At 33.8% G+C, this 53,631-nt stretch overlaps 3 protein-coding genes, 1 long non-coding RNA gene and 2 pseudogenes across 7 annotated transcripts; 1 reads left to right on the top strand and 5 right to left on the bottom strand.

Annotated features, from left to right (window-relative positions):
• Positions 1-207: 207 nt before the first annotated feature.
• Positions 208-1,231, bottom strand: LOC147395356 (uncharacterized). Its single transcript, XM_086452187.1, has one exon. It carries the CDS (start codon positions 927-929, stop codon positions 432-434), a length of 498 nt encoding a protein of 165 aa, XP_086308313.1. The 5' UTR covers positions 930-1,231; the 3' UTR covers positions 208-431.
• A 5,823-nt stretch (positions 1,232-7,054) lies between these two features.
• Positions 7,055-8,276, bottom strand: LOC147395355 (caffeoylshikimate esterase-like). The gene has a single exon (XM_086451778.1). It carries the CDS (start codon positions 8,166-8,168, stop codon positions 7,182-7,184), a length of 987 nt encoding a protein of 328 aa, XP_086307904.1. The 5' UTR covers positions 8,169-8,276; the 3' UTR covers positions 7,055-7,181.
• A 9,070-nt stretch (positions 8,277-17,346) lies between these two features.
• On the bottom strand, positions 17,347-18,511 carry LOC147395354 (caffeoylshikimate esterase-like; annotated as a pseudogene).
• A 1,747-nt stretch (positions 18,512-20,258) lies between these two features.
• LOC147395353 (putative aquaporin PIP2-5) lies at positions 20,259-25,446 on the bottom strand. The gene is made up of 4 exons (XM_086450346.1): positions 25,023-25,446; positions 23,432-23,727; positions 21,574-21,714; positions 20,259-20,599 (listed from the first exon to the last, which is right to left on the bottom strand). Exons 1-4 carry the CDS (start codon positions 25,327-25,329, stop codon positions 20,480-20,482), a joined length of 864 nt encoding a protein of 287 aa, XP_086306472.1. The 5' UTR covers positions 25,330-25,446; the 3' UTR covers positions 20,259-20,479.
• An 11,606-nt stretch (positions 25,447-37,052) lies between these two features.
• Positions 37,053-47,385, bottom strand: LOC147395351 (large ribosomal subunit protein uL11 pseudogene; annotated as a pseudogene). Of its 3 annotated transcripts, none has more exons than XR_015180450.1 (2): positions 46,792-47,385; positions 37,053-39,205 (listed from the first exon to the last, which is right to left on the bottom strand). The product of XR_015180450.1 is annotated as a large ribosomal subunit protein uL11 pseudogene, transcript variant X1 (transcript). The 3 variants fall into 3 exon arrangements; XR_015180451.1 differs by having other exon boundaries at positions 37,053-37,420; positions 46,792-47,384; XR_015180452.1 differs by having other exon boundaries at positions 39,126-41,630.
• On the top strand, positions 38,981-41,865 carry LOC147395352 (uncharacterized). Its single transcript, XR_015180453.1, has 3 exons — positions 38,981-39,092; positions 39,720-39,904; positions 41,704-41,865. It is a non-coding gene; the product is annotated as an uncharacterized LOC147395352 (long non-coding RNA).
• Positions 47,386-53,631: the final 6,246 nt, after the last annotated feature.

Genomic DNA, 53,631 nt, shown 5'->3' with positions numbered 1-53,631 from the left:
AATAAAAAAATAAAAATTTGAAAGGAGGAGATTTGAGGAAGATTTGATGATTGAAAGGATGGTTCATGGGTCCTACCATAGAAATTATGGCCCTCAATCAGAACTGCAACCTCCCGAATCAATCCCCTTATATGTGTGTGGGTGTGAGAGAGAGAGAGAGAGAGAGACAAAAAAAAATTATTGTAGCAGAAGTGCATAACGCCAAGATTACGAAAACTACTACGAAATACAAATTAAACTAAAAAGAAATAATCGCTAATCTCTCATTCTAACTAAAGAAGAAGAAATTAAATATATTGGAGAGATCGAATCCTAATTTCAATAACAAATCATTGATGAATGCCTGCGAAATTTTCCAAAGGAATATAACAAATAATTGTCCCCAAGTTCAAATCCCTAAAAATATTTATAAAATATACCTAAATGTAACCTCATAGAAACGATCTCCTTGCAGCGTATCCGTACTCCGATTTTCTCATATTCTCTTGTCGTTTCTTGTAAACAAGAACTCCCAATCCAACAAGACCAGCAGCGACGATGGTTCCAATCACGATTCCTGCCTTTTTTCCACCACTCAATCCGCTTGAAGATCCTTTCGTTTCTTCATCACCAGTATTGTTGTCTTCGTGATTAATATCGCTAGGATCAAACGGTGATGGACTAGGCGATGATGAGGGAGATGAACCAGGAGCAGTTTGATCCGACGGTGGAGGCGCAGGCGGAGAGATCGAATCTGGTGAAGGTGGTTGAATCGACGGAGCAGATGCAGGAGCGTTGAAATCGTGAGATGGAGATGGTGAAATTGGCGAATCGGATCCGCTTTGTGGAGAAGGACCTGGTGACAATAAAGGCGGATCTGACGAAACAGCGAGATCTACAAGAAGAAGCACTAGAATCAAAGAGAAACACAGTCTAACGACTCTCGCCATTGCTACGATCTTCAAACGACCAGCAAATAATCAAAGATCAAATTGAATGGAAATCGTTCGAATTTCGAACTTGATTGAAGCAGATCTGGAGATTAAAATTATAAAACCCCAATAAACTTCGAACTTGTTTTGAAATAGTAGATCTGGAGATTTAAACCTTAATAAAGTTCGAAATTAGTGTAAGTTTGAGTTTGAAATTGAACTAAACTAAAAGTCCATCACGTAAATACGTGGAATCGAAATAAAAAAGGGGTTAAAAAGTAGCTTCGAATGAATCGAAAACAACGTGGTTCCGAAACCCTAGACGAACAAAACTATAATGCGAAATACAATTAGATCTTTACACGTGGTAGTACGGACAAGGAAAAGGAATTGACACCGTTGATGAAAGAGAATATAGTGGTAGAGAGAGAAGCGGAGAGAGAGAGAGAGATTGGATTGGAAAAAACTTCTAGAAATTTCAAACGAAGTGCAATCGTGGAGTGCGTTACACACTGCGTTCAACACTGTGCTGACGTAGTAGTGCACAATAACCATAGATTTCATTCCTCCAGATACCATTTTAGAAATCAACAGTTTGACACCTACGATGTAGGCAGTGCATCATTTTCCAATCCAAAAACGGTAAAAACACGATTCACTGTATTAAATGATAAATATGGGGTCACGATTCCTTTACTCCTAACACTATCAATTACTTGAGATTATTATCAAGATGAGTATCGCTGAAATTTGTGTAATCAAGATATTCTTAAATCTTAATCGTTGAATTTTGTGTTTAAAGAGTTGGGATTATGTATTTTTTTCATAAGTTATTGAAGAGATGATTGTTCATTGATATGAAAAATGGATGTATTACCAAAATAGTGATAAGATCATATATATATAGGGAAATGTTCAGCAACAAACATTTTGGCAAAACATTTTGAAAATATGGGTTATAGGTTTTGGAATGGGCTGATTTTTGGTGAGGATGATCTCTACAGGGAATAGATCATCATCACCAAAAATCAGCCCATTCCAAAACTTCTAACCTATCAAAAATGGTTTACAAAAAATGGACGGTCCACGATTTTTCAACCTGTTAACATGGGGCTAGAAGTTTTGGAATGGGCTGATTTTTGATGAGGATGATCTCCTCACCGTAGAGATCATCCTCACCAAAAATCAGCCCATTCCAAAACCTCTAACCCATGTTTTGAAAAATGTTTTGCCAAAATGTTTGTCAAAATGTTTGTTGCTGAAAGGGACCCATATAGGGAAATGTTCAGCAACAAACATTTTGACAAACATTTTGGCAAACATTTTTCAAAACATGGGTTATAGGTTTTGGAATGGGCTGATTTTTGGTGAGGATGATCTCTACAGGGAATAGATCATCATCACCAAAAATCAGCCCATTCCAAAACTTCTAACCTATCAAAAATGGTTTACAAAAAATGGACGGTCCACGATTTTTCAACCTGTTAACATGGGGCTAGAAGTTTTGGAATGGGCTGATTTTTGATGAGGATGATCTCCTCACCGTAGAGATCATCCTCACCAAAAATCAGCCCATTCCAAAACCTCTAACCCATGTTTTGAAAAATGTTTTGCCAAAATGTTTGTCAAAATGTTTGTTGCTGAAAGGGACCCCATATAGGGAAATGTTCAGCAACAAACATTTTGACAAACATTTTGGCAAAACATTTTTCAAAACATGGGTTATAGGTTTTGGAATGGGCTGATTTTTGGTGAGGATGATCTCTACAGGGAATAGATCATCATCACCAAAAATCAGCCCATTCCAAAACTTCTAACCTATCAAAAATGGTTTACAAAAAATGGACGGTCCACGATTTTTCAACCTGTTAACATGGGGCTAGAAGTTTTGTAGACTAAAGAAAATTACTTCATAGTTTTAGAACTTGAATCAATTTGACTATCCATGAGTCAGTTAAGTTGACAACTCCGGAATTGATTTATATATGTAAAATAAAAATATATTAAATTTTTTCAAATAGTATAATAAATAAAAGTTATTTTTCGTTGTCCATAAAAGTGTCATATATAGTTGAATGACTCGATCAAATTTTTATCCTGACTCAATACATTTTCATTCTAACTTGGCCAAGTGATGAGTTGATTCGATGATTTATCAAGTTGCTTGAAGATACTGCAATTAATGGTTGTAGTATGGGGCAGATGAAATCGATAAATATATTGATTGACAAGGGTTGTATAGTAATTGGTGCCATAACCTAAGAGCAAGGGTAGTGCTAGAATTTTATAGATAATAAAATAAAAAAATGTGGGGGCGATTAAGAGTTAACCTTTTTTTTTTTTTGGGCAATAGTGGCTGATTTTTTTTTATATGCCGCTGTTATCTTTTGAAATAGCTGATGAATCCATAGATTTCAAAAATTCTTGTGGGAGCAAGTGCCCCTACTGCTCCCATTGTAAATCCATCCTTACCTACAAGTTTAAATGCTAGTCTTTGTGTTGGTTCAACATGGCCCATCATTGACTTGGTGAAAAAAAAATGGGGGGGAAAAAATGAAGAAGGGTCCACCCATTGAATGGCATAAATAGATAGATTATTTCACAAGTACAAGTGAAGTGTTTGAAATTAAAGAATAATGGAAGGATAAAAAAATGGAAGAAGATTGTAACACCTAAAGTAGGTCCATCTATATTATAAAACACAATTCTAGACTAAGGTCCACTTTGCTCCAATTTTATTAGGATTAACATCCATTCAACTACAGTTTTGTGGGGATTAATTTTTTTTTATTTCTTTATTTTTTTTTTTCATCTCTTAAATTTTACATTCTTTCCTCTTCTCCTATTTTATTATTTTATCACTTTAACTTTTAATATTGTAAAGGATGCCCATGCCTAACTCTAGTTAATCTATAAAATAAAATAGACTAATATCAAAGACAATGGTATGGAATCTTTCCAAATTCCTTCAAAAGCTATGTTAAAGCATTGACTGACTAAATCCTCGAAATAAAATCATGAATTTTCAATCGATAATTGATTTTGTTGCTTAACACCAATAATTTCAAACTGGATCGAGTGGAAAAGTGTACCCACAGATAATAGGGTGATCGATGGATGGGGATTGGATTAGATTGATATGGATCAAATCCAATAAGAATTTAGAGATCAAGACCAGATCATGTCATTTGAACCTTCAAACCCAATATGATATAATATGTGTTTTTAGAATCTGTGGAGGATATTTCTTACTAGGAATTGAGGGATGATACATGGCATCAAGGGATTCGAGTTTGGTATGGATATACAAAGGTAAGCTTAGCGGAGAGTATGTAATATTTACGATATACGTCCCAATATCTCATTCTAAAGTTGGAGAACGGTAAAATCGATAAGGCAATCTAAAGGGATCCTAAGGTCTCATCTCTATATATAAATGGACAAATGAACTAAAAAGTATGAGTTTTCCCCCCTTCAAACTTTACTTTTTTTATTTTGGTACTAAATCGTTGACTTGGGCGTCAAAGTAGTGCGTTGCAAGCACACCTAGGAGAACGAGGAGAAGGGGTCGCAAGGTTGCATCACAGATCTCAAGGTAGGGCAAGTTTTTTGCATCTACAGAATCCAATCTACAAAAAAAAATTGGATTCAATATGATAATATTTGCAGACACCCCATTTTGGCACATGTCTCACTTGTCTAGTAATTAATTAATATTCTCTAAACTAATCTCATGCTTCTAAGACCTACCTTCAAGTAGAAAGATCCATCTATTATAAACATCAATTTACTCTTTTTTATTTATTTATTTTATAAAATCTCCATTCTTAGTAGAAATAACCAAAATACTTTTTGACAAGACTTACCCAACTCTCTAGCTGAATAATTTTTCAACCTAGAGAAAATCCATCCTTGGAAAACTTTCAGACATTTCTGAAACTCTTGAAACACCAATCAAATGCCTATATTAGGTTCCTTCCAAGTTAAAACCTACATTAAGGCATGGATCATATCCAGACCTAAGAAATACGCAACTAAATTCAATCAGGGGGCTCAAATCTCAATCCCAAAATTGCTAATCGATGCAAAAAAATATACCCTAAAGCCCAACAAAAACTTGGGAATAATCCAATCTAAGAAGAAAGTGAGGATGGAGACATGGTTCATCCAAAATCAATCTCGTAAATCTAAGAACTTCGCTGACCAAATGCTTCTCAAAGAAATCAAAACCATTCATCACAAGGTCTTCACAGTGAACCTTTAACTTTAGATTTGATAATACCCTAAGTCGGGTCTTAAGAGTATAAAATGTCGATGCGCACACCTTCCAATTAGCACCGAATGTAACAAATAGTTCGAACACAATGTCACACTGACACATGGTAGAAAAAAGTTTATACTTCTTAGGGTTTTATTTTTTAATATGATTTAGATTGGATGGCATGGAATACAACCAAGGTTTTATATAAACTATATATCAATTACTCGAGCAATGCAAAGAAAGGAAAAACCTTGTGAGTCTGCAAAGATTTCTATTGACTTGATATTCAAAGTGTAACTGAAAAGCTAGAGCAAAAATCAAAGAATTAGAAGACTGGATGATTGAAGATTGTGAAATAGTATTGAGTTGTTGGAGAGGTAATTCAGATCTTTCCTTCAACAACTCGTTTTTCAACTTTGATGGTGTCTCTTCACTCCTCCAACCGTCTGGTAGCACTGGTGTGGTACCAGACAAGAATCCTCCGATGCCCAAATAAAATCATAATCAATATAAACCAATAAATAAGCTCTCAATTGGCACCTCTGAAAAAAAGATTCCTTCAATGATCTCTCCCTCTTATATATGGTTTCCCTGTGATCCCTAGATTTTGGGGACCCTCTCCTTGATCTCCCAAATCTTCTGATCATCTGATTGAAAATTCTCTTTAAGAAGGAATTCAAACCGATTTAGAAAGAACGTAATTGATTTTACCAAAATATTCTTAGATTCTCGGGATCTTTCTCTTATCTTTGCAGGATGAGAGATAGACTCAGATCTGCACGCACTCAGCCTTGGCCTGCCTACCATTCAGACCAGGTAGGAGTAGATATTAACTCTGACATGCATTTGGACAAAGCTAATTTATGGACTTACTCGGTTGTTGTTGAGTTGTAGATCCTGTTAGTAGGGGCACAACTCGGGTCAATTTCGTTCGATTTTAGGTCAAATTGGAACTGAACCAACATAGGGGTTCGATTCTATACAAGTTGATCCAAGAACCAAACCAAATTGATCGACTCTCCATTTTTGTAATCGGCTTCGAACTGCAACTTATTCCAAACAAGAACCAAACCACCCCAAAAGCTATCGATTTGGTTCGATTCTCGGTTTGAAGCCGACCAAGTTGCACCCCTACCTATTATGCACCACTTGCTTTAACCAGACTCTCCTATAATATGTCGTGACTCATGTTCAGATCAGGACACGTGTAGGGTTCATATAGCTTACAATTTTTACCCTCTATAGTTGTCAATGGGCGAATTTTGATTCAGGCTTGGTTGAGCCCTAACCCTGTTCAAAAGATATGGGTTGGACCTTAAGTTGGCTAAGCCTGAACCTGATCCTAATAGGCCTAGGCCAGGTTTGATTGATTTTCAGATTTTATACAAAAAATTTAAATATATATATGAGTCGTGATATGAGAGTAATTTCAAATATATTGCCATGCCAACTTTTACTAATGCCAAGCCAATTCCTATGTAAATCACCAACAATTGCAGACGGTTGGTGTGGCAATAGCAGCTCTTTTTATCATTATTCTTAAAATATATGTAATTTCAAAATCATTTGGAGCCATCTTATTTTATTTTTTAACAAAATAGGGAGTCCAATCTCCATCCTAATTGAAAATATGTTTAGATATTAGAGTAAACTGGTTATTTAATAAATTTTTTTAGCTATTTTTTCTATAAGAAAATAGCTCATAATATTGTGGCCCGGCCAATGACTACTTGTCCTAACTCAACACATATTTACCGAGATGGAAAACATTGAACCCAACCTTAGCTTTTTCCAAGTGGGCTTAGTGAGCCGGCTTGACACCCCCAATTAACATTAAGACAACCTACATTTCCCAATTATGGCTTTTTTTTCTATCTTCTAATTCATAATATTTCATTAATTTATATAATATAATAATGTTTTAAACAGCTTAAGTTAAATCGACACCTTACGTGTCACTTCGATGCAACCGAAGCACAAACAACAGCACCTCCTCCTCCACCAACGGATCAAGCATCAACAGAGATGGCGGCTCGCTCGGCTCGTTCTCGAAGCCACTCCACAACCTCTCCAAAAACCAACTCCACGTTCTCCTCAGGTTCACCAACCAACTGATGCCACATACCAGGAAACACACGAATCGTTTTATCCTTACTAGCCGCGCGCCGATACAGCTCCTCCGCAAGAGCCGGATCACACACCACGTCATCACCACCATGAACTATCAGAAACGGCACTGTAACTTCTTCGAATCTCCCTTGCACTTCCCTACACACCCTCATCAGCTCCAGCGCAGTCGCGGCGCGAGGTCGAGCTGCCCTGCGCCTTGGGCTAGCCGTAGCTAGCCGTCTCTTCCAATCCACTTTAAACGAAACCTGTGGTATTGATCCACGAGTGGGGACCATTTCCCACGTGGGAGCTAACCAAGCGACGATGGACAAGAAATGCTCCAACGGCCATGGAGGTTTGAATTTGGGGCTTATTCCACACATGGCGCCGTTTAGCACTAATCCGTCCCAGGGTTTGCTGGGCCCACCACGGAGATGGATCAGAAGCGCAATCGCTCCACCGAGTGACTCAGCGTAGAGAAACGATGGGAGTAGAGGGTATTTGGATCGGAACGATTCGAAGAACGAGATACAGTCGTCTACAACAGGGTTCATGTCAGGGATGTGAGTCATCAAGCCATCTAAGCCTTCGGAGAATCCATGGCCCTGGTGATCAATCGCACACGTGGCGAAACCAGATTTGGAGAGATGGATCGCGGTGAGTTGGACGAACCAGCTTGACTCGCCCGTGAAGCCATGGATTAGGGCAACGATGCCGATAATTTTGGTTGGGGGGAGTGGAGTCCAAGATTGGGTGAAGAGCTTTAGGCCTCTTGAATTGGTGATGACCTCGGTGGAGTGAGTGACTGAGTGGCGAGTGTAGAACTCGGAAGGCGAGAGCGAGCCGAACGGGCTCTGATCGTTTGCTTCTGCTATGGGATGCACCATTTTTCTCCTATAATGCGGTGTGAGCGATAAACGCCGCACCGGTTACAGAGGAAGATAATCTTTGGAGGGGTAGTTGAAACTGAAAACACACACACACACACACACACACACACACACACAAAAAGGTAGGTTTTGTGATTGGAGAAATATATGTTAATGAACATTTGAGTACCCTAATCTTCTCAAATTAGTTACACACCCCTTGACCTTGTTTTAGTTTGTAAACTAACCTTAAATAACCTAAATACCCCTATCTTCACCTCTAATTAAAAAAGACTCTTGATAATCTAACGTTCTTTTTAGACACCCCATGTACGTCCTCCTCACAAAATCATAGATCCTTTGCTTCGAGATACACAAGAAAACAATTTATGGTATTGTAACTGCTAGTTCAGGGAGCCAATGGGGGCATCTAAAAAAAGAACATCAAATTATCATTAATCTTTAAAAAAAAATTTATTTATTTAAGATTTAGAATGGTGTCACATTTGGCTAAGGGTTTAAAGGACATCGGGCCCAAAAACAAGCAATGAAAGCAGCCCTATGTATTTTAAATCCAAATAATATGTGTCATGTAGACATTGTTGGTTGTTATAGGAAGCGAAACTGATCTTAACGCTTATTTTTATCCCAAAATCAATCATTATCAATCTCTAGGTTCTTTTTTTTTTTCTTTTCTTCTTCTACCCTAAGATTTTATCTCTTTCAATGTTCAAACCTGGATTTTTATTTTATTTTATTGGGTAGAATATAAGACATTTGGAAAAAATGAGGATTTTTTTTACTCATTAAAACGAAGGGGTATTTAGGTCATCATCATGTTAGTCTTCTAAGTAGTCTTAGGACAAGGGTACATGTTAACAATTTGAAAATATAAGGGTTCGTCGATTATGATTCTAGTCCGTTCGATCATAGCGGCTAACGGTTCTTGAATCAATCTCTATGATAGTTTGACAAATGCCAACCATCACGGTCTAACCGTACATGTAATATCTTAACCACGTGTACGGCATATTGTGATTTTTCACCAACAGATACCAACCGTTATTAATGCGTGTCACTCACATACACCCGGTCATGGAAATTCAAGCATCAAACAAGTAACTCATTGATGGGAAAAAAAATTAGAAATTGAACATCAACAACCTCTTCACTTTTATGTTTTGAAACTCATGACATGCATCCCTTGACCTCAGTCTTCTGAATAGACTAAAGGGCAAAACCTCAGTTTTTTCTCCTCCAAAACTAATCATCTTCACGCCCTCAACCTTTAAGATAATTTTAATCTGTTCAATATTATTTTCATCAGTCATTTTCTATCTGGTCCTTTTATAAAATATCTTAAATTTTTCTATCCAAAATTTCATCATTTTATATTTTCTCTAAAATTATATCTTTACTTTAAGATTTGAATGTTAAAGACATGAAGTGGATACAATCTTAAGATAAATGATGAAGATTAAAGTTTTTATTCAATGAAGTTGAAAATGATTGATTTTTTAAGAAAAAAAATCTAGATTTTTAGCTGGAGATTAAAAATGGAGGTATTAAAATTTTTTTCCCTTAATCTATTTAAAAGAATGAGGTCAATGGATGCCATCAATGAAAAAACAAAGGGAGTAGAATCTCTAATATTCAGCAAAATTTAGAGGTATGTCTAAATCACCTTAAATTAAATTGGGATTGTGTTAACGTGTGCCTTTGGGATACAAGGTAAAGAACAATAAATCCACTTCAGAAATTGGAATATGAGGGTATTTTGATAAAACAAAAAAAAAAATTCAAGGTCATTTTCAAATCAAAATCCAATCTCCAAAAGTGCAAAAAATCCACTTCAGAAATTGGAATATGAGGGTATTTTGATAATAATAAAAAATTTCAAGGTTATTTCAAATCAAAATCCAATTTCCAAAGTGTATTATTGCACTTTAACCAATGTCCCTGCATGTGTTAACAAGTCTCATAAAATTGTTTAGTCGAGTCAACCTTTTCTAGTATCCATCATTATCAACCTTAAAATAATCTTTGTGAAAAATCATATTTATTTATATAAAAAAGTCTATTATCTTTTTATTTTTCACAAAATCCTATTTCGTTATTTTATTTTTTTTCCTTTCGAAAACCAATCATCTTTCAATCTTAATGTCTTAATTCATTGAATCTTATCTTTTATCAATTGTTTTAGTTTTAACAAGAATCCTTTGTGAAAGAAATCCTAAATTTTTTACCCAAAATTCTATGATAATCTACTTTCTCAAAAATCCTATCATACATTGAGGATTGAAGTTTGAAGGAAATGAAGTTTTAAGATTGAAGGATAAATGAGGATTGAAAACGATTTGTTTGGTGAAAGGGAAAAAATAAATAAATTTTATCTATATTTCAAAGAAGAGGGAATTCCGTACATTTTCTGCTAAGATTATTATCTTAAATAATCCTGAAAAGGTGAGGAGATAAGAGTCACAATCCAGTACGGTGTCTGATTCCTATAAAATAAGACCTTTTTTTTCTTTTCAAAACGAGACACTTGCAACTTTAGTTCATTTCTTTGTCTTGTCCTTGTTTTACCTTTTCAAAACCAGTCATTTGTAAGTTTATTTTTCTTCTAAAAAACGGCAATCTTCAAAGTCTTCTATGTATCTAGTTTTTTAATCTATTAAAAAATCTTATTTGATTTTCTTCCAAAAATCAGTCATCTTTGCCTATATTTTATTTTCTTTCTCAAAATTAATCCTCTTTAATCCTTGATTTTTTTTAATAAACAAGATCATTCATCTTCAACAACAATATTTGGTAGGAAAATTTAGATATGTATACAAAGGATTACTACTAAGTTGAAAGCAACGGACTCAAAATAGTGTTAAATAATTTTTTCGATATACTTGAAAGATCCGAACCCACTAAATTTGGATTCAGATCACTCAGATTTTAGATAAAATCCGTCCCATTTTAAGTCCTATATACTTTTGTAACTCTTTCGGGTTTTATGTTTGTTTTACCTTGGTGGTATAAGATAGAGGAGTCAACCAAAGAAGTCGAATCACCTTGAGAAAAAAAAAAAGTCGAAGGGTTGGCCAAGTAGGTTGAATGCATCTTGAAGAAAAACATAGATGGGTCAGCCTTAGTGGCATAACCACCTTGAAGAAGACATAGAGAGGCCGGCCTTGGGAGCCGATCTACCTATGTTTTCGAATCAAGTTTAATTTATTTGGGTTGAATTAGGTCAAAACAGATCTGATTGTCTCGATTACTAACTTTACTTATCCCTAGTAAGGGAATATTTTCTGTTCCTACTTGGTAGGAATGGTTTCAATTGGTAGAACATCTACATTTTATTGAAATTTTTTTCTGAAAAACCAAGTAAATTGAAAAAAATGAAAATGAGAGAGAATAGACATCATATTAGCGAATTTGTTCAAACTAAAAAATTATTACTTCAAAATAATATACTTTGAAAATATTTTTAATTAAAATATAATAATATTATGGATTGGTAAAGAGAATACTTATTATGATCACGACATATAGCTAGCATTGGCGACCTACCACTCCTTGCTTTTATTGTGAGTTTTAAGTTTCGATTGGTAGACAGATGGGAAGTTTGTTGGGAACTTTAAGACCTCATTGATTTCATGCATTCCATATTTGCCAATTAAAATATAAAAATTATTGGATGGTTATTATATATTCTATTTAAATTATATTATAAATATTTTATTTAAAGATATATGTTATATATTTATATTATGTATATATCATTTATCGAAAAACTTAAAGATTGCAGATGAACATATTGAATGCATGATACTGTATTACTGTGTATTGAAATAAAAGAATCTTGATAATCTGACTACCCCACGTGACACACTCAATCGACTCTCCTGACGTGATAAGTTCAGAGTCACAAATCTATACTTAAAAATGTGTAGTAAGATATGTGGCTCCAGAACTTGTCATGTGAGGAGAATTGATTGAGTGTGCCACGTGGGGTAGTAAGATTATCATGACTCGAAATAAAATCGTTCCATTAGTTACATGGAGAGAAAAACTGTCGGAAAAGATGGTTAAGCCATTGAGTTTTGGATTTACTTTGTTTACGCTGCATATGGCATTATGTAGGGGTGCAATTTTTTTTGGTTTAGAGCTAAATCGATTCGACCTAGGCCGGTTCCACTAAACAAGAACCAAAATTGAACCGAATAGACCGTAAAATCCAATCAAACCAAACTGAAATCATGTTGGTTGATTCTATGGGTTTTCAATATCCTATAAACCTTTTTTTTGTTTTTTGGAAGGCCTTTAAACTTGCTTTAACCAAGATATATTTTAGAGATATTTACAAAAATGTGACCAACTTTGATGAATTTAAGATTCTGGCTCATTGTTCATTTTAATTACTAAAATGTGAACAGTTACAATATCGAATGTTTTAAAGTGACAATCTTGCAGGTTTCAAGTGATTATCTCATAGGTTTCACTACTTTTAACAAGATTGTCACTTTGGAGGAAAAAATCAGCGAATTTATCACTTTAAATCTGCGATTTTGCACATGTTCACATTTTGAAAATTAAAATGAACAGTCAGCCGAAATAGTAAATTCAGCTCACGAAATGGTAATTTACCCTATATTTTAATGAAAGAAAAAAAAAGTGAAATAAATAATAAGCATGAAATATTTCTTCTAATAAGTAATTAAAATATATTCTAGCCCCTAAGTCCTAAGTAGTAATCACAATGAAAAAAAAAAATTGATCATCCTCCACCTTGCTTCTTGCTCCCATCCGTAATAAATTAATATATCTATTTATTTATTTTATACAGGTTTGATTCGTTTTTATAATGAAGCGTAGAACCGAATTGATCTGTTATACATTTTTTTACACCCATAATCCAACTGCAACTTATTCTAAATGGAATCAAACTAACCCAAAACTATTGGTTTGCTCAATTCTTGGTTTGAACCAAATTAAGTTGCACCTCTTGCACCAAGTCATTGGTGCAAGTACTCATTTGCAAGTCATAATATTAATGAGTATGTTATGTGCTAAGAGGATCTGAAATCTCCAAAGAAATATTAACATGCCATGTTAAGTGAGGATAGATTTATGAATTAAAGAAAGAGATTTGAATTCAGTCCAAGTTTGATGAGAGGTCCTCCCACAAAAAACAGTTCTTGTGTTCCTCACAATAGGAATTTTCAGATTGATACACAACAACAAATTTGATCATAAAATTGGAGTGATATCATTGGAAAGTAGAGAGAAGAGAAAATATAATATAGAATGCTATAGTAGTATTCATTGGAAAAAGAAAAAAAAAAAAGGATGAAGAGGAAAGAAAAGAAGAGTATTATTTCATTAAATGGAGAAGATAATAGGTAATTAAGAAAAAATATTCTCAAAATGCAGAATAAGATTAAATCACAATCACTATTTATTAGTATATAAAGATTGAGAGAAAATGGGATAACTTCATATTTTTTAATAATATTTAATATCTAATTATGTTGAAATTTGTTTTGAAACATTAAAAGATAAGTGTTGACTTTAGTCCCACATCGGACAAAAATTGCCTTGTCTCTCTTCTTATAAGCTTTTAGCCTCTCCATTCATTGTCAATCGGTTTTGAGTGGGATCCCCAAATTTATCATGGTATCAGAGTAAGGCTTTCTTTCCTCCATGTTATCCAGTTCATATCTCCACACGCTTTGACCCAGCCTTGCCCACATGTGCGGGAGCTTGTTAAATTGTTTTGTCTTTCTCCTTATAAGCTCTTAGGACTTTCTACTCATTACCAATTGATTTTTAGTTGGACCTCCAAATTTATCAATGATATAATAAATTTCATTATCTTTTATAAATCTTTGTAGAGGGTGGATAATTTTATAGTAGGTTTTTTACTCTAATTGATCTACACCCTTCAATATGTAATCCATTTACTTCAATGGTTCTCTCTGTAAACACCTTCGATGGTTAAGTTAGCACATTTAATGTAAATTTTCAAGGAGTAAACTTGGAAGAAGTTGCATACATTCATTAGACACATTAGAGTTTATTTAAAATTTAATGAAATGGAATTTTTTTGATCCCCACCCTTGTCATTTAAAAGAAACATTTTTGTGAAAAGAGAATTTATAATAAAATTGAAAAAATAAGTTTTTGGGGGAATTGTTTCAACTTTTGGATAGTGTTGTATATAGTACATAGATTTGAGGTCCGCCCCAAGAAAGGTCTCTTAAATGTTGAGAGCTGCAATTTTCACCCCAAGTTTTATTTATTATATCCTAATTTAAAAAATAAGTGAATAGTTGAGAATAAGTAAAAGGGTTTTTTATTTTATTTTTTCATATTTGACTTACATTTTTAAAATTAGGATTTTATATGTGCCTAATCCTAGTTGCCAACTACTACTGGAATTGTTTAAATGAGTTTAGAATATCTTGTAAGGTTGATTAATAACTTTAGTCAAATCTTTGTAATGTTTTAATAATATGTTTTAACCTTTAAGATTAGGGGTTAAGAGTTGAGGTTTCTTGCAAACTTTGTGGCAAACATGAAGAAGACATGAACCATTTATTCAATGGCTGCTCTTATTCTAGGCAACTATGGACTGAAATCCTTAAGAGATATATGCACAATCCTACCTTGGGCAATTGGGAAGAAGAGGTGATGTGGGCTGCATCTAACTTCAAGGGCAACTCAACCATTCAAGATATCAAAAAAGTTATTTTCTGTGCTTTCATCTATCACTTGTGGAGAGAGAGGAGCAACAGGATATTTCATAATAAATTTAACAACCACAACACTATTGTCTCTATGGTTCAAGAAGAAATTCGGTTAATGTTGGAAGATTCTTTGAAAGAGATCGAGGAACTAACTACAATTACCACTTCCTTCAAGCTTGGGAATTTAATGCGACCTTCTCTCTACCTAGGAGAGTTTATTACTCTTAGACCAAAGCCAGACATCGGCACGTGGACACTCAACACTGATGGCTCATTCTCAAACACTCGAGGTGGTCTTGGAGCTATCATTCGAGACCATAAAGGAATGGTAATTGCTGCTATTGCACGCCAGGTGAACCCAATCTTAATCATTTATCACAAAATAAAAGCTATCCCTGAAGGGCTTAAGTTATGTATCGCAAAAGATTGCCTCAACATTCGGATCAAGCAAACTCATTAATGGCTATCAATATTATTAACGACCGATGGGGTACTCCATGGAGTGTTATACACGTAGTTCTTTCTATTAGAAGGTTTCTTCCTAGTTTCCACAGGTACGTACACCTTCAACCATGTTTTCAGGGAAGCTAATCAAGCAGCAAATTATCTTGCATCCTCCCAAGACTCTATGGAATGTTCTGAAATAGATAGTGGAGTTCTCCCTTGTAACCTCAATTCTATCATTGATAAGGATCATAGGGGTTTTCCTTTCTTAAGGTTGTAGCTGGTCTAGGTCTGCCTTTACCATGTTGACCTTTCATTAAAAAAATAAATAAATAATTGGAGAAATTGAGGTGTAACAAGTAACAGTTAGGGTGCCAAGCATTTCTCTAAATGTTTAATCCTATATTTCAAGGCAATAAATACACCTTGGAAATTTCCTACTTAAAAATGACCTCAAAAGATTTTATTTTATTTTACCATAAATACCTCCAAATACTTATAATCCATCTATGTTTTTTTTTTTTTTCAAAATACTTATAAATACCTTTGGGGCAAATGTTAACAAAACCCTTTTCTGGATTGGATGCATCACCCAAGGTGGAGGATTAAAACCCTCCTCCCACACCCAAATACACATCACATAAGCCATAATATAAAGAATTAGCATCTGGGGTTAGATAAGACGGTAAGGGCGATTAGATTTGCTCCCGAACTCACATTCCTTCGAATCTCTATATGCACATCCACATAAAATTATCATATTTAATTGTTATACACTTGCATCCTGTCAAAAAAAAAAGGACTTAACACCTAAAATATCACCTTTTTGAATTTGTTTGGATTACTTGGCATGTATTTGGGTGTAGGAAGAGGATTTTAATCCTCAAGGCAGGATCCTATGCACCCATGGTGGAGGATTGAAACCCTCCACATGTCACGTTAGTCACATTTCAAGGGATTGATCCCTAAAATATCTCCTTTTTAAAATTTGTTGGATTATGGCTTACGTGGCATGTGTTGAGGTGGGAGGAGGGTTTCTGGGTGTATACAATGTCAACTCTTTAATCCTCCTCATATGATCAAACTCTTTGAGAAAGTATTTTCTACTAATGTGATCTATTTTTATTTTTTACTTTTTTAACTTAAAAACAAAAAAATTTGAAACACATAATTTCCTAAAATTCACATCCAATTATCTACATGCAAATTATCCATTTACGGGATTAATATCTTCAAATTTATTTAAGATTTATAATTTATAGAATAATATTTTAAATTAATACATACTCCTTACCCCAAAACAATGTGGGAATGAGGGATACCCTACATTATTAAAATATATTTTAAAGGGACAATTATCAAAAAAATACAAAAAAAAAAGTATTTATCAAAACAAATTCAATTTTTAAAATATTTCAAAAAAGATACAAAACCGGTCTTTCAAAGACCGATTTTTCTCTCTCCTCATTTTTCTCAACACATTCTCTCTCCTCTAATATTTAAAAAAATGAAATTTTTTTTAAAACCGATCTTTTAAAGATCGATTTTTTTCTCTCTCTCTCTTCATTCATTTCTTTCACCATTTCTCTCTCCTCTATTATTTTAAAAAATTCGTTTTTTTTTAATAATAGGAAAGAGAAAGGGGTGAGAGAAATGAATGAAGAGAGAAAAAAAAAAATTCGTTTTTTTAGGAGAGAGAAAAGGAGTGAGAGAAATGAATGAAGAGAGAGAAAACTTAAAAAAAAAAAAAAATCGTTTTTTTTTTTTTTGTAAAAATAGAAAAGAGAGAAATGGTGAGAGAAATGAATGAAGAGAGAGAAAAACCGGTCTTTGAAAGATCGGTTTTTAAAAAAAAATTTCATTTTTTTTTAAATTTAGAGGAGAAAGAATGTGTTGAGAAAAATTGAGAGAGAGAAAAATCGTCTTTAAAAGACCGGTTTTGTATCTTTTTTAAATATTTTGTTTTGATAAATACTTTTTTTTTTTTTTTTTTTTTTTTAATTGTCCCTATTTTTAAAATATTAAGTTAAATCCACCCATTATGCGTCATCCGACGCATGAGGGAGAGCACCTCCACCTAGTGATCCAGCATCATCAGACGTGGCGGCTCGCTCAGCTCGTTCTCGAAGCCACTTCACCACATCTCCAAAGACCAACTCCACACTGTCCTCAGGTTCACCAATCAGTTGATGCCACATACCCGGATACACCCGAATCGTTTTATCCTTACTAGCGGCGCGTTGATAAAGCTCCTCCACTAGAGCCGGATCGCACACTTTGTCTTCACCACCATGTACGATCAGAAACGGAATCGTCACCTCTTCGAATCTCCCCTTCACCTCCTTACACACCCTCATAAGCTCCAATGCAGTAGCCGCGCGTGGTCGAGCCTTGTGGCGTCTCGGGCTCAATACAGCTAATCGTCCTTTCCATTCCTCCTTGAATGACACGCGTGGTATCGATCCACGAGTTGGAACCATTTCCCACGTGGGAGCTATGCAAGCTACGATGGACAAAAAATGCTCCAGCGGCCATGGAGGTTTGAATTTGGGGTTTATTCCTCACATGGCCCCATATAACACGATTCCGTCCTACAGCGTAGATGGATAAGAAGCGCGATCGCTCCACCGAGTGCCTCAGCGAAGATGAAGGAGGGAAACGATTGACGGTATTTGGACCGGAACGAGTCAAAGAAGTTGACACAGTCGTCTATAACAGGGTTCATGTCAGGGATGTGAGTCATCAGGCCATGAAGACCTTCGGAGAATCCATGACCCTGGTGATCGATTGCACACGTGGCGAAACCTGATTTGGCGAGATGGACCGCGGTGAGTTGGAGGAGCCAGCTTGACTCGCCCGTGTAGCCATGGATTGGGGCAGCAATGCCGATTGTTTTGGTTGGAAGGAGTGGAGTCCAAGATTGTGTGAAGAGCTTAAGGCCTCTTGGATTGGTGATGAACTCGGAGGAGTGAGTGACTGAATGGCGTGTGTAGAACTCGGAGGGTGTGAGTGAGCCGAATGGACTCTTTTCGTTGGCTTCTGCTATGGGATGGACCATGTTTGGCCACACCCCCTGAAGGAAGATGAGTCTTGAAACTTGAAAGTGACTGTGATTTAAACGACTCCTCTCTCTCTCCCTCGTTAATTGGTTTAGGTGTACAGTTGATCGCTTAATGAGTTTTTCTGACACACCCACGTGGTATACTCAATCAAATCCCTTGACGTGAGTGTGCCAGAACTATAAATTTATTTTCTTCGGTATACCCAAGTACACAGATTCATGGAGAACTAAAGACTATGGTTCTGACACACCCCACTCCAAAGGGGAGTCGATTGAGTATGCCACGTGGGTAGTCATGTTATCACTACTCAGAGAAAAAAATAAAAAAAATCATTTTGATCAAGATCAACTGTTTAACTAGATTACTTTCCTCAAGTGACAAGGAAAAAAATCTATAGTCCTCTCCATTCTGCCACGTCAGCACAGTGTCGAATGGACTGTCAAAGGAAGTCTGTTTCAACATTCGCTTGAGTTAAACAACAACAGTACCGTAGGTCTCACCTTTGCTGTACTTGTTAGGGGAAGTGGCCTATCCAATGGACACCTCTTTCTTACCCGCACTTCCTTGCCCACAAATTTTAATTTTAAGATTTAAAATCTTAATGATGAAAAATAATTTTTTTTGTTCATAGAATTTTATCCTCTACCATCCCATGGCATTGGATCATGTTTTTGAATGTCACATGGTGATCCGTTCAGAAAATTTATTACCAATGATATTGTAGTAGAAATAGTAAGATAATTATAATAAACAAGACTATTCTAACTGAAACCAATTTTGATAAGCCCCTCAGGAAAAGTAGGTCAAATGTTCGAAACCTCACAATGTTAGGGATCTGTGTAGATTTTCAAGAGATTCAACACATTAGGAATCTATCAAGATTTTTCCATTTCGTCTATTTGATGGAGAGATGGCTTGAATTTGCCTTCAACGAAAAGAAATGGAAAAAAAAATATTAATTACTTCATAAAGTAACATGAATAGGTATGTAAATGGATCCCCATGTGATAATTTCAAATTTGAATTGTAGATTAGATTCAATTAAGGATCAAATTTTATTACATCTAGAATTGATTATGACCAGATTAATCTTATCTCGATTAGATACTCCATTGTCAACTAAATTGTGGGAAATTTGCCTACAAGATTGTATTAAAAGGTGGCGTGTACACAACACATAAATCAAAAGGGTTTATCTATAACTTAAAACATTGATTAAAGACTTTTTGATTATTTTTTATTAATTTTGAAAACTAACTAATGTGATTTTAGGGTAGTAAGATGCAATATTTTTATTTTTTATTTTTTTATAACCGGACATCTCTATAGACAGTGGATCGGGCCTGAATCTTGATTTTGCCCAGTTCATAGACCATGATCATGTCAAATGACCAGTCCCGAGTCATGTGCAATTCCCATACATCACACACACCAAGTGTGGGTGCGTCTTTGTGGGTTGCCCCTGAGGAATTAATGCTCATATTTGGTATCGAATTCACAACCTAAGAGCATTAATCGCTTATATGTTTGAAATTGTCATTGAACCAATCCCCCTGGGTTTAGATGTAATTTTCATATTTTTTTAACCAAAATGACCCTAATTATATTAAGTTTAAATGTAAAGATGGAGACATTTGTGAGATCCAAAATTAGTCTCGAGTCAATTCTACTCGATCTTCTCTCATCATAATGCTAAAGATATATATCAAATTTTTTTAAATATATAAAATTTATTTATATTTTGTATATCAAAAATAGGTATAAATATATATAGAGAGAGAGAGAGAGAGAGTAAACTAGGCAGAATGATGAGCTAAGGAAGGAAAACTAAAAATAAAGAAAAAAAAAATGCCAACAGATTCTTAAAAAAGAGTAGATTCATTCAAATCAAGTGCTAAGAACACAAGGGGTCATGCAAATAACTCCCTCCCTAAAAGAGATAATTTACAATTCAACAGCCCTCAAACTAGTTAAAGAGATAGACAAGGCTAAGAGGTAATCCTTCTTATAAATTATTCTGTGGAAAAATTATCTCATCCTCTTAATCATTTCCTCGATATAGACCCAAATTACTCAAAATTTAGACGTGGGGGTTACTCCTGAAAGATCCAAGAGCCTTAATCGCCGAGGCTCTCAAGATGAACTCGTGGTAGAAAGCAGCAATAGCAGCACCGATGAAAGGTCCAACCCAGAAGATCCACTGTGATAGAGAATACACAACTATTAAGAAGTGATATTACTACTGGAGATATCAGATAAATGAATGTACTATATAATATCAAATAACATTAATCATATAGATTATGTTGGATTGAGTTGATTGTCTTTCCATATTTGTACACCCGATTATATATTAAGGGTAACAATGGCTACCCAATTGACCAATAATGTGACATATCGGAGCAAATTTTGGGTCGATCATCATGAACCCAAATATTTTTCAGTTCGAATCTTGATAGCCATCTTAGAGTTCAGAATCAGGTCTTCATCAGGTTCCCGATAGTGGATTTGTTTTACTTGTAATTTATATAGGACATTTTGCATAGTCTAATAAAATATTGATAAATTAGATAATTATAAGTAAATTTACTTAATTTAGTTAAAATTAGAATCTAAAGAGAATGTGATTGTTTATATTTCACTTTTTCCTTGTTTATATTTCACTTTTTCCTTGTCAATCTTAACAACAAAGAAAAAGACTCCATATCCTAATTTCCCAAGGTTTTCTTTGTTGTGTTTGAAATGTCTTTTACTCTATTGCACTACTTAGAGTTGTGGGGATGCAACTCGCAGCTTTATAAGTAGAGATTTGTAGGACTGAGAAATTTAAGAGAAAATAGTGATTGTTCTTGTTTTGATCCATGGATGTAGGCATACTACCAAATCATGTAAATTCTTGTGTTCTGTGTGATTTTCACTGTCTCTGATATTTCGTTTTTTTCACATTCTTTTCAAAAGTTTAATTCGTTTGAATAATTCATTTTGTTGGTATAAAGAATCAAGCGAGGAATTACATGTTAATTAGTTTTTTTATTCAAAAATATTTGTCTATCTTATAGAATCGGAACCAATTTCGGTATATGTGGAATATTGTTAACACCCTCATCTATATAAACCTATGAGGACTAATATAATCACACCAAGAATTTCAATAAAGTTTCAAACTTGAATTACCTGATCATCCCATGCTTTCTCTTTGTTATAGATCACAGCAGCTCCAAGACTCCTAGCTGGGTTGATACCAGTACCAGTTATCGGGATCGTGGCAAGGTGAACCATGAAAACAGCGAATCCAATTGGAAGTGGTGCCAAGACCTAAGAGATGCAAAACAGTCAATCAATTATGATCAAATTGTGAATTATAACTCGAGCAAGTCGAATAAATATTAGTGTCGTATGAATCAATCCAACACTATTAAATTTTTTTAAGGGGTAATTCTACCATCGATTCAACTCAACATTCAATTAAATCTAATAGAATTAGTTGAGTTTTGAGTGGAAATTGGTATAATCGAACATGTTGTGTACCAGACCAAGCTATAATTCATCATTTTAATTCAACAGTGTGGAAAATGTTCCCAATTTAGTGAAAAACTTGCGGAGGTAAATCAATACCAAATCATTTCCAGATTAAGTTGAACAAAAAAAAAATAAACAAGAAAAAATACATAATCCCAATCATGTAAATGCGAAATCAAATGGACGGGACCCATTTTTCTTGAGTCAAGACTGATAAATAAAAATCATTTGCCAGTAGAGCACAATATCATCAAACCACTTTACCATTTAAGCCATAGTTTTACTACTCAATATTGACTCAAAATTTGGCCACTAGACTAAGATTGGGTTTTAATGGAACCAAATCCATTAATTTCAAAAGAGAGCTTCTATTGCCAAAGAACTTGGGGTGGCGGATCTGATTTTTGTATCGAAACTGCGCTCAATTTTTTCTTTTACCAAAAATACCCAAATGTGCTTGTTCGGTATATTTAATGCATTTTAATGTGTCCTAAGGGCATACATTAACACAACCCAAAATTAATATGAGTTGTGATGAACATAGGCAGTCTTGGTACACGGCTGACAAGGCAAGGGCACAGAACCATAGATCGTTTTCATTACGATACATAAGAAAAAGATGTGCGGTTTTGTGCCCTCGTGTATCCAACCGCATACTAAGACCGCATGCATTCATCATTATTCTTAGAGTCCTGATGAATGCACGCAGTCTTGGTACACGTTTGAATACACTGATGATGTGGCAAGAGCACAGAATCATAAATCTTTTTCATTGGGATGCGTGCTAAGATCACATGCATTCATCATTATTCTTAGAGTCGTGATGAATGCACGCTGTTGGGTACCACAGATTTTTTCATCAGGATGCACGGGAAAAAGATGTATGATTCTGTGCCTTTGCCATGTCGGCCACGTACCCAATCCCATATCAAGACCCAGTGCATTCATGGTTATTCTTATTTTTAATATATATGTATTTGAGTTTGACTGATTCAAGTCGACACGACACAAGCAAAGTTATGGACTTGACTTGGTTACGTGGATATCTGAGTCAGTCAAGTTTTTGACTAATAACTACATGTAGGGTCCGCTCTTTTATTGTTCCACATGGTCTCATGTTAGACTGTCCACATAAAGGTTGAAGGAAGTCTATGAAGTTACTTCAACACGTTATACCCAATAACACTGATGCTTGCTAACATGCGCTAAATCGGTCACCAACACTAACCATAACCTATCTCTAATAACTGTCACACTCAACAACAGTGGTTCTCATTTTGGATTTTTCTCTTTGGACCGAGGAAGATTGACCCCCACGGCTCACGTTAGACACAACCCAACACATCAATGAGAAAACAAACAAACAAAAAAAAGTCACCCTTGTGGGCCAAGGACTACAAAGTTAAACAACCACCACACAAGTAGCCAAGGATTTGAAGAGGCGATCACTATCATGCACTGGTGCGCATGTTAGTAACTAAAATTGGAGGTAGGGAAGTGATCCAGTACTTACAGGGATATGGGAGTCTCTGGCGCTCCTCTTGGGATCAGTAGCAGAGAAGACAGTGTAGACAAGGACGAAAGTACCGATGATCTCAGCCGCTAATCCTGTGCCCTTGCTATATCCAACAGAAAGCTGGTTGGCCCCACCACCGTAGCGGACATAGTAAGGCTTCTGGAAGGCCTTAACCAAGGCAACGCCACAGATGGCTCCAACGCACTGAGCCACTATGTACAACACGGCTCGGACTAGAGAAACCTTGCGAGCTAGGAACAACCCAAACGTAACTGCTGGGTTAATATGTCCTCCTGTGCGCATAGTAGAAAAATAATCTTGTCAATATACTAACGTGCGCTATATATATATAAATGTTCACATAACTATAGATGTGTTTCCTCGTGATACGATTAAACACCACCTCCTACGATTATATATCCATGTCCACGTCAGAATTGTGAGGTGCAATAAATACACTTTAGGATTTGGAATCTGAGGGCATTTTGGTCAAAAAAGAAAAATCAAAGTGTATTTAATATTTATTGCATTTAACTAACAAAATCCTTTTAACGTAGCCCTCTAAATTTTAGAGAATATTTGAGACAGAAAGGTTTTCAAACTAGTTGCATACCCACGACCATCTGCTTAATGTAAAATGTCTGAAATACCCTTATCTTCAACCTCTTGAATAAGAAAATCTTGATTTTTTTTTTTTTTTTTGCAAATATTCATGCTTTATCATCTACTAAACCTTATTGTTGAAAACTTTAATTTTTTTGGCAAACATTGATTCTTTACCCTTATCTTCAACCTCTTAAAAGAAAAAGTTGTTGATTTTTTTTTCATAACTTCGATCATACCTTCAATCGTGATTTCTTTTACACTCTGTTTGGATGGAGAGAAATGGAGAGAAGAGAAGAGAAAGTAACTTTCTTTCCGATTTGGGAGAAAACAAAAATTGACAGTTTTCTCTAATACTTCTCTCCATCTCTTTCCATCAATTTTCTCTTCTCGATCTCTCACTTAACTTCCCAAACAACAGAAATGGAGAGAAAACTGATTCCTTTATCTTCTCTTCTCTCCCTTTCTCTCTCAATCCAAACCGAGTGTTTGTTGAAAGTGCACCATTTTTTTTCTTGAAAATCACGGCAAAGTCATCTTTAACGAAATAGTAGAGAAAATTAAGTAATTCATCAAATTAAGCAAGGAAGAAACGATGATCATTTTGACAAAATCCATTTTTAAAAAATGATCAACTTTCAACTTGAAACGCAATATACATACAAATGGAAATATGAAATACAGAAAACAAATTTTTTGGTCAAGAGATTTATGACAAGGGTAGTACAGTCATTTTCTATAGATCTAGCGTAGAAGACCACAGTAGAGTAGTCTATCATCAGTTCGAAAACACAAGGGTATCTAAAACATTACCCAAAACTTGCACTCATAATCTAAAATAAAATATATAAAATAAAAAAGAAATGTTTTGAAGGTTAAAAAAAAAAAAGAAAAATAATAAGAAAAATATGTTTATTTGAATCAAACAAATCTATAAAAAAAAAAAATTAAAAATTAAAAAAATTAGAGAGAAAGAGAGACATACCAGAGATACCAGCAGTGCAGTAAACAAGAACAAAGATCATACCACCAAAAGCCCAAGCAATCCCAAGTATACCAACCCCACCACACTCATCACCATTCATGGTTAGATCAGTCTGTCTCTTGTACCCAATCACCGTTAACACCGTTATATAAAGGAACAAAAGAGTTGCAATAAACTCGGCGATTAGAGCCCTGTAAAAAGACCAACTCGCCAATTCCTCTTTATCAATCAATCGTGCTGGAGGTGGGTCGTGGTAATCCTTTCCCGCAAGCCCAGTTTGCTCGGTAACTTCAGTGTCCTTCACCATATTCTCCTCGTCTTAAAAATTAAACCTAAAAACAGAACAGAACTTCAAGAGAAGTCTCAAACTCTAAAGATTGAAATTTGAAACAAAGAGAGACGGAGAGGAGAGAGAGTTATGAGGAGGAGAGAGTGAGGGGGGTATTTATGGGGAGATTTAAACAGTGGAGGTTAGATTAATTAGCACAACTTTGCCCATGGACCCCACTAATTTAATATTATTTGTTTTCGTGGGTCCTACCACATTCTTCCCACTCTCCTCTTCACCGCCCATTTCTGTAGATCGGTCATACCGCTAGAAATTTTTCCTTTTTAAAAGACATTCATATTTTCAAACATGTCTCTTTCATTTTAGGATTTTTGTAGGTGTTTTTGACACAGCTCCTTTATCAATTAGATATATTCTACGTTCATCCTTCGATGTCACTAACTGGAGATTGACTATCATTAGGCTGGACTTTGCCATGATTCTTAAAATATTGATCATAAGATGACTAACATGAAATATCATTACACCTTGGGAGCTTGGATGATTGGTTTAGATGGCATGTAGAGCCCATTTATGTCACACCCCAAGATAAGGACATGTTTAATTCGTAATTCAGTCTACATATCAGACATCAACTAACAAGATCCAAAAACAGTCCTAACTTGGGTGGTATAGCATCGATTTAGCAAACTATTGAATTCAAAAAATAAAATAGCTAGCCTAGAAAACAATCATCTAAGCCGGAGCAAAAAATAGATATTGGAGGTCAGAAAGTTAGATCAACTAAAATAGCATTTCATAGTGAAATTTCGTTAATTTGAATAGGGATACCTTGTGTATAATAAGATAAATAATTTATGACGAAAAAAATTCAATAATGCCTTATATCTTTGCATTAAATACGATATTCTCTTCCTCCTCAAACAGTTAAATCAAATCATCTCAACAATTAATGCATTGAAACACTTAAAATCTAACTCAAATATTAGTATTAATGAAGTATGTGTGTGAAATTCGAAGATAGAATCAACAATTCATAACCAGCTCATATCATATTTGGCAATACACCTGGACCAACCACGTGGTGACATATGTTCTAGACTCGGGATTATAAAACCCCTCTTAAAGATTAAGAGAGGGTATAGAAAAAACATCATTTCTCACACACACAAAATAAAGAATCTCCCTGCAACACACTATTCATCTTTTTCCCCCACCCAAAGATTTATTTGTTTACTCTACTTTTTACATTCTTTACTAACTTAATCTTTGGAGGACCTTTGATAAGCATCACATTGGGGCCTCATTCTTATTCCTTCAACCTTCAAGAAATTATAAACTTATCTTGTCAACGACATCCCAGGGAGAATGGTCGTGAGATCAAGGGTCCAGAGAGCAATGTCGTAGGATCATAAATTAATTGATTTGTTCAAGGATCTCACACATCTCAAGGAGTAAAAATCCTAAAAAGAATCCACATGGCCCAAGAAATGGACGAACTATTGTAAGACAATTTTTAGGTGAGAGTTGTAATTTTGCTAAATTTTAAAGTTAAGGGGAGTTTAGTAAGAAAAATGTTGAAATGACTAAAAAAAGACACTCATCTGACAAGGTAATGTCCATAGAACTATTGGGTTTTTTTCCTTATATCTTGAGGTAAAAAATCTATGATTTTACACGCACTACCACGTGAGATGAATGTCTTTTTAGTCAATATAGAATAATTATGTAAGAAAAATTTCAACTTCTAATTTCTAGTGAATCTTTCTAACTTGACTTCCTTCAACAATGTGCTCAATACTTTGATGATGTGGGAATGTATGAAAAACCATAGATTTTCTTTTTCCTCTGGATGTGAGGGGAAAAAAATGTTGAACTAACTTCATTTGACACTGCACTAACATGGCAATGTGCAGACAATCATAGATTTTTTTCCTTGTATCTCAAAGAAAAAAATCTATGGTTATTTCTGCACTACCAAGTCAAATCTATTTCTATATCGAAATACTATACATATCATAATAATCAAACAAGTAGTAATTACTAAGAGTATCAACCCATACCCATGTCCATACTCATACCCATACCCTTTCAATCCATTCAACTTTTTTCTTAATGGAACACTTCATTGTCAATGTACCCTAAAGCAAGTTCAACATATGTGGCCCTTCATCTTATAAATCACAATCTTTACTTGAACGGGATATTCAAGCCATGTGATTTTCTTGGCAAGTTTCACTAAAATGGCCAATGAAAAGGATTGCCAACCGTTTCACACATTCGTGTGCTCAGAACCACATATGCTTTCCATTCATATCTCGATGAAAATCATTTATGATTTTATATATACTTACATATCAACAATGTGTGAAACGATGTCAATTTGAATGTCACTTTAGCATTTTCCTTATTATATTCATTGGACCAATGATAATTTTGACCCATATAATAAAGATTAACAATGAATACACAGAGTAAATCATACCAGTTGATATAGCAAGGGCATAGAATCACATATCTTTTTTCTTGTGTATCCCAAAAAAGAAAAAGATTTGTGATGCTATGCTCTTGCTGGGTGTACCTGCCGCACATGATTTATCATATGCATTCGTCACGACTCTATAATAAACTGACCAAAATACCCTAGTTGAGAGAGATGGCTTTCATCATGCAATCATCTTATGCTGTGGTGGTCGACAAATTTGGTCGACTTTCCTAAATGATTTATCTATCGAAAGTAATACATATTACTTGATGTAGAATAAGTGAGGCAACGGCTAGTAAAGGAGAACATGACGCGTGTATTAATAGACAGTATCGCCTTACTAGCCGAGTTATGTTGCGGCGATGTGGAGAGTGTGTGATGGTGAGAGTTGACACCACCACGAGGAGTTAGTACTCCATCGCATTCAGTGAAAACTATGAACAGCTATTAGATAGACCCTATAAGTGCCATTGTCCTTATCCTTATTTGGAATTAGGAAGGAAGGAAGTCTTGGCTATGACTTTACTCAATTACTTTCATAAAATAAAATAAAAAAACTAACATAATTGTATGTTTTATATTATAATAAATAAAATATTTTCAAGGCATTAATGAATTTAAAAATATATTTATAATTGTAAAATATTAATTATTATGAATTTTCATTTGCCCGTTTGTTATTAAGTATTTGAGTACATTTCAAGTCCTGAAAAACTCGGGCGAAGCTAGGATTTTATATATATGACAGCAATTAAGACCCTTATAAATTTTAAAAATTCTTACCATGGAAATGATAACGACAGATTTTCTTACTCTTCATTATTATTAGTCATCATCACACATAAATCCTCATAGTTTAAAAAAAATTTGTGGGGGTAAGAGCATCGATTGCCCTCACTATGAATCCGCCCTTGAATAAAATTATAAACATACAGTTGAGACGAGAGGAAAGACACAAATTTCTTCGAAATAATCATTTACATGTTACGAAAAAATATAGATTTTTTACAAATTTGTTTTTCTCGAGAATCCTTAACCTAAAATCTCATGTTATATGCCATTGCATGGGTCAATTAAAAGTGTTAGTTATGCCATAAATTAGTTATTTTTGTAAATAGACATTAATGTCAATAAATTTGGAAATCATGTTTCATTATTGAATGTTACAAATTCTTGATGGTCTTAATTTCTACATAATATTGGACTATAAGGGTGTAACGGGTCTTTTAAGAACTTGTAACTAAAAAAATGAAGCATATTTATTGTGAAAGAGAACCTTATCTCGAAACAACTAATTAAGGAAGGCGTTGTACACGAAGACTAAAACATATATATGGGTCCCGACTAGAAGATCTATGTAAGAATAAAAAAGTATGGAAATATCCGAGTTGGTTTCATATTCAAGTTAGACGGATAATCAAGAAGGAAATTAGTACATAAATACCTAGGATTTCGAGGTGGTGGTAGATGAGATAATATCCATCATCTAGGTGAGATTTTGTCACCTTTCAAAAACAAAATTATCATTTGATACTTCAAACCATTCGAAGGTTATAATTAGATCATCTAATAACATCTAATCAAATGTTTGTCATAGTTTCGTGGGGTTTCGAACACTTGACCTACCCTTCCTGGGGAGCTTATCAAGGCTCGGCTTGCCACTAGGCCAACCCCTTGGGATTACGGATTTGACCTTATTAAGCACAAGAGCTTTTTGACAAGTACCAAATCGGTGCCAAATATAGAATAAGAATACCAAAGTTTAGCTACTCATGGCATGGATCTAGAGGTATATGGATTTATGGTAAAAATCCCCATAACTCACTCAACAATCTCATGTATGGATCATCCTATAAGATGGGTTTTTTTTTTTTTTCACTAAAGACTACTTTTTGTTGGACCAATCATAACATGTGGCATACTCCCAAATTAATGAGTTGTGATAATATGACTCGTCAAGTGGCATACTCAATCGACTTCCTAACGAGACAACTTCAAGAACTATAGATATATACGCCTTAGGATAAACGATTGCACTTCCCCATAAAAAAATTGTATCCCAAGGGAGTCGTGTATCCCAAGACGTATAGATCTATGGTTTCCAAACTTGTCCACGTCAAGGAGTCGATTAATATGCCACCAGGCGAGTCATACTATCAAGATGCAAAATTAATATATGGCTGTCCAAAATAAATGCCCTGTGCGAAATGAAGGGGTTTTATTTCATGTAGAAATAAGGGTATAAAGGTAAATTAAGCTAAATATAACCTTTTTACAAAATTAAATTTGGTTTAATGTCCACACATTTTGGGCACCCATTTTGTAAAAATAATTTAATGTTATGGAATCCTTTCGATCAATATTATACACCTATTAATTTTAGGTGATAAAATACTCACAACATGAGTATGGAAGGACAGTTGGATCATATATATGTCATTGCATTTATTTTTAAGCCTTGTAAACAGCACACATTTGGTGTTAGATACTTAATAATATCCTAAAAGGATATATTTATCAAATAAATGAGACTACATTTTAAAGTATTAAACAACATGATAATGCAAATAGAAGTGGAAGTGGATTACGACCTCGTTCTATATTATATACGTTATCTTCTTGTTAGAAAGATTAACAAACGTGATAATTTAAAATAAGATTTAATATACTTTATACAAAGATACTTACAAGTTCATTGAATGCGAGAAAAATTATAAATATTTAAAATTGAATGTTAACGTCTAAGACCTTATGAACACATTAACATTTTCCAATACTTTTTTTTTTTTTTCAATAATATCCCTATTCATTATGTCATTTAGTAAAAAAGATTATTAAAAGACAAAATGAATAAGGATATAATTGAAAAAATAAAATGTTGGAGAACGCTAACGTCCCCATAAAATCTTCGATGTTATCATTCCTCATACTTAAATACCTAAACTACTTGAATAATCTTTTTACGAAGGTGGTATATTCTTTGTAAAATTTACATTCGATATAAGAAATAATTACAAAAATAGATATGTTTCCCCTAATATTTATATAACCACACCAAGTTTATACAACCCGAAGTCCTAATCATCAATTAAAGTCTTTTAGGGGCCAATAGGCCAAAATCAAATACATTATTTACTATTCTCTCATGAAATTAAAAGAACTTCCTCTAAATCTTATTTTATTCCATATTGTAAAAATAAAAGTCTTCACCAATCAATTAAGTTTTAATTATTAGATTAGTCTTCTTTATGATAAAATTGATAGAGAAGTAAAATTCTAATGTCTAAAATATTCCTCAATTCCAATTAGGATATTAAAATTCTCCTATATATATATTCTAAACCCAAAACCATGGTACATTCTCTTTTTGCGTTATCTATATTTTTTAATGATTGATCTCTAAAACAACCAAAAGAGATCAATAAGATTATGTAAATTCTATCTACTTTTACTTTTTAATTATTTAAAATTAAAAGTATATCCTTTTAAATATTTATTATATAAAAGTTAAAAAGTCGTGTGATTTTATTTGTCTATAATAATATTATATTAGAGAACCTATATGTGAAGAAAAAAAGATACTTCTACCTTAATTTTAGATTTTTTAAATAAAGATGACATACACTTTCAAGGTGAAAGAGATTTTTTTGGATGACATCATTTGATTTTATATTATATTTAATATTTGTCAAGAAAGATCTTACACCTTGCCCTATTATTATGAAGAGTCTTGATTTTTTGACTTGAAAATCTTGTTCGATTTATAATTGATTGATGTGACAAGGGCACAAAATTATAAATCTTTTTCATCGAGATGAATAAGAAAAAGATCAACGGTGTGCCCTTGCCACATCATCAAAGGATACAACAAGTGAAAATTTTCAAGTTAGAAAATCAGTAATTTTTTTTTGTAAGTGAGGGGCGCTTTTATTTTTATTATAACCTAAACAATCTTTTAACTGAACTAGTTGTTTTATGTCTAATTGTGGGATAATATTATCATTTAAAAATAAAAATACTTGTGTGAGAAGGAAATATGTAAATAGTACTCGAGTTTGAGGACTTCCCCGTAAAAAAGACAATAAATTAAAGACAAGCAAACATTCAATTTTTTTTCGTCGTGTATGATACTGTTATTCAAAAACACGTGTCAAATAAATACATGTTGAGCTTCACGGGCCGATCAAATGAATTTCGTGCTCAATGGTGTCAGATCAAACAGACCATCATCACCGACATCTATTCAAACACTCTCTACCTGTAGGCCGTACAATAATTCTCAAATGAGTAGCCATTTGTAAACCTATTTATTATTTCCAACCTTGTTAAGATAACACGTGTCTACATGTGAATCATTAGAATAAAAAATAATAGAATCGTGATAATCGAACCATCCCACGTGGCAAACTCAGTCTATTACTCTGTCGTGACAAGTTCGATTGATTTACACTCTTTGAATTACACGATTCCCTCGAGATACTCAACAAGGATCTATGATTTCCTCACTTTTCACGTCACGTCAGAACAGCCAATTTAGTTTGCCAGGTGGGATAGTCAAATTATCACGACTCAAAAATAATAATAGGATTAATGATTTTCTATGCTCGGGACATATGCCTCCTGACGTGGCACGTATTAGAATCCTAGATTTTTTTTTTCTCTGGATACATCATGATTTTTAAATTCTAAATTCATCCCAGATCGAAACGTATCGTCCGAGTTAATTCGATATTAGAGTTGAATGAGACCAACTCACAAAATCATTTTTTTGATCGAGTTTTATGTTTCACGTTATATTTTTTGAGTTATTTTCCGAGACGTCTTAAACGTATCAGAAATCTCGTCCAAGACAACTCGGTATCGGAATTGAACGAGACTAGACGTGATACCGAATTTAAAAATTATGGGACACATAATTGTAGGTATGTATGGAGATGTGCAATTGTGTATCACGAGAAAAATCTATAATTCTAGTCCATGCCATGCTAGGGAACCTATGTCAGAGGGGTGCGTCTACAAATCACAACTCTAATAGTAAACTCATTATTATTTTAAACTGTGAGCTCTCAATTGAACAAGAGAGTGAGAGAAAATACCTATTTCTCATATGATCATATGAGTCTAGATATCACGCATCCAGGGTGGAGGATTGAAACCCTCCTCTCACGCAACAACACATGCCACGAAAATTATAATATTCAAGAAAATTTGTAAATATATATATATATATATAAATCGACATGTTAAATAGTATGCGATTAATGTGGTAAGGGGACATAATCATAGATTTTTTTCTTGAGGATACAATGAAAAAGATCTAGCCTTCCCTGTCCTTTCCATGTCGATTGTGTATTATTTATTATTGCAATTTATTATTAATCTTTTATAAAGGAGATATTTTAGACATCAATCACTTGGATTGTAACTAACGTGCTATGTATTGAAGTGTAGGAAAAGGGTTTCAATCCTTCACCCTAGGTGCATAGGAGCCAGACTCTTTCTTATACGGTAGTGCTTATTGTTCAGAAAAATCCAAATACAGTATCATTAAGAATATTGTTCCATATCACTTTCTTTGATTGTGAGCATCAATAGGTATTTAAAGTCATTGTTTTCCAGACACAATCAGCCACCTAGAACAAAAAGAGAAGCTATCACATACTTATAGGGTAAATAAGTACGATAATGATCATTATTGTAGTAGTATTTTTTCAAGGAGACACTTAACACCTCCAACATCAGCTTTAATAGTGAAATCCTTCTCTCTGCAAAGCTTTGTCACTAATGTGGTAACGGCCAAAAGAAATTTTGATAGACAATCTAATTTATCAATAAAGTATAACAATTATGAATTTTCTACCACTCTATGATGATCCTTTCCTCAATGTATTGTTCTTCAACTCTACTCGATTCTATGACCGAACGATATTGCCCCCCCTCCCCCCTTCGATTCGATATTTGACTTATCATCAAACCGAACCATGTGTAAGGGTCATGATTCAATTTGATTTTTGTCCTATACAATGATTCATATTATAATATGGCAAAGTTTTATCATCCTATCATGACTTGCCACCGACAATACGTATAGGAAATACTAATGATAAAATCATTTCTCAGATTTTTGGTTGAAAATTAAAGCCTGTTTAATAAAGAGGCGTTATCAAGAGCCAACTATGTGGCAAACATATTTTGTCTTATATAATTTCGAAATGGGCTGATTTTTTTTTGTGATGATTTTCTCACCAAAAATCAGTCCATTTCAAAACTTCATCTATAACTCATACAGGAGAAACACACGATAGCCAAAATGTTGGTCAAATAATTGGCTCTTGATCTGTCATTGATATAAAGATTGTAATTAGGAGTTGATTTTTCTATAGAGATTTTTATCTTAGCTATGGATATTTTTGTCATATATTGGAATGGGATATAAGTAGAATGAGACTTAATAAGCAAAATTTATTTAGAAGATATGAATAAATTAGATTTTAATGTACTTTTGTAATTAAAATGTCTAAGAGAAAATAAACTAATTAATTACGCCATCAATCTTGAAAAAAGAAATAACACGATAAATTTCCATTATTAATTAAAAGAAAAATTCACACAAAATTGCTAATTTCTTCTTTCATTGTTTAAATATAAAATATCTAATTAAATTTTTCTAACTGAAGATTAAGTTTCACTCATGACCTTGTACATGATCTGGCTCAATTCTAACAATCACGCTTTGATAATATTTTCGAACGGTTTAAAGAATCCCAGCCAAAAAAAAAAAAAAAAAAATCTGATATTGCCTCACCTATTCTTACGAATGCCACACCAATTCCAATGTAATTATCAAAGAATTGCACATAGTTGGTGTGGCGTTAGTAAAGTTGGTGTGGCAATAGTAATTCTATATATAAAAAAAAACTCTGATACCTAGATCTAGTGATACACATTCAATGGAAAACAACTAAGAAATATTAAATAAAAAAAACAAATGATTTATTTATGTCTTCATTCACGGATAAGCGATGAGAATGTTTTATTTCCAATTGAGAATGATTACAACCCTAACTTCAACAAGCGTTTATTGCCCAAACCAAAAATAATTCTCCTGAAGTTGAAAATGTCATATTTGCCCTTACATCAAATATCTTATTAGAGTTTCGCGCTATCTGTGAACACTCGAATGATAGTATCCTTGGAATTTTAATTCAAGACATTTAACCGAACAAGTACTCACTAATCTTCTTCATCCATTCCCTCTTCGATGGTCGTCTCTAATTTCGGAGAATTTGAAGGCTTTTGGAGAGAAATGAGAAGGGCTAGAGCAACCTCAATCTAAGTAGGGATAGAATAGGAAATTCTCATCGTTGCAATTGGTGATTTAATTCTCTCTTCCTCCTATTGTAGGTTGGAAAAGCGAGAGATGGGTAAGAGAGAGAGGAGATGTGATTGATAGAGCCTTTCAAGAAGGATATTTTAGGAAGAAAACAAAATTGAGAGATGGGTTCAGACTTGAGAATTTATTATTAAAGAAGAAAATATACATGGGCATTGTACAGGAACGATGATGGAAACAAAAAAAAATCAAATATCGAAAAGATAGGTTGGCAATCAAAAGTAATTAAGGGTGTCTAGCGAAACCACGTGGACATTAAAATGTATGATCAGGAGTATCTTTGGGGAATATTTGTGGAGAAGAGAAATCTTTGATGGAAGGAATATTCAAATATCTTTTTTTTTATACCAGATCTTGAAAGTAATGAAATCTGTTCAGATATTTTTTATGGAAGAGAAATCTTTTGTTGTAGACGTTTGATTATGTATTTCTCCTAGAATTCAATTTCCTGAAGTGATTTTCTAACTTGGGATGGAAAATTGAATGTCAATTGAGTTGAATCAAGTTGATAACTCACAAGTTGACACGAACGAGCCAAATATAATTTTAAATTTAAATATTTAAAGTATAGTTTTAATATTTAAACAAAATTCTTCGCAAAATATTATATATTTAGTGATTCAGTCAAGTTTGTAACTTGATTGGGTGCATTTTCAAGCTGAATCGATCAAGTTGACTCAGCGAGTTGGTTCCATCATATGTTGAGATTGCATCTTTTAATCCAATCAAGCCAAATTGACTCAGTCAATTTTGAAGTTAACTCACTAAGTTAAAAAAATATGCTAAAAACAGGTCTCTTTTTTTCTATCATTTCCCATGTGCAATCGAAGGGTGGAATTTATTTTCCTACAATATTCACTTTCCAATGACCATTTTCTAAAAAAGTTTGTATTCCCTTAAAAACAAATTCCCTGCAATCAAACAAACCCTAAGGGTCTGAATGATCACAATGAAAACATATTTAAGAGAAAGTGAATTCCATATGAAAATTATCAAAAAGAAAGCCTGCATTTAGTTTACGAGTCGAGATAATTGAAAATAAATTTCTTGGCGGTGGAAAAATATTTTACCTCCTAAAGAGGAAAAATCCATTTTTTTAATGCGAAAATAGTTTTTTAAGATATTAAGTCATCCTCACCTTAAAATTGCATTTTTCTTTTCTGGAAAAAATCATTTTCCCACCAATTTTGTATGTCCAATCATCTAGATCTAAAGGGTATACGTGCTTCTGCAGAACATCAATAATGATCTCCTCATCATAAAGATCATTCTAAAAAAAAATCAGCCCATTCTGAAACTTTTAATCCATACATTAAAGAATGTTTAGCACAATGAAGTATATATATATATAAAAGAAATCTCTCCAGATTTTACTATCAAGTACACTCCTTAACAAAACCTTTTAAACATAACACACCATCCTTTAAGATGGGATGAGAGAGTGATTTTCGTTGGAGAAGAAAATTAGTATTGTGTGTAGATTATCCTTTTGTCCTTGATTCCTTTGTTAGTGCAAACCTTAATGGACTTCTAGCTATTTGGAACAATGGTTACAATTTTCATGAAAACATTTTATGGAGAGATATTTTTGCTCACAAAAGGTCAATTCAAGATTTCATAAAATCTCAAATGACCAATCGTACGAAACTTAACAATGGGTAGTCTTGTAAATTTGGGATGCCTCAATACACATGGGTTCGTGTGACTGGTAAGTCAGGGATTCTGTAAACTCGCAGATTGAATTGTCTCTGAGCAAAATATTGTTCAACATTTTAACCCAAAATCCTAGAATTATATATATATATTTATATTTTCTAAAATATTGCTACATAGGGTGTAAAACAAACAAGAAAACACAAAGAATTAAGTGATTAAGCAAAGCCTTTCATTTCTTTTGAGAATAATAATTACAACTCTAACTTATACAACTGTAGGTTTCACAAGCGAAAACTTAATCTCTAATAGAGTTTCGCTAAACATTTGAAGAACAATACACCCAACACAGACTAATCTTCTTCATAATCATCATCATCATCATCTATCTCCTCTTCCGTGATTGTTTCCAATCTCGGAGAATTCGAAGACTTTTGGGGAGAAATAAGGAGGGCTGGTGCAACTTCAATCCAAGAGTAGTGCAAACATCTCAACTCTTTCGCCATTAGTAGATATGGAAGAAGAAATTCTAAGGGGTTACTACAATGGGTTATTGAGCCTCTCTTCCTCTCTCCTTCCTGTTTCAGGAGGGGAAAACGTGATTGAAGAAGGATATCTTAGGAAGAAAAACAAAATTGAGGGATGGGTTGAGCGAGTTGAGATGAAAAACAGGGGATTTATATAGGTAGGGCTGGGTAGGGATGGAGGAAACAAACAAGACTAATAATAGCATAAATTGGTTAGAAATCAATTACTAATTAATGAACGATAGTCAGCCAAACCACGTGGACAAAAAATGTGATTCAGAAGGATACATAATTCCTCTAAAATTAGATTTTAGTGAGAAAAGAAAGAAAAATGTGCGGAGCAGAGAAATCTTCGATGGACGGTCCATTGTCTTTGTTATAGAACTCAATCCAAATATCTATCTACCTGTATTTATCTTAAGAGAGCTGTTATTGACGCACCAACTTTTACTATTGCCACACCAATTCTCATGTAAATCACCAAAAAATTGCACACAGTTGGTGTGGCTATAGTAACTATCTTTTTTACCAAGTTAAATGATTTCAAGGATAAATGAATTCATATATATTAAAAAAATGATCTTCGGATAATAAATGAATTCTAGTGTCTAATTGCACTAATGAAAATGTGAAAAAGAGAATTGGTTTGAGGGAGTGGAGTGGGGTGTCAGTATCATTTCCTTAGGGGCTGAATGGGAAAATATTTTCACTACTAGAGGGATAATCATTGTGGAACAAAATTTTGCTTTTCTAATAAAATACACCTGAAAATTGAATTTCCTACAAAAAAATAATTTCCACCCCAATTCTAAACTATCCTAAACAAGGAAACCATTTTCCAAGTGCAACAAATAAAATACCATAAAATAATTTGCACATCTTAAGGATGTCAACGGATCAGATCAGGCCCAAAAACCAATCAAACAACTTCGATATGGAATCTCTATGAATTTTCATCATCTCTACCCATCTAAGCCGTTAGTTGGACAATTGAATTTTCCTTTTCTAATTTGTTTACTGATGTTGCATACCATACTATTACACTAAAGTAGATTCAAGAATTATAACCAAATATTGTACATCACGAAAGCTTAAAACTTTCCATAAAAAAATTACTGTTCTTAAAAATTTCCCAAATACTAGAAATTTCCTTTTTAAGGAAAAAAGTTTCCAACAAATACATATTTAAGTTCTAATAACGCATCGGTAGATTCATAGATATTCAATATATCGTTATTGTGACGATCTAGATCATATTGCAAATGAGGTGAGCTTAAGAGGAACAAAAATGATTCTAGATTTGGAACTAAACTTATAGTCTTATTTTCAGAATGTTTATTATCATCAGCACAATGTTCGTGCAACATCGATGATATACTTATGCATCATATGTTTAGGTAGAACTCTGTTCTCTTGGTAAACATTTAGGGTCTGTTTGATTATGCATGGATAATAATAAGGATTTGAGTTTCCCTGGAAAATCTTAATTTCAAATGTTTGATTGCAGATTTTTTAGTGAAAATCTATTTTCCAATACAAACAAAAGTCCTCCATTTTCAGGATTTTGAAATCCTGCACTCACGCCAAGGAAAATAATTTTCCAGCCAACACGGGACTTTTTAGCCATTCTTTTTCCAACCATTACGTTACCTGATCGAGCTCTACTTTCTGATTCTTTGCACAAATGACCCTTCAACTCCATCTTCATCACAAGAACTCCAAGGTACCAACCACCAGGTTCATTCTTTTCTCTCTCTCTCTCTCTCTCTCTCTCTCATTATTATTTTTATGAGACCCTGTTGGAAGCCCTTTCTTCTTCTAGACAAGAAAGTGAACCTTTAAGAGCATAAAGGGTGCAAAGAAGAAAGGTATGGCATTAGTAAATAGCTCACCAAAACTAAACACAAAGAAAGCAGATTCCCTTTCGTCTTCCTAAGAAACAATTATAATCTTCTCAATTAACCATGAATTTTAAACCTAAAAAATCTTGCATTTTTCAATGATTCAAAACCCAAATGAGGATCGCTAGCAGAGAGAACAAACATAATGGTGTACAGATAAAACCCCAATAAAAGCAACAGAATTGTTTAAGCTTTCAAATTCAATACCCCTAACTCCTTCCCAAATCAAGATAAAAGGGCAGTGGCATAAACCCTTTAGAGATTTCCTCAAATGGGTATCTACAAAAACCCTAACAGAACGTAATTCCTCTTTAATTATAGAGAAACTAAAATGGGTAAAGGTCCTACCACTTCAATAACAATGCTTCCCTAATGGTTGTTGGTAGAACCCTTAGAGCATCAAATGCTGGTTTAAAGCAGGTAAATCTCATAAAAACATCACTAACAAGTTTTTGCAGAAAGAGTAAGAGAGGCATCAAATTCCCACTTTTAGTGATCAAAGATTAATGGAGGGCCTCTAAAGGGTTGTTAAACAGACTAGAGAGAGAGAGGGAACTTTGCTTATCTGCCCAAGTTATAGGTGAAATGTGTGACTTTTGAAAGACATTCTACCTACTACCAACTGCTCTTGCAGGTAAATTATTTTCAAATTAGTCCTTGTAAATTATTTGAATTATTTATCTTATTTTATTATGGAGAGGTTCTTCTCTTCAAGCTCAAGCTTGCTTGTATCTTTCTTTTTACTGACACATTTACCAACTATCCTAACAAATGTCTTTGCTGTTTGTTCTACACTCATATTTCTCACTACCAAATTACCCTCTCATTTCTTTTGAGAAAACTTATAATGGAAATAACCTTCATCACCCTCAATGTATGTGTCCCACCATATCATTAACTTGGCTTTTTAGTATTTTAATAATTTGTGAGTAACGTTTTCAGATGAACTAAAATAGGATTTTGTCCTTATAATCCACACTGATGCTAAATATTAAGGGAATCTATTTTGGGCTTGGACCCATAAAAAAGACGGCCCACCAATCGATGGACCATATAGATTAGTCAGTGGGCCATATTAACTGATCTCACGACAGAATTTAATGAGAATAACTTTCTTTTTCAGGGTAATTTAGACATTACCTTGAAGGGAAAAAAGATGTTAGAAATTTAAAAAAATATAATAAAAAAAGTTAACAAGAAAAGGTTAGGGTGACAATAGAAACTTGGTCGTCTCCTATTTATATATGATTATGCACTTCTTATGTCTATTGTTTAAATGCTTAATTGATAAGATGTTGACTGCACAAGAAAAAAATAGGATTGCGGTCATAACATTGATGGCCAATACATATGTGATCTTAACACATCTTAGACATAGACGATCTCTACCTAGAGCACCTATAATAAATAGAGATTATGAGAGAAGACAGATTCTGAATAGGTTATACAACGAAAGTGGCAGGCTTTGAATAGAACTGCATTTCATAGATTGTTTAACCGTTTAAGAATACATAGATTGGTTGATCATCGATCAGTAAAAGTTGGTGATCAAGTCTCTATGATCTTATTAACAATTGGGCATGATTTGAGGACTCGACGAGCAAATTTTTCTTTTATACAGTCTTCTAAAACAGTTAGTTGTTATTTTCATGTTATCTTGAAAGCATTGATGAGTATGTACAAGAAAATCATCAAGGTAGCAAAACAAACAAATTGTCCCAGAGACGACAACATTAGAAATTATTATCATTACTTTGAGGTAATTGTAAAGTTGACCATGCTTACAAATAAATGTGTATCAATGATGTGATATAACCATGAGATTTTGATTTAATATACGATGTTATAAGAGTTATAGACGATACTTAAGTTGTTCCCGTGGATGAACAACCTAAGTATTGCAATAGAAAAGGAGATATTCGTCAAAATGTCTTGGTCGCATAGACTTTTGATATGAAATTGACATGTGTTCGCTGGTTGAGAAAGATCAACACATGATGGTTGCTTATTAAGAGATGCAATTAGACCTAGGACTGATAGACTCACTGTGCCATTTGGTGAGTATAATATTTAAATAATTATATTATATTATATTATTTCCTAATATGATGACATACAAATATGACAATTTTATTTTATAAATTTGCAATATAGGTAAATATTATCTTGTAGATGTTGGATTCGCAAATGTTCCTAATTTTCTTACGTCATTTCGTAGTGCTCGATATCATTTAAATGACCATCGTGGGAGCGTCTTTCGTCGAATGCAAAAGAACTCTATAATTATCGTCATTCTTCATTGCGAAACGTAATCAAGAGAACAATTGGTCTTCTAAAGAAACAATTTGCGTACTTGATATCTGCACCATTTTTTGACATCAAAACATAAATTAAGATTATCTTTGTATGTTGTGTTATCCATAATTACATTAGGGATTTTGACCCGGAGGACATATGCAAGAGTGATCAAATAGAATTGGAGGAGGAAGAACCTGATGACATGCTCAAACAAGAAGAACATATTATTATTGTTGCTACTCCGGCATGGACAGCAAAAAGAGAAGCATTAGCTGAAGTCATGTGGGCAGAATATAATCAACGTCATCCATAGTTATTATTCTTTCTTTTTTTTACTTTATGTTTTTTGTTTTGTTTTTTGTTGTAAATCGTTCAAATTCAATGTCTATTTTTTGAAGATTTTCTATAAATATGGAAATTTGTATGTAATGAATCCAATTGAGGTTTTAAGTTTGCCTTTTGTAATATCTAGGATCTTGTCTCTTACAATATTGGAATTATAATAATGTTCTTTTTCTTAAAAGATTAAATATTGCTTGAAAATTACTAACCTTTATAATTGATAGTTTTTCCATCATATTCATTTTGCCTTTCAGCTTTAGCTAACATTTTATTCCCTTTAAAAAGTTTAATACATTTATTTGTGATTGAATGTGTATGGATTTACTTATCATAGGAATGGAATCTTCATCTAAAAAGGGAAAGTAACAAATGTAGAAGCAACCAAAAGATAAACCATATTTGCATGAGACATACTTATGGATAGTATTCTAATGGAAGTATTATTGGAGGAATATGGCCTAGGGCAAAAAACTGACAATGGATGGAATACGAAAACCATAAACAATGTTTGTTTTGTCCTCCGTAAAAAGTTGGAAAAAGAAGTAAATACTCAAAATGTATGATACAAGCTCTAGACACTTAGAAAGAGATATCTCAATACAAAGAAAGTGATCTCACAGAGTGGTTTTAGATGGGACAAGGATACTCAATTAGTGACGACAAATGATGAGGCATGGAAAGAATATATAGAGGTATGTTTTCAAAATATTAAACTTTAAGACATTCTTTTTTCTTCATACATATTATCACCCTGATTATTTTTTATTTATTTTTGTTTTTTCTTATTAGAAACATCCAAAAAATGTAGAATACCATCATAAGTGCATTTCATTATATGATCTTGCCATTATTGTTGGTAATGATCAAGCAAATGGAGAATGATGTACAACTGGAATAAAAACTGAACTAGAGATGTCTCTAATTGAAGAAATAGGTAAGAACTCTTCCTTAGTTTATGCGTTCTCATCGTAGGATTTTGTAGTGGCATGCACATGGATCTATTTTACACAACAAACTTCATTTTAATCCCATTTTTTATTTCATTCATTTGACTGTACTTGGTAGGTTGTCAATAATGTTGTTGTCCTCTTGAAGAGAATGTTCTTTCAAGAGTCTAGATTGTTGGATGGTACTCATGTTGATATGAAATGGATGTTGTGTTACGGATAGTCACGACTCCAAACAATACTAAGTTTAGGTAATGTTTGATAGCATTTCCAACTCAAACGCACATGTTCACACGCAAATAACCATTCACTTTCAATGCTAAAGTTATTCATGAGAAAATATGATGCATTGCATATTTCATCTTTCAATGTATTTTTTTTTTTTTTTTTATGTTAGGTCATGATGAAATAGATGATGAGGTGCAAGAAACAATTGGACAAGATAACATACCTATACAACAAATAGGATCTTCATCAATGCCTCGTGAAAATTCAAGTACTAAGAAAAAGCGAAAGCATCATTCTAAAGAATCTAGTGATGCAACAATCTCCACGACAACGGAGAGACCTAATATGACCAAATTGCAAAAGGAGCTCAATGAAGTTCCCGATATCTCTTGAGAAATTATGCTAGAAGCGATGACTACTTAGGTGAGCACCAAGAAATAGCATATATATACCTTGACTTGGCAAGTGACATGAAGAGGGATTGGTTATTTAGGCGCTTAGGAAAGTCATATGGCATTTAGGTTGTTGGATGTCATATTTTTTTAGGAGATGTAGTTACCATAGTACAAAAAATCATACTGATTTGCACTAGTTATATATTGCATTTTTAGGGGGATATATCTTACATATTTTTTTTTGTATACTTATTTTGTATTAATCATGATGTATGACCAATTCATCATATTTGTAAATTCTCTACCATATCAATGTTATATATTGTAATTTTTGGGGTGAAAGTATTTCTTTTTTAGATAGACTTTTTATTGTGTAGGATCCATTTCATTTAGTAAGTAAAAATTACAAATAAACGATGAAATTGGAAAATGTTCTCATTTGCCAACATGCAATCAAACAATGGATTTGGAAAATGAATGCATTTTCCAAGGTGCAATCAAACATACCCTTAGAGATATGGACGAGAATATAAAAAGGGAGTCAAAAGTTGTCCCTTATGCCCCAACCTTAAAAAGATACATATTCTTTACTTTTTTTAAATCTCTTCCAATTGCAACTTACTTTAATAACTCTATTTTTTTTATTATACCAGTCTCAAGAAATAAAGAAGAATATTTGAGTTTCTAAAAATGAGTATAACATTTTGTTTTTAAGTATTCTCTCTCTCTCTCTCTCTCTCTCTCTCTCTCTCTCTCTCTCTCTCACACACACACACACACACACACACACAGAGAACAAAGAGAAGAAGATTTAAGCTCCTGAAGAGGAAGTGAAACTTTTCCAAATAAAAAAAAGGTATGATAATGTTAGAGTGGTGTGAACTAAAAGAGTGCAACTTTTTTTTTCTTCATGAGTGCAATCATACCAATGTGTTGTAAGGGAATCTTTTAAGTGATTGGGTGCAAGTGATTCTCTGTGATTTGCAAATAGTAGCTCTTAGGAAAATGACTCCCCACCTAATGTTAATCTCTCACGATTCTCCCACCTCCAAAACTAAAAACCAACTCTCTTTTTGACATTTTCCTATGAGCAATCAAATAGAGGAATTCATTTTCCCATGACCATTTTCACAAGAAATTTATATTCCCTTGAAAATAAATACAAATCCTAAAATTAATTGCACCAAATCACTTTAAAAATTCCTTGCACTCCATTGGTATGATTGCACTTCAAAGAAAAAAAATGTTGCATTTCTTGAACTCTAATCAGTCTAGCACTACTCTACCTTCTTTAGAAGGTGCACTTCTTCTTTAAAAGCTTAAATCTTCCTCTTATTTGTTTCTTGAAATTGATACAATAAAAGAGAGATAGAAAGTACCGTCTTTGAAACTTATTATTTTTTTTGGAAGCTCAAATCTTATTCTTATTCTTCATTCCTTGAGATTGGTTAGAAAAAAGTTATACATAGCGTTATTTAAGTAAGGTGCCATTAGTAGGCATTTTAAAAGAATTTTTTTTTTAAACAAAGTTTTTTAAGATTTGAGTGCAAGCATAGTCACCAAGTCAGGGTTCAGGAATAAGTCAGCAAGGGAAAAAGTCAAAAAAATCGAGAGAAAATGGGGAAAAAATCGAAATAGTGTTAAAACAATATATATTTTTTTCTACTAAACGATATTATCCTTTATATCATCAAATCCTATTTTAAACTTAAGAATAAATGGTCTTTGAAAAAACCCTTTTAAAATAGTTTATTCAGCAAAAAAAAGTCACATTTTTTTTGTTTAAATCGCGACTTTTTCATAAAGTCATGATTTAATCGTGATTTAAACACGATTTTTTTTTTTAAATCGGCGACTTTGGTGACTATGAGTGCAAGGGTTGACTAGTGATCTGTAAGTAGTTGCTCACCCTAAGGTATCACAAACCATTCTCCAAATTATTCATGAATAGATTAAAATGTCACCATTGTTCCACATCTACTAGACAATGAAGGTGACCATCATGTATGATTGTATCACAAGTCAAACATTTCCTTCCAAAATGAAATCAAAGTTTGTGAGGCTATATCCACTCCTTACTCTCTGCTCATTTAAATTCTATTGCAGGCATTTGAAACCAAATCATCTTCTTCTCTATCCTCACTCATTTTTGCCAAGAGCCATCTGTTACTCCACAGATATCTCATAACTTAAAAACAGCAAGAAAGTTTAGATTCCACAAAAAAAAGCCTCATCAAACATATCCACCAACATGAATGGAACTATATTTAATCCACTTAGAACATCAATGGTACCCAAATACCTTTAACATAAACTACATACATCTTGTCCTCTATCTACTTTTTCCTAAAATTTCAAGTAGATATTGTCAAATACCCTCATCACTAAACAGATTCACTAACATAATATGGGCTATATATGATCCACTCAGTACATTAATGGCACCCAAATATCTTATCTTAAAGATACCTTAGTGTAAAAGCATGTTTAGATTATGACAAATGCCTTAATCAAATACATCCACCAACATAGGGTATGTTTAGTCCACTTCAGACATCAATCCAACCCAAATATCTTACCTTAAAATATATAAATCTAGAATTGTTTTAAGTTCATTGCTTAGCTTTTAAACCCAATATCTAAATCTAGAACCTTCAACTTGCATGTTCATTCTAACTAGGGAAGTGATCGGGCCTTTGTTGCTCTCAAGAGCGAACCATTTCAATCAACTTCCCATTAATTTATCGCCTATTGGGGCTACTCCTAAATTTTTGTAAATGCATTCGTCTCTAAATGTTATTAAATTCACTCTACAATAAAACATTGCTATAAACATGACAAAAAAGCATTTCAAAAGAATCACAGGACACGTGTAAATCTATTAAACTTGCAAACCAAAACATGGTTTTAAATCTCGACCAAGACAACTTGTCCAATACGTCCCGGTATCGTCCACCAACGAGACAGATAGACAAGTTAAACGAGTATCGGACGACATTTAAAATCATGGTTCATTTATCTCATTGTTGCATGAGACGACTCAAACGTATCAGAAAGCTTGTCCAAGACAACTCGGTCTTGTTCATGGACGAGTTTCAAAACCAAGATCCAAAATGCACTTCACTATAAATAAAAACATATCATCCAGAACCTCAAAATAAAACATGAATTTCAAAAGTTCCCAAACAAAATTTTCAATTCTATTCGTGCACTCTATTTAAGATTCAAACTGGGGATTTTACGCAAAAATTAAATTAAATATCCAAAACAGTATTGGAGAAAAATGATAAAGATAATTCAGAAAGCAAAACCTGCAACTCTCATTCAAAAATCTCCATCATTCTTGTGGGATCTCCACATCTCCATCAGAAATCTCCTGCTGCAAATCCTTCGGATCCTTTCCATCGACCGTACACCCAACAGAAACGCACGTGCCGAGGATCTCCTTCACAGTTCCACTCAATTCCTTCGCCATGGATCTAGGTTTCATAACCTTAGCGATCTCGATCACATCATCTAGAGAAATGTTTCCTGTGTGTTTGATGTTCTTCGTCTTCTTTCTATCTCTCTCCGGCTCTTTCAGAGCTTTGATCACCAGAGCTGCCGCCGAAGGCACGACGGAGACCTTCGCCTGACGGTTTTGCACCGTCAGCTTCACCGTCACACGGAGACCCTTCCAGTCCTTCGCTGTCTCTTTCGCGATGTCTTCTCCGATCTTCTTTGGAGACAGGCCTAACGGTCCGATCTTCGGAGCGAGTGAACTTGCCGCACCAACCTCACCGCCGGTTACTCGGACATAGACGTCGACAACCTGAGATGGATCGAACTTGGGCGGCATGGTTGAGGGATGGAAGGTCTAGGGTTCCGGCAGTTGGGTTAGGGTTTTGAGTAGAGAAATTGGGGAGAATAAATTTTGGACTTTGCAGTGATGCGAAATTACGATTTTGTCCCAACGGAGTAGCCCAAGCCCAACCTAACTCGTAAATAGGCCTAAATACTTGCGGGATAGGATTGGAAATAGGTGAATTTATTTAGGTTGGGCTCTGGTTAGGATTTGAGGCCTGAACAGCATTGAACATTAACTAAGCGGCCCATTGACGGCCCTTTTTAAGATTCTCCAATCCATTTGTCATTAAGAAAATAATTTCTCATTAAAGAATCTAGTTAGGCTAGAGATGGGTTCACTGACATTTAGAGCATATTGTTAAAACATAGCTAGCAAAAAAATAATATTAAGAGCATTATTATTGAAAAATAATATTAATTTATAATGGTTGGAGGATATTTTCCTTAGATGAGATATTGGGATATTAGGGTAGACATTATTAAAGAGTCCACGCGGTGAAGACGCGGTTGACGAGACATATGGACACAATCATATATCTTTTTCTTTGGGATACACAAGAAAAATAGATTTGTGATTCTGTGCACATCAACCACTCTAGTTTTAGCAAGTCAATTTATTATTAGTCATTATTAAATTCATAATGGATTTAGTTATATTTTTCGATCCCCAAATCCTTGTTCTAGATTATAAGTGATTAGATCAAATTTAGGATCAATTCTGATGGGTTAAAAAAAAAAAAGTTTTGAAAAAAAATGACATCCACAAAAATGATCTTATCAAATCACTTTAATTACAAAAAATATTTTTTTATGTAGTAGACAAATTGATCAATTCTCCATTTCCTTAACCTAGAATTGAATCGCAACTTATGTCTAAATTGAATCAAATCAATTCAAAGTTATCGATTTGATTTGATTGTGAGTTTGTAACCTCTCAAGTTGCACCACTTATTCTCAAGATACATGTCTTGTTGTGGTAGTTGGATTTTGCATTTTAACCATCCAAATTTTGTTTTTTTTTTTTTTTTTTTTTTTAATGTGTCACCCTATCCCGACCATAAGTAGATGTGGTCATTCTTGATGTTGATTCATAATTAATTTGATATATTTTTTACATACTAACATTTTATAGAGTAATTTTTTTTTCTTTTTTTCTATAAGTCTAAGAAGCAATGAATTGAATATCATATGATAATTAATGGGCCCAACTAAATTTGCAAGAAGAAGATAAGATGTTCCACATAAACGAAAATATAAAATTTATCAAATCAATGACGTGTCATCTTCTGCGCGCTTCATATAAATTTTCCTATATGAGGGACTGTCATCAAACTCGTTCTCTTTGAACGAATTTCTATCGATATGCGAGTTGTCGAAGGACGAGATATTGAATTTGGGTTAGACAGAAGCAGGCCAAGACTAGCTGGCAAAGGAGATCTGATCCGACTATGGGCCCTACTTCACGTGTTTGTTAGACATAGAATTGACACGTGGTATCATATTTTGTCCAACGGGACCACTTTCTATGCGCTGGAATCAGATAAACCAAAATATGCAACACGACAAAATTTCCTCAATTACTTAAATACCCCTTCTTTTGTGTCAACTCGTTTAATAAAAAAAAATACTTTACTTACTAAGCTAGTAAGATTTTAAGCCTTACTAAGCGTCGATTTGCTCAAATGGATTGGCCATTGGAAATCCAACACCACAGCTTTCTATATTTCATGTAAAAACTCATATCCATTTATTTTTTCAAAAGCAAATTTCTTTTGGACTCGATCTAATGTTTTGTGTTTTGGAAGTTAATGGCAAAGAACTTCCACCTTAATTCTCAAATTTAAAATAAAAATTCAATCATGAAAAAAAATAGATTTTTTTTTTAATTAATAGAATTGTGTCCCCTACACCTTAAAACATCGCATCATGATTTTGGATTAGGACTAGCATGGGTCAAATAATATCCACTTACCTGGATTATTCAAGTATGAGTATAAATTTGTTATCCAATTAAGAATTCGGGTAAATTTATCTATTGTTATTTTTAATTAAATATTTTTAGATACAAATATGGATATGTGTCTTATCTAACTTGAAAATTCATTTATCCAGATTTAATATGATAAATTCATAGTAAAATATATGTATATATATGATTTGAATATCCACTTGAAAATTTGTGTAAAAGTCGGATATGAATATCTTTTAAAAAAATGGATGAATAGTCAAATATTAATATCCTTAGTATAATTGTATAAAAAATAGGATATGAATAATCTGAAATAGAGTTGGATAAGGATATGGAAATAGTTTCATCCAATCCACACCCGACCAATTGTCAGGCCTATTTTGGATGCCAAATCTGGCATTGAAGCAGTCATCTCGCTTCAAATTTCAAAGCAGTCAACTCGCTTCAAATTTTGAAGAAACCCTTTTCATTACAAGACACATGGCATTTCCTATTTATTTCACACCTCCCTTGAAATGCCACATGGAATCCAATGGAGAGGGTTCCTCAAAATTTTGAAGTGAGATGGCCACTTCAAAGTTATTCCTTGGATGCCAGAAGTTGAGCCCAAATATCATTAGTAAAGGTGAAATCCTTATTTAATAAGGTTAGTTAGACTATTTTTTTAAGAATCATGATAATTTGACTATCCTATGCAGCAAACTCAATCGACTCTCTCGACGTGACAAGTTCAGGAACAAGAGATCTGTGCTCCTCAGATGCACGGCTACACTTTCTTATTAAAAAAGTGTATCTCATCATGTATCTCGAGGAGTGCAGATCTATAACTCTCAGACTTTTTACGTCAGGTAATTGATTGAATATGCTAGGTATGATGGTTGGATTATCATGACTCTTTTTTAATCCCCTCAAATTCTATTCATGCATTAACGTACCATAAAGAAGAAGAGTAAATAACTGAAATGCCCTTGTATTTTCAAATTAAAGGAATATCCCTTGATCTTTGATAAACTCTTGTACAGGCTGTGTGGGATTTAATAAACAAATGGTAGGAAATTTTACTCAATTTTAAAAAATAAAAAATAAAAAACAAAAAAATTTGTGACAAACGTATCTATCTAGTTAAGATAAATAATAATAATAAAAATAAAAATAACTTATGGCAAAGAAACTCAATTCTATTTCAGTTAAAAAGGTTAGAATGTTAGTTGAAGATTTAAATGATTTGAAGATAAACTTCAACAAAAGACGGCAGTTATCACGGACATCCAGTGGTTGTCGTTAGAAGGAAAGATTCAGTCTTCCGTAGTAGTATAACCTTACCTTACTTCACTTCTCTTTTATTGCCACGATTCTTTCCTTCCACTAACCCATGAATTTTCATGGGAAGTAGTAATCAATCAACAAGATCAATCATTTATATCCACTATATTTTAAGGTTTTTCACCATCCGTATCTGATCCCTTAATAGAATGACATGTAGTAACAAAGAATAATTTAACTCCTGAAGTACACAATCTCTGCTCACTTTTCTGATCCTAGTTCTTTTTTCCTTAATTAGGAAATAGAAAATCTAACGTGTAATTTATGTTGAAAGTCGAGGGGCATTTTGGTAAAAACACAGTTGCCGAGAAGACAAGAGGGAGAGCTTATCCGAAATCCATTCCTGCCTTTATAAAAGCAGAGCAAAAACTACAGAAACAACGAAAAACAGAGAGTAAAAAACAAACAGAGGGACTTTTCAATCTCGAGATTTCTTCTTTAATGGAGGCCCATTTCAAACCCAGTTATAGAGCTAATCCGATTTATTCAGAATCCCTATTCGAATTCGACGAATCCGAAGTGTGGAACTCGAATCAAGTTGTCTCACCCGAATTTAAGAAATCGATTTGTAATTCGAGATCATGGAAGATGAAAAGGATCGAAAATTGTGATCTTGGTTGTCAAAATAAAAAATCTTTGCCAGTTAACATACTTGATTGGTCAAAGATCCTTAGAGAAGATTACAATCGAAGGAGAGAAAACGATGAGGATGATTATGATGATGAAGAGGAAGAAGAAAGCAAGATTCCTCCTCACGAGTTCTTAGCGAGGCAATTTGCGAGGAATCGAATCGTTCCATTTTCTGTTCATGAAGGAGTCGGGAGGACCTTGAAGGGGAGGGATTTGTACAGGGTAAGAGCCGCGATTTGGGAAAAAATTGGGTTTGAAGATTAGCAGGAGAGGAACCCAATACAGTCGTAAAGATCTAAAATTTACCAGAAATTTTACTTTCTTTTATAAATATTTTTTTCTTTCTGTTTTGGGCGATCGGGTTTCAGTCTGATCGAGCTGATCATTTGTGGATCTATTTCTAAATTCCTAATTTAAGAGGCAGCTCATGTACGGATTTGGATAGAACATTTCAGCGTAATTTTTGTTAATAATTAAAATTTCTTAGAGATTTTTATTTTTTATTTTGAAGTTGGAGACGTTGTGTGGAAACAAGTTCTAAAATTTCTAATGTGATTGCTCTGGTTTTTTCTTAGAATATTGATTTCGGGACTCCTCCTGTGACATACTCCCCATACTCTCCTGACGTGGCATCGTGGATATTATTTTCTCGGATACACTGCACCACATATTTATGGGGATGGGAATTGTGTATACCGAGAAAAAAAATTCTATGGTTCTAACACATGCCACGTCAAAGAGAGTATGGGAGTTAATAAATCACTAAGTCATAATGATAAACACAACTGCTTAATAATTAAAATTTCTAATGAGGTGTCAAAATCGTATACTCCAGATGTTGGATTGCAAAGGAGCTCCCGATCCAAATAGACAATCTCGATGATTGAAGTTAAGATCTTACTGTTACACTCTCGTTTGTGGGACCCCTATCCTCATTATTTGGTCCTTGGGATAAAAGGCTCACAAAACGAATCATTGGGAGAAATCAAGGAATGCCTATCGAGTTAGGTTGTAGTTGCATGCAGCTCAGTTGGATTATGGGAAAAACATGGATCAACTGGGCCAACATTCAATCAATCCTGAGTGGACTATTCTATTGTTCCAAGTTGAAACATCCCGAAACTTGAGGTAGTAATTGATAAGTAGCCCACGAGTATGTAAGACTTAGAGACTGGTTTTTTCGAGATCATTCATTTAGCACACACAAAGGAACAACGTGTTTGGCTCTTAGCATTTGACACGTTGAACTAATCGATGTCTGTAGGCCAATCGTCCAATAGTAAGAATCAGGGAGAGGGTTGATGTAATTGAGTGTTTCTTCATTCTTCCAAACAAATAGACAAAAAAGGGTCGCCACTCTTTTAATCAACCTTGGCCCCTACTCCGAAAGTGAAAAAAAGAGAATCAAAAGACCAGATGTTCAATCGACGCACCATTTGTCCATGTATCATCATTCATATTCAATATTTTGATGACATTCTTTCTATGGCGATTAACAAAAATCAAATGGAAGAATTGATTTTTTTCTATCACCTTCTCTTAGCCACTTGATTCAAGATTTCTAACGCCAAAACCTCTCCTCATATTTTTTAACCTTATGATGGCATTAGCCTCCTCAAGCATTCTAACCTCTTGTCGATGTTGGTAGAAACTAGGGTACCTGGGCATACTCTCAACCCAAGCTCAACCCGATTGATGGGGGGAGTGAGCATGGGCTGAGTTATGCAGAAGATGAGTTGAATCAACCGACCTCAATTCTGGTTGGGCTTAGGTTTAGGGTTGGAGCAATTCAACTTGAACCCCACACTATATGCTAATATATAAATATGTTCATATTACTTATTTATTTTTATTTACTTTTAAAGCATAATTTTAATTATTTCTTTCCATAACTAAGCAAAAACAATCTTTTTGTTTCTTAATTTGTTCTTTCTATTTGAGTCCATAACTATATATGTTCTTATATAGTATCCATAGATTTCTTTAAAAATATTGATATTCAGGATTACGGAGTGAAAGAAAAGCATTATCGATAAATTTTCAATTTAGTTTTTTGATTTTATCTTATTATTATGGCTTGTGGACAATTGGATGTTATTATTTGGATTTTGGTTTAGTATGATTTGTCTGAATATTCTTTCAATAATGAATTTTGAGGTTGTATGCAATTTTATTTACTAAAGATTTCATATTCGATGTTGTATTTCTTGTTTAAGACATACAATTTATTTGCTGATCAAAATGAATTTAATGTTGTTCAATGGATTCACCCAATATCACCTAAATTAGGCTAACCCGAGCTTAACCGGATTTTGAAGCTCAAACTTGGGTTGAGCTTTGGTTAATGAACTCAGGCCCAATGGTCAGGTTGAAAAGGGTTTTG

The sequence above is a fragment of the Akebia trifoliata genome, chromosome 8, assembly GCF_017979445.1.
Source record: "Akebia trifoliata isolate Shusen 1 chromosome 8, ASM1797944v1, whole genome shotgun sequence".
Lineage (NCBI taxonomy): Eukaryota > Viridiplantae > Streptophyta > Magnoliopsida > Ranunculales > Lardizabalaceae > Akebia > Akebia trifoliata.
Note: the sequence above shows the minus strand (reverse complement) of the source record. Positions and strands in the feature narration are given on the sequence as shown.

Coding starts and splice junctions, on each gene's coding strand:
- LOC147395356 (XM_086452187.1), bottom strand. CDS start 929: ATGGCGAGAGTCGTTAGACTGTGTTTCTCTTTGATTCTAGTGCTTCTT.
- LOC147395355 (XM_086451778.1), bottom strand. CDS start 8,168: ATGGTGCATCCCATAGCAGAAGCAAACGATCAGAGCCCGTTCGGCTCG.
- LOC147395353 (XM_086450346.1), bottom strand. CDS start 25,329: ATGGTGAAGGACACTGAAGTTACCGAGCAAACTGGGCTTGCGGGAAAG. Junction 23,728..25,022: donor CTGCACTGCTGGTATCTCTG/GTATGTCTCTCT, acceptor CTATGCGCACAG/GAGGACATATTAACCCAGCA. Junction 21,715..23,431: donor CCAGAGACTCCCATATCCCT/GTAAGTACTGGA, acceptor TGCATCTCTTAG/GTCTTGGCACCACTTCCAAT.